The sequence below is a fragment of the Pleurodeles waltl genome, unplaced genomic scaffold, assembly GCF_031143425.1.
Source record: "Pleurodeles waltl isolate 20211129_DDA unplaced genomic scaffold, aPleWal1.hap1.20221129 scaffold_531, whole genome shotgun sequence".
Classification (NCBI taxonomy): domain Eukaryota; kingdom Metazoa; phylum Chordata; class Amphibia; order Caudata; family Salamandridae; genus Pleurodeles; species Pleurodeles waltl.
The window spans coordinates 1-56,000 of NW_027150239.1; the positions used below are offsets into that span (position 1 = coordinate 1).

The window sequence follows — 56,000 nt, forward strand, 5'->3', positions numbered from 1 at the left end:
ACGCTTCCGCTGCGCCACTCTGCTTCCTGTTCAAAATGCTGTGGTTATGCAGATCAGGAGCCTTCAGAGGAGTGGCATGGGATCGCTGGAGCTATTCTGGCAGGGCTCTCACTTCATTTGCCTAAGAATGTCACAAGGCATGCTGGGTGCAGAAAATGTTCCCCTTCCCCTCTCACAGTCAGTCATAGGGGAAAGTCAAGGCCCTCTCAGTCACTAGCCATGTCACACCTTTGTCAGGACAGAAGCACCCCCACCCGCTCCTTCTCTGTGATCCTGCGCTACCATGCTCAGGTTTTGGCCTTACCTGGGAGCCAGAGGTGCACCCGGTGAGGGCTTGTCCGGTATGAGCGTTTGGGAGCGTTCGGGACGTGAGTGGACTTAGGACTGGAAGTTCTGTCCATTCGAAGGAGCCAACCTTCCTGCTGCAGACAGGGGCTGTTCCCTTGGGTTTCTTTCACCTTGCTCTCGGATAAATTTGGTTGTATGCTGCAGTTGCCTGCGATGACTACAAGGTGGCGCTGCTTTCAGGTAAGAGCACAAATATGCAGAAAATGTTGGGGACTTTTGCCACATTTATCGGTGGTGGGTCTCGCACATTTTTTCCAGGGGAGAGATATTGACCTGAAACACTTTTTACTGCAGAGATGCTGCAGTTCTAAAGGCTGGTCGGGCAGAAGGGCTTAGCCGTTTCATTGCCTGCCCCCCTGCAGCCCATTTATTACCAGCAGTTGTGAGTGGTGACTGCTGTTTGTAAAATATAAAAATTTCAGGACATAGAAAGTCGCAGACGGGGCTTTTGGGATGCCTGCCTATGTCTTTGTTTATTATTTATCTAATAGCTGAGTAATCTCGTCAAGATATTTCTCTTTTTTTTAACATATTGCGTTAGAATAGCTACTGCTTTCTTAATGTATAAATATTAGCACTGCGTTGGCCGGGAATCGAACCTGGGTCAACTGCTTGGAAGGCAGCTATGCTCACCACTATACCACCAACGCTCCATGGCATATGTTTTTTTTAAGCTCTAGACATCACAACCCTGAGTTCAATTACTATATTGCACCAGTATCAGAGGTATTTTTGGTTTACAGACCAACATGAAAATCAGGAAAAAAGTTCTTGCAACTGCTAAGGAACTGGAGATTGAAACCCATGCAAAAGCTGCGCAGAAAAGGAGAAAGGGAAAGCAGCAGTTCAAATCATTGAAATAAGCATATATTGGCAGCAAGGGAAAAACAGCAGGGTAGAGAAAGAAAACAGCTCCACGAAATTCACAGGAGATTGATAATAGCAGGACAAAAAAAGGGAATAATAGCGTTCCAAGCAGGCTCAGAAAGAAGTGCGAGGGTCCCATCTTTCGTTAATGGTCATAACTGTGCATCATTTCCTTTGAAGTGTAGGGTTGATTCTCTGACCATCTGTCAACCTGACTTTGAGCAGAGACCGATAGTTGAGCAGTCTCTTCCCACAAAAAGCTGGCACAAGCCTGCTGTTTTCCGCTCTGGCAGCGTGGAAACGAGAGAGTGGTCCTCACAAGAAAAAAAAATCAATCCATGCTAGCAGAGGATGGTTTCGATCCATCGACCTCTGGGTTATGGGCCCAGCACGCTTCCGCTGCGCCACTCTGCTTCCTGTTCAAAATGCTGTGGTTATGCAGATCAGGAGCCTTCAGAGGAGTGGCATGGGATCGCTGGAGCTATTCTGGCAGGGCTCTCACCTCATTTGCCTAAGAATGTCACAAGGCATGCTGGGTGCAGAAAATCTTCGCCTTCCCCTCTCACAGTCAGTCATAGGGGAAAGTCAAGGCCCTCTCAGTCACTAGCCATGTCACGCCTTTGTCAAGACAGAAGCACCCCCACCCGCTCCTTCTCTGTGATCCTGCGCTACCATGCTCAGGTTTTGGCCTTACCTGGGAGCCAGAGGTGCACCCGGTGTGGGCTTGCCCGGTATGAGCGTTTGGGAGCGTTCGGGACGTGAGTGGACTTAGGACTGGAAGTTCTGTCCATTCGAAGCAGCCAACCTTCCTGCTGCAGACAGGGGCTGTTCCCTTGGGTTTCTTTCACCTTGCTCTCGGATAAATTTGGTTGTATGCTGCAGTTGCCTGCGATGACTACAAGGTGGCGCTGCTTTCAGGTAAGAGCACAAATATGCAGAAAATGTTGGGGACTTTTGCCACATTTATCGGTGGTGGGTCTGCCACATTTTTTCCAGGGGAGAGATATTGACCTGAAACACTTTTTACTGCAGAGATGCTGCAGTTCTAAAGGCTGGTCGGGCAGAAGGGCTTAGCCGTTTCATTGCCTGCCCCCCTGCAGCCCATTTATTACCAGCAGTTGTGAGTGGTGACTGCTGTTTGTAAAATATAAAAATTTCAGGACATAGAAAGTCGCAGACGGGGCTTTTGGGATGCCTGCCTATGTCTTTGTTTATTATTTATCTAATAGCTGAGTAATCTGGTCAAGATATTTCTCTTTTTTTTAACATATTGCGTTAGAATAGCTACTGCTTTCTTAATGTATAAATATTAGCACTGCGTTGGCTGGGAATCGAACCCAGGTCAACTGCTCGGAAGGCAGCTATGCTCACCACTATACCACCAACGCTCCATGGTATACATTTTTTTAAGCTCTAGACATCACAACCCTGAGTTCAATTACTAGATTGCACCAGTATCACAGGTATTTTTGGTTTACAGACCAACATGAAAATCAGGAAAAAAGTTCTTGCAACTGCTAAGGAACTGGAGATTGAAACCCATGCAAAAGCTGCGCAGAAAAGGAGAAAGGGAAAGCAGCAGTTCAAATCATTGAAATAAGCATATATTGGCAGCAAGGGAAAAACAGCAGGGTAGAGAAAGAAAACAGCTCCACGAAATTCACAGGAGATTGATAATAGTAGGAGAAAAAAAGGGAATAATAGCGTTCCAAGCAGGCTCAGAAAGAAGTGCGAGGGTCCCATCTTTCGTTAATGGTCATAACTGTGCATCATTTCCTTTGAAGAGTAGGGTTGATTCTCTGACCATCTGTCTCCCTGACTTTGAGCAGAGACCGATAGTTGAGCAGTCTCTTCCCACAAAAAGCTGGCACAAGCCTGCTGTTTTCCGCTCTGGCAGCGTGGAAACAAGAGAGTGGTCCTCACAAGAAAAAAAAATCAATCCATGCTAGCAGAGGATGGTTTCGATCCATCGACCTCTGGGTTATGGGCCCAGCACGCTTCCGCTGCGCCACTCTGCTTCCTGTTCAAAATGCTGTGGTTATGCAGATCAGGAGCCTTCAGAGGAGTGGCATGGGATCGCTGGAGCTATTCTGGCAGGGCTCTCACCTCATTTGCCTAAGAATGTCACAAGGCATGCTGGGTGCAGAAAATCTTCGCCTTCCCCTCACAGTCAGTCATAGGGGAAAGTCAAGGCCCTCTCAGTCACTAGCCATGTCACGCCTTTGTCAAGACAGAAGCACCCCCACCCGCTCCTTCTCTGTGATCCTGCGCTACCATGCTCAGGTTTTGGCCTTACCTGGGAGCCAGAGGTGCACCCGGTGAGGGCTTGTCCGGTATGAGCGTTTGGGAGCGTTTGGGAGTGTTCGGGACGTGAGTGGACTTAGGACTGGAAGTTCTGTCCATTCGAAGCAGCCAACCTTCCTGCTGCAGACAGGGGCTGTTCCCTTGGGTTTCTTTCACCTTGCTCTCGGATAAATTTGGTTGTATGCTGCAGTTGCCTGCGATGACTACAAGGTGGCGCTGCTTTCAGGTAAGAGCACAAATATGCAGAAAATGTTGGGGACTTTTGCCACATTTATCGGTGGTGGGTCTCGCACATTTTTTCCTGGGGAGAGATATTGACCTGAAACACTTTTTACTGCAGAGATGCTGCAGTTCTAAAGGCTGGTCGGGCAGAAGGGCTTAGCCGTTTCATTGCCTGCCCCCCTGCAGCCTATTTATTACCAGCAGTTGTGAGTGGTGACTGCTGTTTGTAAAATATAAAAATTTCAGGACATAGAAAGTCGCAGACGGGGCTTTTGGGATGCCTGCCTATGTCTTTGTTTATTATTTATCTAATAGCTGAGTAATCTGGTCAAGATATTTTTCTTTTTTTTAACATATTGCGTTAGAATAGCTACTGCTTTCATAATGTATAAATATTAGCACTGCGTTGGCTGGGAATCGAACCCAGGTCAACTGCTCGGAAGGCAGCTATGCTCACCACTATACCACCAACGCTCCATGGTATATTTTTTTTTAAGCTCTAGACATCACAACCCTGAGTTCAATTACTATATTGCACCAGTATCACAGGTATTTTTAGTTTACAGACCAACATGAAAATCAGGAAAAAAGTTCTTGCAACTGCTAAGGAACTGGAGATTGAAACCCATGCAAAAGCTGCGCAGAAAAGGAGAAAGGGAAAGCAGCAGTTCAAATCATTGAAATAAGCATATATTGGCAGCAAGGGAAAAACAGCAGGGTAGAGAAAGAAAACAGCTCCACGAAATTCACAGGAGATTGATAATAGTAGGAGAAAAAAAGGGAATAATAGCGTTCCAAGCAGGCTCAGAAAGAAGTGCGAGGCTCCCATCTTTCGTTAATGGTCATAACTGTGCATCATTTCCTTTGAAGAGTAGGGTTGATTCTCTGACCATCTGTCTCCCTGACTTTGAGCAGAGACCGATAGTTGAGCAGTCTCTTCCCACAAAAAGCTGGCACAAGCCTGCTGTTTCCCGCTCTGGCAGCGTGGAAACAAGAGAGTGGTCCTCAAAAGAAAAAAAAAATCAATCCATGCTAGCAGAGGATGGTTTCGATCCATCGACCTCTGGGTTATGGGCCCAGCACGCTTCCGCTGCGCCACTCTGCTTCCTGTTCAAAATGCTGTGGTTATGCAGATCAGGAGCCTTCAGAGGAGTGGCATGGGATCGCTGGAGCTATTCTGGCAGGGCTCTCACCTCATTTGCCTAAGAATGTCACAAGGCATGCTGGGTGCAGAAAATCTTCGCCTTCCCCTCTCACAGTCAGTCATAGGGGAAAGTCAAGGCCCTCTCAGTCACTAGCCATGTCACGCCTTTGTCAAGACAGAAGCACCCCCACCCGCTCCTTCTCTGTGATCCTGCGCTACCATGCTCAGGTTTTGGCCTTACCTGGGAGCCAGAGGTGCACCCGGTGAGGGCTTGTCCGGTATGAGCGTTTGGGAGCGTTCGGGACGTGAGTGGACTTAGGACTGGAAGTTCTGTCCATTCGAAGCAGCCAACCTTCCTGCTGCAGACAGGGGCTGTTCCCTTGGGTTTCTTTCACCTTGCTCTCGGATAAATTTGGTTGTATGCTGCAGTTGCCTGTGATGACTACAAGGTGGCGCTGCTTTCAGGTAAGAGCACAAATATGCAGAAAATGTTGGGGACTTTTGCCACATTTATCGGTGGTGGGTCTCGCACATTTTTTCCAGGGGAGAGATATTGACCTGAAACACTTTTTACTGCAGAGATGCTGCAGTTCTAAAGACTGGTCGGGCAGAAGGGCTTAGCCGTTTCATTGCCTGCCCCCCTGCAGCCCATTTATTACCAGCAGTTGTGAGTGGTGACTGCTGTTTGTAAAATATAAAAATTTCAGGACATAGAAAGTCGCAGACGGGGCTTTTGGTATGCCTGCCTATGTCTTTGTTTATTATTTATCTAATAGCTGAGTAATCTGGTCAAGATATTTCTCTTTTTTTTAACATATTGCGTTAGAATAGCTACTGCTTTCTTAATGTATAAATATTAGCACTGCGTTGGCCGGGAATCGAACCCGGGTCAACTGCTTGGAAGGCAGCTATGCTCACCACTATACCACCAACGCTCCATGGCATATGTTTTTTTTAAGCTCTAGACATCACAACCCTGAGTTCAATTACTATATTGCACCAGTATCAGAGGTATTTTTGGTTTACAGACCAACATGAAAATCAGGAAAAAAGTTCTTGCAACTGCTAAGGAACTGGAGATTGATACCCATGCAAAAGCTGCGCAGAAAAGGAGAAAGGGAAAGCAGCAGTTCAAATCATTGAAATAAGCATATATTGGCAGCAAGGGAAAAACAGCAGGGTAGAGAAAGAAAACAGCTCCACGAAATTCACAGGAGATTGATAATAGTAGGAGAAAAAAAGGGAATAATAGCGTTCCAAGCAGGCTCAGAAAGAAGTGCGAGGGTCCCATCTTTCGTTAATGGTCATAACTGTGCATCATTTCCTTTGAAGAGTAGGGTTGATTCTCTGACCATCTGTCTCCCTGACTTTGAGCAGAGACCGATAGTTGAGCAGTCTCTTCCCACAAAAAGCTGGCACAAGCCTGCTGTTTTCCGCTCTGGCAGCGTGGAAACGAGAGAGTGGTCCTCACAAGAAAAAAAAATCAATCCATGCTAGCAGAGGATGGTTTCGATCCATCGACCTCTGGGTTATGGGCCCAGCACGCTTCCGCTGCGCCACTCTGCTTCCTGTTCAAAATGCTGTGGTTATGCAGATCAGGAGCCTTCAGAGGAGTGGCATGGGATCGCTGGAGCTATTCTGGCAGGGCTCTCACTTCATTTGCCTAAGAATGTCACAAGGCATGCTGGGTGCAGAAAATCTTCGCCTTCCCCTCTCACAGTCAGTCATAGGGGAAAGTCAAGGCCCTCTCAGTCACTAGCCATGTCACGCCTTTGTCAAGACAGAAGCACCCCCACCCGCTCCTTCTCTGTGATCCTGCGCTACCATGCTCAGGTTTTGGCCTTACCTGGGAGCCAGAGGTGCACCCGGTGAGGGCTTGTCCGGTATGAGCGTTTGGGAGCGTTCGGGACGTGAGTGGACTTAGGACTGGAAGTTCTGTCCATTCGAAGCAGCCAACCTTCCTGCTGCAGACAGGGGCTGTTCCCTTGGGTTTCTTTCACCTTGCTCTCGGATAAATTTGGTTGTATGCTGCAGTTGCCTGCGATGACTACAAGGTGGCGCTGCTTTCAGGTAAGAGCACAAATATGCAGAAAATGTTGGGGACTTTTGCCACATTTATCGGTGGTGGGTCTCGCACATTTTTTCCTGGGGAGAGATATTGACCTGAAACACTTTTTCTACAGAGATGCTGCAGTTCTAAAGGCTGGTCGGGCAGAAGGGCTTAGCCGTTTCATTGCCTGCCCCCCTGCAGCCCATTTATTACCAGCAGTTGTGAGTGGTGACTGCTGTTTGTAAAATATAAAAATTTCAGGACATAGAAAGTCGCAGACGGGGCTTTTGGGATGCCTGCCTATGTCTTTGTTTATTATTTATCTAATAGCTGAGTAATCTGGTCAAGATATTTCTCTTTTTTTTAACATATTGCGTTAGAATACCTACTGCTTTCTTAATGTATAAATATTAGCACTGCGTTGGCCGGGAATCGAACCCGGGTCAATTGCTTGGAAGGCAGCTATGCTCACCACTATACCACCAACGCTCCATGGCATATGTTTTTTTTAAGCTCTAGACATCACAACCCTGAGTTCAATTACTATATTGCACCAGTATCAGAGGTATTTTTGGTTTACAGACCAACATGAAAATCAGGAAAAAAGTTCTTGCAACTGCTAAGGAACTGGAGATTGATACCCATGCAAAAGCTGCGCAGAAAAGGAGAAAGGGAAAGCAGCAGTTCAAATCATTGAAATAAGCATATATTGGCAGCAAGGGAAAAACAGCAGGGTAGAGAAAGAAAACAGCTCCACGAAATTCACAGGAGATTGATAATAGTAGGAGAAAAAAAGGGAATAATAGCGTTCCAAGCAGGCTCAGAAAGAAGTGCGAGCGTCCCATCTTTCGTTAATGGTCATAACTGTGCATCATTTCCTTTGAAGAGTAGGGTTGATTCTCTGACCATCTGTCTCCCTGACTTTGAGCAGAGACCGATAGTTGAGCAGTCTCTTCCCACAAAAAGCTGGCACAAGCCTGCTGTTTTCCGCTCTGGCAGCGTGGAAACGAGAGAGTGGTCCTCACAAGAAAAAAAAATCAATCCATGCTAGCAGAGGATGGTTTCGATCCATCGACCTCTGGGTTATGGGCCCAGCACGCTTCCGCTGCGCCACTCTGCTTCCTGTTCAAAATGCTGTGGTTATGCAGATCAGGAGCCTTCAGAGGAGTGGCATGGGATCGCTGGAGCTATTCTGGCAGGGCTCTCACCTCATTTGCCTAAGAATGTCACAAGGCATGCTGGGTGCAGATAATCTTCGCCTTCCCCTCTCACAGTCAGTCATAGGGGAAAGTCAAGGCCCTCTCAGTCACTAGCCATGTCACGCCTTTGTCAAGACAGAAGCACCCCCACCCGCTCCTTCTCTGTGATCCTGCGCTACCATGCTCAGGTTTTGGCCTTACCTGGGAGCCAGAGGTGCACCCAGTGAGGGCTTGCCCGGTATGAGCGTTTGGGAGCGTTCGGGACGTGAGTGGACTTAGGACTGGAAGTTCTGTCCATTTGAAGCAGCCAACCTTCCTGCTGCAGACAGGGGCTGTTCCCTTGGGTTTCTTTCACCTTGCTCTCGGATAAATTTGGTTGTATGCTGCAGTTGCCTGCGATGACTACAAGGTGGCGCTGCTTTCAGGTAAGAGCACAAATATGCAGAAAATGTTGGGGACTTTTGCCACATTTATCGGTGGTGGGTCTCGCACATTTTTTCCAGGGGAGAGATATTGACCTGAAACACTTTTTACTGCAGAGATGCTGCAGTTCTAAAGGCTGGTCGGGCAGAAGGGCTTAGCCGTTTCATTGCCTGCCCCCCTGCAGCCCATTTATTACCAGCAGTTGTGAGTGGTGACTGCTGTTTGTAAAATATAAAAATTTCAGGACATAGAAAGTCGCAGACAGGGCTTTTGGGATGTCTGCCTATGTCTTTGTTTATTATTTATCTAATAGCTGAGTAATCTGGTCAAGATATTTTTCTTTTTTTTAACATATTGCGTTAGAATAGCTACTGCTTTCTTAATGTATAAATATTAGCACTGCGTTGGCCGGGAATCGAACCCAGGTCAACTGCTCGGAAGGCAGCTATGCTCACCACTATACCAGCAACGCTCCATGGTATTTTGTTTTTAAGCTCTAGACATCACAACCCTGAGTTCAATTACTATATTGCACCAGTATCAGAGGTATTTTTGGTTTACAGACCAACATGAAAATCAGGAAAAAAGTTCTTGCAACTGCTAAGGAACTGGAGATTGAAACCCATGCAAAAGCTGCGCAGAAAAGGAGAAAGGGAAAGCAGCAGTTCAAATCATTGAAATAAGCATATATTGGCAGCAAGGGAAAAACAGCAGGGTAGAGAAAGAAAACAGCTCCACGAAATTCACAGGAGATTGATAATAGTAGGAGAAAAAAAGGGAATAATAGCGTTCCAAGCAGGCTCAGAAAGAAGTGCGAGGGTCCCATCTTTCGTTAATGGTCATAACTGTGCATCATTTCCTTTGAAGAGTAGGGTTGATTCTCTGACCATCTGTCTCCCTGACTTTGAGCAGAGACCGATAGTTGAGCAGTCTCTTCCCACAAAAAGCTGGCACAAGCCTGCTGTTTTCCGCTCTGGCAGCGTGGAAACGAGAGAGTGGTCCTCACAAGAAAAAAAAATCAATCCATGCTAGCAGAGGATATTTCGATCCATCGACCTCTGAGTTATGGGCCCAGCACGCTTCTGCTGCGCCACTCTGCTTCCTGTTCAAAATGCTGTGGTTATGCAGATCAGGAGCCTTCAGAGGAGTGGCATGGGATCGCTGGAGCTATTCTGGCAGGGCTCTCACTTCATTTGCCTAAGAATGTCACAAGGCATGCTGGGTGCAGAAAATCTTCGCCTTCCCCTCTCACAGTCAGTCATAGGGGAAAGTCAAGGCCCTCTCAGTCACTAGCCATGTCACACCTTTGTCAAGACAGAAGCACCCCCACCCGCTCCTTCTCTGTGATCCTGCGCTACCATGCTCAGGTTTTGGCCTTACCTGGGAGCCAGAGGTGCACCCGGTGAGGGCTTGTCCGGTATGAGCGTTTGGGAGCGTTCGGGACGTGAGTGGACTTAAGACTGGAAGTTCTGTCCATTCGAAGCAGCCAACCTTCCTGCTGCAGACAGGGGCTGTTCCCTTGGGTTTCTTTCACCTTGTTCTCGGATAAATTTGGTTGTATGCTGCAGTTGCCTGCGATGACTACAAGGTGGCGCTGCTTTCAGGTAAGAGCACAAATATGCAGAAAATGTTGGGGACTTTTGCCACATTTATCGGTGGTGGGTCTCGCACATTTTTTCCAGGGGAGAGATATTGACCTGAAACACTTTTTACTGCAGAGATGCTGCAGTTCTAAAGGCTGGTCGGGCAGAAGGGCTTAGCCGTTTCATTGCCTGCCCCCCTGCAGCCCATTTATTACCAGCAGTTGTGAGTGGTGACTGCTGTTTGTAAAATATAAAAATTTCAGGACATAGAAAGTCGCAGACGGGGCTTTTGGGATGCCTGCCTATGTCTTTGTTTATTATTTATCTAATAGCTGAGTAATCTCGTCAAGATATTTCTCTTTTTTTTAACATATTGCGTTAGAATAGCTAGTGCTTTCTTAATGTATAAATATTAGCACTGCGTTGGCCGGGAATCGAACCTGGGTCAACTGCTTGGAAGGCAGCTATGCTCACCACTATACCATCAACGCTCCATGGCATATGTTTTTTTTAAGCTCTAGACATCACAACCCTGAGTTCAATTACTATATTGCACCAGTATCAGAGGTATTTTTGGTTTACAGACCAACATGAAAATCAGGAAAAAAGTTCTTGCAACTGCTAAGGAACTGGAGATTGAAACCCATGCAAAAGCTGCGCAGAAAAGGAGAAAGGGAAAGCAGCAGTTCAAATCATTGAAATAAGCATATATTGGCAGCAAGGGAAAAACAGCAGGGTAGAGAAAGAAAACAGCTCCACGAAATTCACAGGAGATTGATAATAGCAGGATAAAAAAAGGGAATAATAGCGTTCCAAGCAGGCTCAGAAAGAAGTGCGAGGGTCCCATCTTTCGTTAATGGTCATAACTGTGCATCATTTCCTTTGAAGTGTAGGGTTGATTCTCTGACCATCTGTCTCCCTGACTTTGAGCAGAGACCGATAGTTGAGCAGTCTCTTCCCACAAAAAGCTGGCACAAGCCTGCTGTTTTCCGCTCTGGCAGCGTGGAAACGAGAGAGTGGTCCTCACAAGAAAAAAAAATCAATCCATGCTAGCAGAGGATGGTTTCGATCCATCGACCTCTGGGTTATGGGCCCAGCACGCTTCCGCTGCGCCACTATGCTTCCTGTTCAAAATGCTGTGGTTATGCAGATCAGGAGCCTTCAGAGGAGTGGCATGGGATCGCTGGAGCTATTCTGGCAGGGCTCTCACCTCATTTGCCTAAGAATGTCACAAGGCATGCTGGGTGCAGAAAATCTTCGCCTTCCCCTCTCACAGTCAGTCATAGGGGAAAGTCAAGGCCCTCTCAGTCACTAGCCATGTCACGCCTTTGTCAAGACAGAAGCACCCCCACCCGCTCCTTCTCTGTGATCCTGCGCTACCATGCTCAGGTTTTGGCCTTACCTGGGAGCCAGAGGTGCACCCGGTGTGGGCTTGCCCGGTATGAGCGTTTGGGAGCGTTCGGGACGTGAGTGGACTTAGGACTGGAAGTTCTGTCCATTCGAAGCAGCCAACCTTCCTGCTGCAGACAGGGGCTGTTCCCTTGGGTTTCTTTCACCTTGCTCTCGGATAAATTTGGTTGTATGCTGCAGTTGCCTGCGATGACTACAAGGTGGCGCTGCTTTCAGGTAAGAGCACAAATATGCAGAAAATGTTGGGGACTTTTGCCACATTTATCGGTGGTGGGTCTGCCACATTTTTTCCAGGGGAGAGATATTGACCTGAAACACTTTTTACTGCAGAGATGCTGCAGTTCTAAAGGCTGGTCGGGCAGAAGGGCTTAGCCGTTTCATTGCCTGCCCCCCTGCAGCCCATTTATTACCAGCAGTTGTGAGTGGTGACTGCTGTTTGTAAAATATAAAAATTTCAGGACATAGAAAGTCGCAGACGGGGCTTTTGGGATGCCTGCCTATGTCTTTGTTTATTATTTATCTAATAGCTGAGTAATCTGGTCAAGATATTTCTCTTTTTTTTAACATATTGCGTTAGAATAGCTACTGCTTTCTTAATGTATAAATATTAGCACTGCGTTGGCCGGGAATCGAACCCAGGTCAACTGCTCGGAAGGCAGCTATGCTCACCACTATACCACCAACGCTCCATGGTATATTTTTTTTTAAGCTCTAGACATCACAACCCTGAGTTCAATTACTATATTGCACCAGTATCACAGGTATTTTTGGTTTACAGACCAACATGAAAATCAGGAAAAAAGTTCTTGCAACTGCTAAGGAACTGGAGATTGAAACCCATGCAAAAGCTGCGCAGAAAAGGAGAAAGGGAAAGCAGCAGTTCAAATCATTGAAATAAGCATATATTGGCAGCAAGGGAAAAACAGCAGGGTAGAGAAAGAAAACAGCTCCACGAAATTCACAGGAGATTGATAATAGTAGGAGAAAAAAAGGGAATAATAGCGTTCCAAGCAGGCTCAGAAAGAAGTGCGAGGGTCCCATCTTTCGTTAATAGTCATAACTGTGCATCATTTCCTTTGAAGAGTAGGGTTGATTCTCTGACCATCTGTCTCCCTGACTTTGAGCAGAGACCGATAGTTGAGCAGTCTCTTCCCACAAAAAGCTGGCACAAGCCTGCTGTTTTCCGCTCTGGCAGCGTGGAAACAAGAGAGTGGTCCTCACAAGAAAAAAAAATCAATCCATGCTAGCAGAGGATGGTTTCGATCCATCGACCTCTGGGTTATGGGCCCAGCACGCTTCCGCTGCGCCACTCTGCTTCCTGTTCAAAATGCTGTGGTTATGCAGATCAGGAGCCTTCAGAGGAGTGGCATGGGATCGCTGGAGCTATTCTGGCAGGGCTCTCACCTCATTTGCCTAAGAATGTCACAAGGCATGCTGGGTGCAGAAAATCTTCGCCTTCCCCTCACAGTCAGTCATAGGTGAAAGTCAAGGCCCTCTCAGTCACTAGCCATGTCACGCCTTTGTCAAGACAGAAGCACCCCCACCCGCTCCTTCTCTGTGATCCTGCGCTACCATGCTCAGGTTTTGGCCTTACCTGGGAGCCAGAGGTGCACCCGGTGAGGGCTTGTCCGGTATGAGCGTTTGGGAGCGTTCGGGACGTGAGTGGACTTAGGACTGGAAGTTCTGTCCATTTGAAGCAGCCAACCTTCCTGCTGCAGACAGGGGCTGTTCCCTTGGGTTTCTTTCACCTTGCTCTCGGATAAATTTGGTTGTATGCTGCAGTTGCCTGCGATGACTACAAGGTGGCGCTGCTTTCAGGTAAGAGCACAAATATGCAGAAAATGTTGGGGACTTTTGCCACATTTATCGGTGGTGGGTCTCGCACATTTTTTCCAGGGGAGAGATATTGACCTGAAACACTTTTTACTGCAGAGATGCTGCAGTTCTAAAGGCTGGTCGGGCAGAAGGGCTTAGCCGTTTCATTGCCTGCCCCCCTGCAGCCCATTTATTACCAGCAGTTGTGAGTGGTGACTGCTGTTTGTAAAATATAAAAATTTCAGGACATAGAAAGTCGCAGACGGGGCTTTTGGGATGCCTGCCTATGTCTTTGTTTATTATTTATCTAATAGCTGAGTAATCTGGTCAAGATATTTCTCTTTTTTTTAACATATTGCGTTAGAATAGCTACTGCTTTCTTAATGTATAAATATTAGCACTGCATTGGCCGGGAATCGAACCCGGGTCAACTGCTTGGAAGGCAGCTATGCTCACCACTATACCACCAACGCTCCATGGCATATGTTTTTTTTAAGCTCTAGACATCACAACCCTGAGTTCAATTACTATATTGCACCAGTATCAGAGGTATTTTTGGTTTACAGACCAACATGAAAATCAGGAAAAAAGTTCTTGCAACTGCTAAGGAACTGGAGATTGATACCCATGCAAAAGCTGCGCAGAAAAGGAGAAAGGGAAAGCAGCAGTTCAAATCATTGAAATAAGCATATATTGGCAGCAAGGGAAAAACAGCAGGGTAGAGAAAGAAAACAGCTCCACGAAATTCACAGGAGATTGATAATAGTAGGAGAAAAAAAGGGAATAATAGCGTTCCAAGCAGGCTCAGAAAGAAGTGCGAGGGTCCCATCTTTCGTTAATGGTCATAACTGTGCATCATTTCCTTTGAAGAGTAGGGTTGATTCTCTGACCATCTGTCTCCCTGACTTTGAGCAGAGACCGATAGTTGAGCAGTCTCTTCCCACAAAAAGCTGGCACAAGCCTGCTGTTTTCCGCTCTGGCAGCGTGGAAACGAGAGAGTGGTCCTCACAAGAAAAAAAAATCAATCCATGCTAGCAGAGGATGTTTCGATCCATCGACCTCTGGGTTATGGGCCCAGCACGCTTCCGCTGCGCCACTCTGCTTCCTGTTCAAAATGCTGTGGTTATGCAGATCAGGAGCCTTCAGAGGAGTGGCATGGGATCGCTGGAGCTATTCTGGCAGGGTTCTCACTTCATTTGCCTAAGAATGTCACAAGGCATGCTGGGTGCAGAAAATCTTCGCCTTCCCCTCTCACAGTCAGTCATAGGGGAAAGTCAAGGCCCTCTCAGTCACTAGCCATGTCACGCCTTTGTCAAGACAGAAGCACCCCCACCCGCTTCTTCTCTGTGATCCTGCGCTACCATGCTCAGGTTTTGGCCTTACCTGGGAGCCAGAGGTGCACCCGGTGAGGGCTTGTCCGGTATGAGCGTTTGGGAGCGTTCGGGACGTGAGTGGACTTAGGTCTGGAAGTTCTGTCCATTCGAAGCAGCCAACCTTCCTGCTGCAGACAGGGGCTGTTCCCTTGGGTTTCTTTCACCTTGCTCTCGGATAAATTTGGTTGTATGCTGCAGTTGCCTGCGATGACTACAAGGTGGCACTGCTTTCAGGTAAGAGCACAAATATGCAGAAAATGTTGGGGACTTTTGCCACATTTATCGGTGGTGGGTCTCGCACATTTTTTCCAGGGGAGAGATATTGACCTGAAACACTTTTTACTACAGAGATGCTGCAGTTCTAAAGGCTGGTCGGGCAGAAGGGCTTAGCCGTTTCATTGCCTGCCCCCCTGCAGCCCATTTATTACCAGCAGTTGTGAGTGGTGACTGCTGTTTGTAAAATATAAAAATTTCAGGACATAGAAAGTCGCAGACGGGGCTTTTGGGATGCCTGCCTATGTCTTTGTTTATTATTTATCTAATAGCTGAGTAATCTGGTCAAGATATTTCTCTTTTTTTTAACATATTGCGTTAGAATAGCTACTGCTTTCTTAATGTATAAATATTAGCACTGCGTTGGCCGGGAATCGAACCCGGGTCAACTGCTTGGAAGGCAGCTATGCTCACCACTATACCACCAACGCTCCATGGCATATGTTTTTTTTAAGCTCTAGACATCACAACCCTGAGTTCAATTACTATATTGCACCAGTATCAGAGGTATTTTTGGTTTACAGACCAACATGAAAATCAGGAAAAAAGTTCTTGCAACTGCTAAGGAACTGGAGATTGATACCCATGCAAAAGCTGCGCAGAAAAGGAGAAAGGGAAAGCAGCAGTTCAAATCATTGAAATAAGCATATATTGGCAGCAAGGGAAAAACAGCAGGGTAGAGAAAGAAAACAGCTCCACGAAATTCACAGGAGATTGATAATAGTAGGAGAAAAAAAGGGAATAATAGCGTTCCAAGCAGGCTCAGAAAGAAGTGCGAGGGTCCCATCTTTCGTTAATGGTCATAACTGTGCATCATTTCCTTTGAAGAGTAGGGTTGATTCTCTGACCATCTGTCTCCCTGACTTTGAGCAGAGACCGATAGTTGAGCAGTCTCTTCCCACAAAAAGCTGGCACAAGCCTGCTGTTTTCCGCTCTGGCAGCGTGGAAACGAGAGAGTGGTCCTCACAAGAAAAAAAAAATCAATCCATGCTAGCAGAGGATGGTTTCGATCCATCGACCTCTGGGTTATGGGCCCAGCACGCTTCCGCTGCGCCACTCTGCTTCCTGTTCAAAATGCTGTGGTTATGCAGATCAGGAGCCTTCAGAGGAGTGGCATGGGATCGCTGGAGCTATTCTGGCAGGGCTCTCACCTCATTTGCCTAAGAATGTCACAAGGCATGCTGGGTGCAGAAAATCTTTGCCTTCCCCTCTCACAGTCAGTCATAGGGGAAAGTCAAGGCCCTCTCAGTCACTAGCCATGTCACGCCTTTGTCAAGACAGAAGCACCCCCACCCGCTCCTTCTCTGTGATCCTGCGCTACCATGCTCAGGTTTTGGCCTTACCTGGGAGCCAGAGGTGCACCCAGTGAGGGCTTGCCCGGTATGAGTGTTTGGGAGCGTTCGGGACGTGAGTGGACTTAGGACTGGAAGTTCTGTCCATTCGAAGCAGCCAACCTTCCTGCTGCAGACAGGGGCTGTTCCCTTGGGTTTCTTTCACCTTGCTCTCGGATAAATTTGGTTGTATGCTGCAGTTGCCTGCGATGACTACAAGGTGGCGCTGCTTTCAGGTAAGAGCACAAATATGCAGAAAATGTTGGGGACTTTTGCCACATTTATCGGTGGTGGGTCTGCCACATTTTTTCCAGGGGAGAGATATTGACCTGAAACACTTTTTACTGCAGAGATGCTGCAGTTCTAAAGGCTGGTCGGGCAGAAGGGCTTAGCCGTTTCATTGCCTGCCCCCCTGCAGCCCATTTATTACCAGCAGTTGTGAGTGGTGACTGCTGTTTGTAAAATATAAAAATTTCAGGACATAGAAAGTCGCAGACGGGGCTTTTGGGATGCCTGCCTATGTCTTTGTTTATTATTTATCTAATAGCTGAGTAATCTGGTCAAGATATTTCTCTTTTTTTTAACATATTGCGTTAGAATAGCTACTGCTTTCTTAATGTATAAATATTAGCACTGCGTTGGCCGGGAATCGAACCCAGGTCAACTGCTCGGAAGGCAGCTATGCTCACCACTATACCACCAACGCTCCATGGTATATTTTTTTTTAAGCTCTAGACATCACAACCCTGAGTTCAATTACTATATTGCACCAGTATCACAGGTATTTTTGGTTTACAGACCAACATGAAAATCAGGAAAAAAGTTCTTGCAACTGCTAAGGAACTGGAGATTGAAACCCATGCAAAAGCTGCGCAGAAAAGGAGAAAGGGAAAGCAGCAGTTCAAATCATTGAAATAAGCATATATTGGCAGCAAGGGAAAAACAGCAGGGTAGAGAAAGAAAACAGCTCCACGAAATTCACAGGAGATTGATAATAGTAGGAGAAAAAAAGGGAATAATAGCGTTCCAAGCAGGCTCAGAAAGAAGTGCGAGGGTCCCATCTTTCGTTAATAGTCATAACTGTGCATCATTTCCTTTGAAGAGTAGGGTTGATTCTCTGACCATCTGTCTCCCTGACTTTGAGCAGAGACCGATAGTTGAGCAGTCTCTTCCCACAAAAAGCTGGCACAAGCCTGCTGTTTTCCGCTCTGGCAGCGTGGAAACAAGAGAGTGGTCCTCACAAGAAAAAAAAATCAATCCATGCTAGCAGAGGATGGTTTCGATCCATCGACCTCTGGGTTATGGGCCCAGCACGCTTCCGCTGCGCCACTCTGCTTCCTGTTCAAAATGCTGTGGTTATGCAGATCAGGAGCCTTCAGAGGAGTGGCATGGGATCGCTGGAGCTATTCTGGCAGGGCTCTCACCTCATTTGCCTAAGAATGTCACAAGGCATGCTGGGTGCAGAAAATCTTCGCCTTCCCCTCACAGTCAGTCATAGGTGAAAGTCAAGGCCCTCTCAGTCACTAGCCATGTCACGCCTTTGTCAAGACAGAAGCACCCCCACCCGCTCCTTCTCTGTGATCCTGCGCTACCATGCTCAGGTTTTGGCCTTACCTGGGAGCCAGAGGTGCACCCGGTGAGGGCTTGTCCGGTATGAGCGTTTGGGAGCGTTCGGGACGTGAGTGGACTTAGGACTGGAAGTTCTGTCCATTTGAAGCAGCCAACCTTCCTGCTGCAGACAGGGGCTGTTCCCTTGGGTTTCTTTCACCTTGCTCTCGGATAAATTTGGTTGTATGCTGCAGTTGCCTGCGATGACTACAAGGTGGCGCTGCTTTCAGGTAAGAGCACAAATATGCAGAAAATGTTGGGGACTTTTGCCACATTTATCGGTGGTGGGTCTCGCACATTTTTTCCAGGGGAGAGATATTGACCTGAAACACTTTTTACTGCAGAGATGCTGCAGTTCTAAAGGCTGGTCGGGCAGAAGGGCTTAGCCGTTTCATTGCCTGCCCCCCTGCAGCCCATTTATTACCAGCAGTTGTGAGTGGTGACTGCTGTTTGTAAAATATAAAAATTTCAGGACATAGAAAGTCGCAGACGGGGCTTTTGGGATGCCTGCCTATGTCTTTGTTTATTATTTATCTAATAGCTGAGTAATCTGGTCAAGATATTTCTCTTTTTTTTAACATATTGCGTTAGAATAGCTACTGCTTTCTTAATGTATAAATATTAGCACTGCATTGGCCGGGAATCGAACCCGGGTCAACTGCTTGGAAGGCAGCTATGCTCACCACTATACCACCAACGCTCCATGGCATATGTTTTTTTTAAGCTCTAGACATCACAACCCTGAGTTCAATTACTATATTGCACCAGTATCAGAGGTATTTTTGGTTTACAGACCAACATGAAAATCAGGAAAAAAGTTCTTGCAACTGCTAAGGAACTGGAGATTGATACCCATGCAAAAGCTGCGCAGAAAAGGAGAAAGGGAAAGCAGCAGTTCAAATCATTGAAATAAGCATATATTGGCAGCAAGGGAAAAACAGCAGGGTAGAGAAAGAAAACAGCTCCACGAAATTCACAGGAGATTGATAATAGTAGGAGAAAAAAAGGGAATAATAGCGTTCCAAGCAGGCTCAGAAAGAAGTGCGAGGGTCCCATCTTTCGTTAATGGTCATAACTGTGCATCATTTCCTTTGAAGAGTAGGGTTGATTCTCTGACCATCTGTCTCCCTGACTTTGAGCAGAGACCGATAGTTGAGCAGTCTCTTCCCACAAAAAGCTGGCACAAGCCTGCTGTTTTCCGCTCTGGCAGCGTGGAAACGAGAGAGTGGTCCTCACAAGAAAAAAAAATCAATCCATGCTAGCAGAGGATGTTTCGATCCATCGACCTCTGGGTTATGGGCCCAGCACGCTTCCGCTGCGCCACTCTGCTTCCTGTTCAAAATGCTGTGGTTATGCAGATCAGGAGCCTTCAGAGGAGTGGCATGGGATCGCTGGAGCTATTCTGGCAGGGTTCTCACTTCATTTGCCTAAGAATGTCACAAGGCATGCTGGGTGCAGAAAATCTTCGCCTTCCCCTCTCACAGTCAGTCATAGGGGAAAGTCAAGGCCCTCTCAGTCACTAGCCATGTCACGCCTTTGTCAAGACAGAAGCACCCCCACCCGCTTCTTCTCTGTGATCCTGCGCTACCATGCTCAGGTTTTGGCCTTACCTGGGAGCCAGAGGTGCACCCGGTGAGGGCTTGTCCGGTATGAGCGTTTGGGAGCGTTCGGGACGTGAGTGGACTTAGGTCTGGAAGTTCTGTCCATTCGAAGCAGCCAACCTTCCTGCTGCAGACAGGGGCTGTTCCCTTGGGTTTCTTTCACCTTGCTCTCGGATAAATTTGGTTGTATGCTGCAGTTGCCTGCGATGACTACAAGGTGGCGCTGCTTTCAGGTAAGAGCACAAATATGCAGAAAATGTTGGGGACTTTTGCCACATTTATCGGTGGTGGGTCTCGCACATTTTTTCCAGGGGAGAGATATTGACCTGAAACACTTTTTACTACAGAGATGCTGCAGTTCTAAAGGCTGGTCGGGCAGAAGGGCTTAGCCGTTTCATTGCCTGCCCCCCTGCAGCCCATTTATTACCAGCAGTTGTGAGTGGTGACTGCTGTTTGTAAAATATAAAAATTTCAGGACATAGAAAGTCGCAGACGGGGCTTTTGGGATGCCTGCCTATGTCTTTGTTTATTATTTATCTAATAGCTGAGTAATCTGGTCAAGATATTTCTCTTTTTTTTAACATATTGCGTTAGAATAGCTACTGCTTTCTTAATGTATAAATATTAGCACTGCGTTGGCCGGGAATCGAACCCGGGTCAACTGCTTGGAAGGCAGCTATGCTCACCACTATACCACCAACGCTCCATGGCATATGTTTTTTTTAAGCTCTAGACATCACAACCCTGAGTTCAATTACTATATTGCACCAGTATCAGAGGTATTTTTGGTTTACAGACCAACATGAAAATCAGGAAAAAAGTTCTTGCAACTGCTAAGGAACTGGAGATTGATACCCATGCAAAAGCTGCGCAGAAAAGGAGAAAGGGAAAGCAGCAGTTCAAATCATTGAAATAAGCATATATTGGCAGCAAGGGAAAAACAGCAGGGTAGAGAAAGAAAACAGCTCCACGAAATTCACAGGAGATTGATAATAGTAGGAGAAAAAAAGGGAATAATAGCGTTCCAAGCAGGCTCAGAAAGAAGTGCGAGGGTCCCATCTTTCGTTAATGGTCATAACTGTGCATCATTTCCTTTGAAGAGTAGGGTTGATTCTCTGACCATCTGTCTCCCTGACTTTGAGCAGAGACCGATAGTTGAGCAGTCTCTTCCCACAAAAAGCTGGCACAAGCCTGCTGTTTTCCGCTCTGGCAGCGTGGAAACGAGAGAGTGGTCCTCACAAGAAAAAAAAAATCAATCCATGCTAGCAGAGGATGGTTTCGATCCATCGACCTCTGGGTTATGGGCCCAGCACGCTTCCGCTGCGCCACTCTGCTTCCTGTTCAAAATGCTGTGGTTATGCAGATCAGGAGCCTTCAGAGGAGTGGCATGGGATCGCTGGAGCTATTCTGGCAGGGCTCTCACCTCATTTGCCTAAGAATGTCACAAGGCATGCTGGGTGCAGAAAATCTTTGCCTTCCCCTCTCACAGTCAGTCATAGGGGAAAGTCAAGGCCCTCTCAGTCACTAGCCATGTCACGCCTTTGTCAAGACAGAAGCACCCCCACCCGCTCCTTCTCTGTGATCCTGCGCTACCATGCTCAGGTTTTGGCCTTACCTGGGAGCCAGAGGTGCACCCAGTGAGGGCTTGCCCGGTATGAGTGTTTGGGAGCGTTCGGGACGTGAGTGGACTTAGGACTGGAAGTTCTGTCCATTCGAAGCAGCCAACCTTCCTGCTGCAGACAGGGGCTGTTCCCTTGGGTTTCTTTCACCTTGCTCTCGGATAAATTTGGTTGTATGCTGCAGTTGCCTGCGATGACTACAAGGTGGCGCTGCTTTCAGGTAAGAGCACAAATATGCAGAAAATGTTGGGGACTTTTGCCACATTTATCGGTGGTGGGTCTCGCACATTTTTTCCAGGGGAGAGATATTGACCTGAAACACTTTTTACTACAGAGATGCTGCAGTTCTAAAGGCTGGTCGGGCAGAAGGGCTTAGCCGTTTCATTGCCTGCCCCCCTGCAGCCCATTTATTACCAGCAGTTGTGAGTGGTGACTGCTGTTTGTAAAATATAAAAATTTCAGGACATAGAAAGTCGCAGACGGGGCTTTTGGGATGCCTGCCTATGTCTTTGTTTATTATTTATCTAATAGCTGAGTAATCTGGTCAAGATATTTCTCTTTTTTTTAACATATTGCGTTAGAATAGCTACTGCTTTCTTAATGTATAAATATTAGCACTGTGTTGGCCGGGAATCGAACCCGGGTCAACTGCTTGGAAGGCGGCTATGCTCACCACTATACCACCAACGCTCCATGGCATATGTTTTTTTTAAGCTCTAGACATCACAACCCTGAGTTCAATGACTATATTGCACCAGTATCAGAGGTATTTTTGGTTTACAGACCAACATGAAAATCAGGAAAAAAGTTCTTGCAACTGCTAAGGAACTGGAGATTGAAACCCATGCAAAAGCTGCGCAGAAAAGGAGAAAGGGAAAGCAGCAGTTCAAATCATTGAAATAAGCATATATTGGCAGCAAGGGAAAAACAGCAGGGTAGAGAAAGAAAACAGCTCCACGAAATTCACAGGAGATTGATAATAGCAGGACAAAAAAAGGGAATAATAGCGTTCCAAGCAGGCTCAGAAAGAAGTGCGAGGGTCCCATCTTTCGTTAATGGTCATAACTGTGCATCATTTCCTTTGAAGTGTAGGGTTGATTCTCTGACCATCTGTCAACCTGACTTTGAGCAGAGACCGATAGTTGAGAAGTCTCTTCCCACAAAAAGCTGGCACAAGCCTGCTGTTTTCCGCTCTGGCAGCGTGGAAACGAGAGAGTGGTCCTCACAAGAAAAAAAAATCAATCCATGCTAGCAGAGGATGGTTTCGATCCATCGACCTCTGGGTTATGGGCCCAGCACGCTTCCGCTGCGCCACTCTGCTTCCTGTTCAAAATGCTGTGGTTATGCAGATCAGGAGCCTTCAGAGGAGTGGCATGGGATCGCTGGAGCTATTCTGGCAGGGCTCTCACCTCATTTGCCTAAGAATGTCACAAGGCATGCTGGGTGCAGAAAATCTTCGCCTTCCCCTCTCACAGTCAGTCATAGGGGAAAGTCAAGGCCCTCTCAGTCACTAGCCATGTCACGCCTTTGTCAAGACAGAAGCACCCCCACCCGCTCCTTCTCTGTGATCCTGCGCTACCATGCTCAGGTTTTGGCCTTACCTGGGAGCCAGAGGTGCACCCAGTGAGGGCTTGCCCGGTATGAGTGTTTGGGAGCGTTCGGGACGTGAGTGGACTTAGGACTGGAAGTTCTGTCCATTTGAAGCAGCCAACCTTCCTGCTGCAGACAGGGGCTGTTCCCTTGGGTTTCTTTCACCTTGCTCTCGGATAAATTTGGTTGTATGCTGCAGTTGCCTGCGATGACTACAAGGTGGCGCTGCTTTCAGGTAAGAGCACAAATATGCAGAAAATGTTGGGGACTTTTGCCACATTTATCGGTGGTGGGTCTCGCACATTTTTTCCAGGGGAGAGATATTGACCTGAAACACTTTTTACTGCAGAGATGCTGCAGTTCTAAAGGCTGGTCGGGCAGAAGGGCTTAGCCGTTTCATTGCCTGCCCCCCTGCAGCCCATTTATTACCAGCAGTTGTGAGTGGTGACTGCTGTTTGTAAAATATAAAAATTTAAGGACATAGAAAGTCGCAGACGGGGCTTTTGGGATGCCTGCCTATGTCTTTGTTTATTATTTATCTAATAGCTGAGTAATCTGGTCAAGATATTTCTCTTTTTTTTAACATATTGCGTTAGAATAGCTACTGCTTTCTTAATGTATAAATATTAGCACTGCGTTGGCCGGGAATCGAACCCAGGTCAACTGCTCGGAAGGCAGCTATGCTCACCACTATACCACCAACGCTCCATGGTATACTTTTTTTTAAGCTCTAGACATCACAACCCTGAGTTCAATTACTAGATTGCACCAGTATCACAGGTATTTTTGGTTTACAGACCAACATGAAAATCAGGAAAAAAGTTCTTGCAACTGCTAAGGAACTGGAGATTGAAACCCATGCAAAAGCTGCGCAGAAAAGGAGAAAGGGAAAGCAGCAGTTCAAATCATTGAAATAAGCATATATTGGCAGCAAGGGAAAAACAGCAGGGTAGAGAAAGAAAACAGCTCCACGAAATTCACAGGAGATTGATAATAGTAGGAGAAAAAAAGGGAATAATAGCGTTCCAAGCAGGCTCAGAAAGAAGTGCGAGGGTCCCATCTTTCGTTAATGGTCATAACTGTGCATCATTTCCTTTGAAGAGTAGGGTTGATTCTCTGACCATCTGTCTCCCTGACTTTGAGCAGAGACCGATAGTTGAGCAGTCTCTTCCCACAAAAAGCTGGCACAAGCCTGCTGTTTTCCGCTCTGGCAGCGTGGAAACAAGAGAGTGGTCCTCACAAGAAAAAAAAATCAATCCATGCTAGCAGAGGATGGTTTCGATCCATCGACCTCTGGGTTATGGGCCCAGCACGCTTCCGCTGCGCCACTCTGCTTCCTGTTCAAAATGCTGTGGTTATGCAGATCAGGAGCCTTCAGAGGAGTGGCATGGGATCGCTGGAGCTATTCTGGCAGGGCTCTCACCTCATTTGCCTAAGAATGTCACAAGGCATGCTGGGTGCAGAAAATCTTCGCCTTCCCCTCACAGTCAGTCATAGGGGAAAGTCAAGGCCCTCTCAGTCACTAGCCATGTCACGCCTTTGTCAAGACAGAAGCACCCCCACCCGCTCCTTCTCTGTGATCCTGCGCTACCATGCTCAGGTTTTGGCCTTACCTGGGAGCCAGAGGTGCACCCGGTGAGGGCTTGTCCGGTATGAGCGTTTGGGAGCGTTTGGGAGTGTTCGGGACGTGAGTGGACTTAGGACTGGAAGTTCTGTCCATTCGAAGCAGCCAACCTTCCTGCTGCAGACAGGGGCTGTTCCCTTGGGTTTCTTTCACCTTGCTCTCGGATAAATTTGGTTGTATGCTGCAGTTGCCTGCGATGACTACAAGGTGGCGCTGCTTTCAGGTAAGAGCACAAATATGCAGAAAATGTTGGGGACTTTTGCCACATTTATCGGTGGTGGGTCTCGCACATTTTTTCCTGGGGAGAGATATTGACCTGAAACACTTTTTACTGCAGAGATGCTGCAGTTCTAAAGGCTGGTCGGGCAGAAGGGCTTAGCCGTTTCATTGCCTGCCCCCCTGCAGCCTATTTATTACCAGCAGTTGTGAGTGGTGACTGCTGTTTGTAAAATATAAAAATTTCAGGACATAGAAAGTCGCAGACGGGGCTTTTGGGATGCCTGCCTATGTCTTTGTTTATTATTTATCTAATAGCTGAGTAATCTGGTCAAGATATTTTTCTTTTTTTTAACATATTGCGTTAGAATAGCTACTGCTTTCATAATGTATAAATATTAGCACTGCGTTGGCTGGGAATCGAACCCAGGTCAACTGCTCGGAAGGCAGCTATGCTCACCACTATACCACCAACGCTCCATGGTATATTTTTTTTTAAGCTCTAGACATCACAACCCTGAGTTCAATTACTATATTGCACCAGTATCACAGGTATTTTTAGTTTACAGACCAACATGAAAATCAGGAAAAAAGTTCTTGCAACTGCTAAGGAACTGGAGATTGAAACCCATGCAAAAGCTGCGCAGAAAAGGAGAAAGGGAAAGCAGCAGTTCAAATCATTGAAATAAGCATATATTGGCAGCAAGGGAAAAACAGCAGGGTAGAGAAAGAAAACAGCTCCACGAAATTCACAGGAGATTGATAATAGTAGGAGAAAAAAAGGGAATAATAGCGTTCCAAGCAGGCTCAGAAAGAAGTGCGAGGCTCCCATCTTTCGTTAATGGTCATAACTGTGCATCATTTCCTTTGAAGAGTAGGGTTGATTCTCTGACCATCTGTCTCCCTGACTTTGAGCAGAGACCGATAGTTGAGCAGTCTCTTCCCACAAAAAGCTGGCACAAGCCTGCTGTTTCCCGCTCTGGCAGCGTGGAAACAAGAGAGTGGTCCTCAAAAGAAAAAAAAAATCAATCCATGCTAGCAGAGGATGGTTTCGATCCATCGACCTCTGGGTTATGGGCCCAGCACGCTTCCGCTGCGCCACTCTGCTTCCTGTTCAAAATGCTGTGGTTATGCAGATCAGGAGCCTTCAGAGGAGTGGCATGGGATCGCTGGAGCTATTCTGGCAGGGCTCTCCCCTCATTTGCCTAAGAATGTCACAAGGCATGCTGGGTGCAGAAAATCTTCGCCTTCCCCTCTCACAGTCAGTCATAGGGCAAAGTCAAGGCCCTCTCAGTCACTAGCCATGTCACGCCTTTGTCAAGACAGAAGCACCCCCACCCGCTCCTTCTCTGTGATCCTGCGCTACCATGCTCAGGTTTTGGCCTTACCTGGGAGCCAGAGGTGCACCCGGTGAGGGCTTGTCCGGTATGAGCGTTTGGGAGCGTTCGGGACGTGAGTGGACTTAGGACTGGAAGTTCTGTCCATTCGAAGCAGCCAACCTTCCTGCTGCAGACAGGGGCTGTTCCCTTGGGTTTCTTTCACCTTGCTCTCGGATAAATTTGGTTGTATGCTGCAGTTGCCTGCGATGACTACAAGGTGGCGCTGCTTTCAGGTAAGAGCACAAATATGCAGAAAATGTTGGGGACTTTTGCCACATTTATCGGTGGTGGGTCTCGCACATTTTTTCCAGGGGAGAGATATTGACCTGAAACACTTTTTACTGCAGAGATGCTGCAGTTCTAAAGGCTGGTCGGGCAGAAGGGCTTAGCCGTTTCATTGCCTGCCCCCCTGCAGCCCATTTATTACCAGCAGTTGTGAGTGGTGACTGCTGTTTGTAAAATATAAAAATTTCAGGACATAGAAAGTCGCAGACGGGGCTTTTGGGATGCCTGCCTATGTCTTTGTTTATTATTTATCTAATAGCTGAGTAATCTGGTCAAGATATTTCTCTTTTTTTTAACATATTGCGTTAGAATAGCTACTGCTTTCTTAATGTATAAATATTAGCACTGCGTTGGCCGGGAATCGAACCCGGGTCAACTGCTTGGAAGGCAGCTATGCTCACCACTATACCACCAACGCTCCATGGCATATGTTTTTTTTAAGCTCTAGACATCACAACCCTGAGTTCAATTACTATATTGCACCAGTATCAGAGGTATTTTTGGTTTACAGACCAACATGAAAATCAGGAAAAAAGTTCTTGCAACTGCTAAGGAACTGGAGATTGAAACCCATGCAAAAGCTGCGCAGAAAAGGAGAAAGGGAAAGCAGCAGTTCAAATCATTGAAATAAGCATATATTGGCAGCAAGGGAAAAACAGCAGGGTAGAGAAAGAAAACAGCTCCACGAAATTCACAGGAGATTGATAATAGCAGGACAAAAAAAGGGAATAATAGCGTTCCAAGCAGGCTCAGAAAGAAGTGCGAGGGTCCCATCTTTCGTTAATGGTCATAACTGTGCATCATTTCCTTTGAAGTGTAGGGTTGATTCTCTGACCATCTGTCAACCTGACTTTGAGCAGAGACCGATAGTTGAGAAGTCTCTTCCCACAAAAAGCTGGCACAAGCCTGCTGTTTTCCGCTCTGGCAGCGTGGAAACGAGAGAGTGGTCCTCACAAGAAAAAAAAATCAATCCATGCTAGCAGAGGATGGTTTCGATCCATCGACCTCTGGGTTATGGGCCCAGCACGCTTCCGCTGCGCCACTCTGCTTCCTGTTCAAAATGCTGTGGTTATGCAGATCAGGAGCCTTCAGAGGAGTGGCATGGGATCGCTGGAGCTATTCTGGCAGGGCTCTCACCTCATTTGCCTAAGAATGTCACAAGGCATGCTGGGTGCAGAAAATCTTCGCCTTCCCCTCTCACAGTCAGTCATAGGGGAAAGTCAAGGCCCTCTCAGTCACTAGCCATGTCACGCCTTTGTCAAGACAGAAGCACCCCCACCCGCTCCTTCTCTGTGATCCTGCGCTACCATGCTCAGGTTTTGGCCTTACCTGGGAGCCAGAGGTGCACCCAGTGAGGGCTTGCCCGGTATGAGTGTTTGGGAGCGTTCGGGACGTGAGTGGACTTAGGACTGGAAGTTCTGTCCATTTGAAGCAGCCAACCTTCCTGCTGCAGACAGGGGCTGTTCCCTTGGGTTTCTTTCACCTTGCTCTCGGATAAATTTGGTTGTATGCTGCAGTTGCCTGCGATGACTACAAGGTGGCGCTGCTTTCAGGTAAGAGCACAAATATGCAGAAAATGTTGGGGACTTTTGCCACATTTATCGGTGGTGGGTCTCGCACATTTTTTCCAGGGGAGAGATATTGACCTGAAACACTTTTTACTGCAGAGATGCTGCAGTTCTAAAGGCTGGTCGGGCAGAAGGGCTTAGCCGTTTCATTGCCTGCCCCCCTGCAGCCCATTTATTACCAGCAGTTGTGAGTGGTGACTGCTGTTTGTAAAATATAAAAATTTAAGGACATAGAAAGTCGCAGACGGGGCTTTTGGGATGCCTGCCTATGTCTTTGTTTATTATTTATCTAATAGCTGAGTAATCTGGTCAAGATATTTCTCTTTTTTTTAACATATTGCGTTAGAATAGCTACTGCTTTCTTAATGTATAAATATTAGCACTGCGTTGGCCGGGAATCGAACCCAGGTCAACTGCTCGGAAGGCAGCTATGCTCACCACTATACCACCAACGCTCCATGGTATACTTTTTTTTAAGCTCTAGACATCACAACCCTGAGTTCAATTACTAGATTGCACCAGTATCACAGGTATTTTTGGTTTACAGACCAACATGAAAATCAGGAAAAAAGTTCTTGCAACTGCTAAGGAACTGGAGATTGAAACCCATGCAAAAGCTGCGCAGAAAAGGAGAAAGGGAAAGCAGCAGTTCAAATCATTGAAATAAGCATATATTGGCAGCAAGGGAAAAACAGCAGGGTAGAGAAAGAAAACAGCTCCACGAAATTCACAGGAGATTGATAATAGTAGGAGAAAAAAAGGGAATAATAGCGTTCCAAGCAGGCTCAGAAAGAAGTGCGAGGGTCCCATCTTTCGTTAATGGTCATAACTGTGCATCATTTCCTTTGAAGAGTAGGGTTGATTCTCTGACCATCTGTCTCCCTGACTTTGAGCAGAGACCGATAGTTGAGCAGTCTCTTCCCACAAAAAGCTGGCACAAGCCTGCTGTTTTCCGCTCTGGCAGCGTGGAAACAAGAGAGTGGTCCTCACAAGAAAAAAAAATCAATCCATGCTAGCAGAGGATGGTTTCGATCCATCGACCTCTGGGTTATGGGCCCAGCACGCTTCCGCTGCGCCACTCTGCTTCCTGTTCAAAATGCTGTGGTTATGCAGATCAGGAGCCTTCAGAGGAGTGGCATGGGATCGCTGGAGCTATTCTGGCAGGGCTCTCACCTCATTTGCCTAAGAATGTCACAAGGCATGCTGGGTGCAGAAAATCTTCGCCTTCCCCTCACAGTCAGTCATAGGGGAAAGTCAAGGCCCTCTCAGTCACTAGCCATGTCACGCCTTTGTCAAGACAGAAGCACCCCCACCCGCTCCTTCTCTGTGATCCTGCGCTACCATGCTCAGGTTTTGGCCTTACCTGGGAGCCAGAGGTGCACCCGGTGAGGGCTTGTCCGGTATGAGCGTTTGGGAGCGTTTGGGAGTGTTCGGGACGTGAGTGGACTTAGGACTGGAAGTTCTGTCCATTCGAAGCAGCCAACCTTCCTGCTGCAGACAGGGGCTGTTCCCTTGGGTTTCTTTCACCTTGCTCTCGGATAAATTTGGTTGTATGCTGCAGTTGCCTGCGATGACTACAAGGTGGCGCTGCTTTCAGGTAAGAGCACAAATATGCAGAAAATGTTGGGGACTTTTGCCACATTTATCGGTGGTGGGTCTCGCACATTTTTTCCTGGGGAGAGATATTGACCTGAAACACTTTTTACTGCAGAGATGCTGCAGTTCTAAAGGCTGGTCGGGCAGAAGGGCTTAGCCGTTTCATTGCCTGCCCCCCTGCAGCCTATTTATTACCAGCAGTTGTGAGTGGTGACTGCTGTTTGTAAAATATAAAAATTTCAGGACATAGAAAGTCGCAGACGGGGCTTTTGGGATGCCTGCCTATGTCTTTGTTTATTATTTATCTAATAGCTGAGTAATCTGGTCAAGATATTTTTCTTTTTTTTAACATATTGCGTTAGAATAGCTACTGCTTTCATAATGTATAAATATTAGCACTGCGTTGGCTGGGAATCGAACCCAGGTCAACTGCTCGGAAGGCAGCTATGCTCACCACTATACCACCAACGCTCCATGGTATATTTTTTTTTAAGCTCTAGACATCACAACCCTGAGTTCAATTACTATATTGCACCAGTATCACAGGTATTTTTAGTTTACAGACCAACATGAAAATCAGGAAAAAAGTTCTTGCAACTGCTAAGGAACTGGAGATTGAAACCCATGCAAAAGCTGCGCAGAAAAGGAGAAAGGGAAAGCAGCAGTTCAAATCATTGAAATAAGCATATATTGGCAGCAAGGGAAAAACAGCAGGGTAGAGAAAGAAAACAGCTCCACGAAATTCACAGGAGATTGATAATAGTAGGAGAAAAAAAGGGAATAATAGCGTTCCAAGCAGGCTCAGAAAGAAGTGCGAGGCTCCCATCTTTCGTTAATGGTCATAACTGTGCATCATTTCCTTTGAAGAGTAGGGTTGATTCTCTGACCATCTGTCTCCCTGACTTTGAGCAGAGACCGATAGTTGAGCAGTCTCTTCCCACAAAAAGCTGGCACAAGCCTGCTGTTTCCCGCTCTGGCAGCGTGGAAACAAGAGAGTGGTCCTCAAAAGAAAAAAAAAATCAATCCATGCTAGCAGAGGATGGTTTCGATCCATCGACCTCTGGGTTATGGGACCAGCACGCTTCCGCTGCGCCACTCTGCTTCCTGTTCAAAATGCTGTGGTTATGCAGATCAGGAGCCTTCAGAGGAGTGGCATGGGATCGCTGGAGCTATTCTGGCAGGGCTCTCCCCTCATTTGCCTAAGAATGTCACAAGGCATGCTGGGTGCAGAAAATCTTCGCCTTCCCCTCTCACAGTCAGTCATAGGGGAAAGTCAAGGCCCTCTCAGTCACTAGCCATGTCACGCCTTTGTCAAGACAGAAGCACCCCCACCCGCTCCTTCTCTGTGATCCTGCGCTACCATGCTCAGGTTTTGGCCTTACCTGGGAGCCAGAGGTGCACCCGGTGAGGGCTTGTCCGGTATGAGCGTTTGGGAGCGTTCGGGACGTGAGTGGACTTAGGACTGGAAGTTCTGTCCATTCGAAGCAGCCAACCTTCCTGCTGCAGACAGGGGCTGTTCCCTTGGGTTTCTTTCACCTTGCTCTCGGATAAATTTGGTTGTATGCTGCAGTTGCCTGCGATGACTACAAGGTGGCGCTGCTTTCAGGTAAGAGCACAAATATGCAGAAAATGTTGGGGACTTTTGCCACATTTATCGGTGGTGGGTCTCGCACATTTTTTCCAGGGGAGAGATATTGACCTGAAACACTTTTTACTGCAGAGATGCTGCAGTTCTAAAGGCTGGTCGGGCAGAAGGGCTTAGCCGTTTCATTGCCTGCCCCCCTGCAGCCCATTTATTACCAGCAGTTGTGAGTGGTGACTGCTGTTTGTAAAATATAAAAATTTCAGGACATAGAAAGTCGCAGACGGGGCTTTTGGGATGCCTGCCTATGTCTTTGTTTATTATTTATCTAATAGCTGAGTAATCTGGTCAAGATATTTCTCTTTTTTTTAACATATTGCGTTAGAATAGCTACTGCTTTCTTAATGTATAAATATTAGCACTGCGTTGGCCGGGAATCGAACCCGGGTCAACTGCTTGGAAGGCAGCTATGCTCACCACTATACCACCAACGCTCCATGGCATATGTTTTTTTTAAGCTCTAGACATCACAACCCTGAGTTCAATTACTATATTGCACCAGTATCAGAGGTATTTTTGGTTTACAGACCAACATGAAAATCAGGAAAAAAGTTCTTGCAACTGCTAAGGAACTGGAGATTGATACCCATGCAAAAGCTGCGCAGAAAAGGAGAAAGGGAAAGCAGCAGTTCAAATCATTGAAATAAGCATATATTGGCAGCAAGGGAAAAACAGCAGGGTAGAGAAAGAAAACAGCTCCACGAAATTCACAGGAGATTGATAATAGTAGGAGAAAAAAAGGGAATAATAGCGTTCCAAGCAGGCTCAGAAAGAAGTGCGAGGGTCCCATCTTTCGTTAATGGTCATAACTGTGCATCATTTCCTTTGAAGAGTAGGGTTGATTCTCTGACCATCTGTCTCCCTGACTTTGAGCAGAGACCGATAGTTGAGCAGTCTCTTCCCACAAAAAGCTGGCACAAGCCTGCTGTTTTCCGCTCTGGCAGCGTGGAAACGAGAGAGTGGTCCTCACAAGAAAAAAAAATCAATCCATGCTAGCAGAGGATGGTTTCGATCCATCGACCTCTGGGTTATGGGCCCAGCACGCTTCCGCTGCGCCACTCTGCTTCCTGTTCAAAATGCTGTGGTTATGCAGATCAGGAGCCTTCAGAGGAGTGGCATGGGATCGCTGGAGCTATTCTGGCAGGGCTCTCACTTCATTTGCCTAAGAATGTCACAAGGCATGCTGGGTGCAGAAAATCTTCGCCTTCCCCTCTCACAGTCAGTCATAGGGGAAAGTCAAGGCCCTCTCAGTCACTAGCCATGTCACGCCTTTGTCAAGACAGAAGCACCCCCACCCGCTCCTTCTCTGTGATCCTGCGCTACCATGCTCAGGTTTTGGCCTTACCTGGGAGCCAGAGGTGCACCCGGTGAGGGCTTGTCCGGTATGAGCGTTTGGGAGCGTTCGGGACGTGAGTGGACTTAGGACTGGAAGTTCTGTCCATTCGAAGCAGCCAACCTTCCTGCTGCAGACAGGGGCTGTTCCCTTGGGTTTCTTTCACCTTGCTCTCGGATAAATTTGGTTGTATGCTGCAGTTGCCTGCGATGACTACAAGGTGGCGCTGCTTTCAGGTAAGAGCACAAATATGCAGAAAATGTTGGGGACTTTTGCCACATTTATCGGTGGTGGGTCTCGCACATTTTTTCCTGGGGAGAGATATTGACCTGAAACACTTTTTCTACAGAGATGCTGCAGTTCTAAAGGCTGGTCGGGCAGAAGGGCTTAGCCGTTTCATTGCCTGCCCCCCTGCAGCCCATTTATTACCAGCAGTTGTGAGTGGTGACTGCTGTTTGTAAAATATAAAAATTTCAGGACATAGAAAGTCGCAGACGGGGCTTTTGGGATGCCTGCCTATGTCTTTGTTTATTATTTATCTAATAGCTGAGTAATCTGGTCAAGATATTTCTCTTTTTTTTAACATATTGCGTTAGAATAGCTACTGCTTTCTTAATGTATAAATATTAGCACTGCGTTGGCCGGGAATCGAACCCGGGTCAACTGCTTGGAAGGCAGCTATGCTCACCACTATACCACCAACGCTCCATGGCATATGTTTTTTTTAAGCTCTAGACATCACAACCCTGAGTTCAATTACTATATTGCACCAGTATCAGAGGTATTTTTGGTTTACAGACCAACATGAAAATCAGGAAAAAAGTTCTTGCAACTGCTAAGGAACTGGAGATTGATACCCATGCAAAAGCTGCGCAGAAAAGGAGAAAGGGAAAGCAGCAGTTCAAATCATTGAAATAAGCATATATTGGCAGCAAGGGAAAAACAGCAGGGTAGAGAAAGAAAACAGCTCCACGAAATTCACAGGAGATTGATAATAGTAGGAGAAAAAAAGGGAATAATAGCGTTCCAAGCAGGCTCAGAAAGAAGTGCGAGGGTCCCATCTTTCGTTAATGGTCATAACTGTGCATCATTTCCTTTGAAGAGTAGGGTTGATTCTCTGACCATCTGTCTCCCTGACTTTGAGCAGAGACCGATAGTTGAGCAGTCTCTTCCCACAAAAAGCTGGCACAAGCCTGCTGTTTTCCGCTCTGGCAGCGTGGAAACGAGAGAGTGGTCCTCACAAGAAAAAAAAATCAATCCATGCTAGCAGAGGATGGTTTCGATCCATCGACCTCTGGGTTATGGGCCCAGCACGCTTCCGCTGCGCCACTCTGCTTCCTGTTCAAAATGCTGTGGTTATGCAGATCAGGAGCCTTCAGAGGAGTGGCATGGGATCGCTGGAGCTATTCTGGCAGGGCTCTCACCTCATTTGCCTAAGAATGTCACAAGGCATGCTGGGTGCAGATAATCTTCGCCTTCCCCTCTCACAGTCAGTCATAGGGGAAAGTCAAGGCCCTCTCAGTCACTAGCCATGTCACGCCTTTGTCAAGACAGAAGCACCCCCACCCGCTCCTTCTCTGTGATCCTGCGCTACCATGCTCAGGTTTTGGCCTTACCTGGGAGCCAGAGGTGCACCCAGTGAGGGCTTGCCCGGTATGAGCGTTTGGGAGCGTTCGGGACGTGAGTGGACTTAGGACTGGAAGTTCTGTCCATTTGAAGCAGCCAACCTTCCTGCTGCAGACAGGGGCTGTTCCCTTGGGTTTCTTTCACCTTGCTCTCGGATAAATTTGGTTGTATGCTGCAGTTGCCTGCGATGACTACAAGGTGGCGCTGCTTTCAGGTAAGAGCACAAATATGCAGAAAATGTTGGGGACTTTTGCCACATTTATCGGTGGTGGGTCTCGCACATTTTTTCCAGGGGAGAGATATTGACCTGAAACACTTTTTACTGCAGAGATGCTGCAGTTCTAAAGGCTGGTCGGGCAGAAGGGCTTAGCCGTTTCATTGCCTGCCCCCCTGCAGCCCATTTATTACCAGCAGTTGTGAGTGGTGACTGCTGTTTGTAAAATATAAAAATTTCAGGACATAGAAAGTCGCAGACGGGGCTTTTGGGATGTCTGCCTATGTCTTTGTTTATTATTTATCTAATAGCTGAGTAATCTGGTCAAGATATTTTTCTTTTTTTTAACATATTGCGTTAGAATAGCTACTGCTTTCTTAATGTATAAATATTAGCACTGCGTTGGCCGGGAATCGAACCCAGGTCAACTGCTCGGAAGGCAGCTATGCTCACCACTATACCAGCAACGCTCCATGGTATTTTGTTTTTAAGCTCTAGACATCACAACCCTGAGTTCAATTACTATATTGCACCAGTATCAGAGGTATTTTTGGTTTACAGACCAACATGAAAATCAGGAAAAAAGTTCTTGCAACTGCTAAGGAACTGGAGATTGAAACCCATGCAAAAGCTGCGCAGAAAAGGAGAAAGGGAAAGCAGCAGTTCAAATCATTGAAATAAGCATATATTGGCAGCAAGGGAAAAACAGCAGGGTAGAGAAAGAAAACAGCTCCACGAAATTCACAGGAGATTGATAATAGTAGGAGAAAAAAAGGGAATAATAGCGTTCCAAGCAGGCTCAGAAAGAAGTGCGAGGGTCCCATCTTTCGTTAATGGTCATAACTGTGCATCATTTCCTTTGAAGAGTAGGGTTGATTCTCTGACCATCTGTCTCCCTGACTTTGAGCAGAGACCGATAGTTGAGCAGTCTCTTCCCACAAAAAGCTGGCACAAGCCTGCTGTTTTCCGCTCTGGCAGCGTGGAAACGAGAGAGTGGTCCTCACAAGAAAAAAAAATCAATCCATGCTAGCAGAGGATATTTCGATCCATCGACCTCTGGGTTATGGGCCCAGCACGCTTCCGCTGCGCCACTCTGCTTCCTGTTCAAAATGCTGTGGTTATGCAGATCAGGAGCCTTCAGAGGAGTGGCATGGGATCGCTGGAGCTATTCTGGCAGGGCTCTCACTTCATTTGCCTAAGAATGTCACAAGGCATGCTGGGTGCAGAAAATCTTCGCCTTCCCCTCTCACAGTCAGTCATAGGGGAAAGTCAAGGCCCTCTCAGTCACTAGCCATGTCACACCTTTGTCAAGACAGAAGCACCCCCACCCGCTCCTTCTCTGTGATCCTGCGCTACCATGCTCAGGTTTTGGCCTTACCTGGGAGCCAGAGGTGCACCCGGTGAGGGCTTGTCCGGTATGAGCGTTTGGGAGCGTTCGGGACGTGAGTGGACTTAAGACTGGAAGTTCTGTCCATTCGAAGCAGCCAACCTTCCTGCTGCAGACAGGGGCTGTTCCCTTGGGTTTCTTTCACCTTGCTCTCGGATAAATTTGGTTGTATGCTGCAGTTGCCTGCGATGACTACAAGGTGGCGCTGCTTTCAGGTAAGAGCACAAATATGCAGAAAATGTTGGGGACTTTTGCCACATTTATCGGTGGTGGGTCTCGCACATTTTTTCCAGGGGAGAGATATTGACCTGAAACACTTTTTACTGCAGAGATGCTGCAGTTCTAAAGGCTGGTCGGGCAGAAGGGCTTAGCCGTTTCATTGCCTGCCCCCCTGCAGCCCATTTATTACCAGCAGTTGTGAGTGGTGACTGCTGTTTGTAAAATATAAAAATTTCAGGACATAGAAAGTCGCAGACGGGGCTTTTGGGATGCCTGCCTATGTCTTTGTTTATTATTTATCTAATAGCTGAGTAATCTCGTCAAGATATTTCTCTTTTTTTTAACATATTGCGTTAGAATAGCTAGTGCTTTCTTAATGTATAAATATTAGCACTGCGTTGGCCGGGAATCGAACCTGGGTCAACTGCTTGGAAGGCAGCTATGCTCACCACTATACCATCAACGCTCCATGGCATATGTTTTTTTTAAGCTCTAGACATCACAACCCTGAGTTCAATTACTATATTGCACCAGTATCAGAGGTATTTTTGGTTTACAGACCAACATGAAAATCAGGAAAAAAGTTCTTGCAACTGCTAAGGAACTGGAGATTGAAACCCATGCAAAAGCTGCGCAGAAAAGGAGAAAGGGAAAGCAGCAGTTCAAATCATTGAAATAAGCATATATTGGCAGCAAGGGAAAAACAGCAGGGTAGAGAAAGAAAACAGCTCCACGAAATTCACAGGAGATTGATAATAGCAGGATAAAAAAAGGGAATAATAGCGTTCCAAGCAGGCTCAGAAAGAAGTGCGAGGGTCCCATCTTTCGTTAATGGTCATAACTGTGCATCATTTCCTTTGAAGTGTAGGGTTGATTCTCTGACCATCTGTCTCCCTGACTTTGAGCAGAGACCGATAGTTGAGCAGTCTCTTCCCACAAAAAGCTGGCACAAGCCTGCTGTTTTCCGCTCTGGCAGCGTGGAAACGAGAGAGTGGTCCTCACAAGAAAAAAAAAATCAATCCATGCTAGCAGAGGATGGTTTCGATCCATCGACCTCTGGGTTATGGGCCCAGCACGCTTCCGCTGCGCCACTATGCTTCCTGTTCAAAATGCTGTGGTTATGCAGATCAGGAGCCTTCAGAGGAGTGGCATGGGATCGCTGGAGCTATTCTGGCAGGGCTCTCACCTCATTTGCCTAAGAATGTCACAAGGCATGCTGGGTGCAGAAAATCTTCGCCTTCCCCTCTCACAGTCAGTCATAGGGGAAAGTCAAGGCCCTCTCAGTCACTAGCCATGTCACGCCTTTGTCAAGACAGAAGCACCCCCACCCGCTCCTTCTCTGTGATCCTGCGCTACCATGCTCAGGTTTTGGCCTTACCTGGGAGCAAGAGGTGCACCCGGTGTGGGCTTGCCCGGTATGAGCGTTTGGGAGCGTTCGGGACGTGAGTGGACTTAGGACTGGAAGTTCTGTCCATTCGAAGCAGCCAACCTTCCTGCTGCAGACAGGGGCTGTTCCCTTGGGTTTCTTTCACCTTGCTCTCGGATAAATTTGGTTGTATGCTGCAGTTGCCTGCGATGACTACAAGGTGGCGCTGCTTTCAGGTAAGAGCACAAATATGCAGAAAATGTTGGGGACTTTTGCCACATTTATCGGTGGTGGGTCTGCCACATTTTTTCCAGGGGAGAGATATTGACCTGAAACACTTTTTACTGCAGAGATGCTGCAGTTCTAAAGGCTGGTCGGGCAGAAGGGCTTAGCCGTTTCATTGCCTGCCCCCCTGCAGCCCATTTATTACCAGCAGTTGTGAGTGGTGACTGCTGTTTGTAAAATATAAAAATTTCAGGACATAGAAAGTCGCAGACGGGGCTTTTGGGATGCCTGCCTATGTCTTTGTTTATTATTTATCTAATAGCTGAGTAATCTGGTCAAGATATTTCTCTTTTTTTTAACATATTGCGTTAGAATAGCTACTGCTTTCTTAATGTATAAATATTAGCACTGCATTGGCCGGGAATCGAACCCGGGTCAACTGCTTGGAAGGCAGCTATGCTCACCACTATACCACCAACGCTCCATGGCATATGTTTTTTTTAAGCTCTAGACATCACAACCCTGAGTTCAATTACTATATTGCACCAGTATCAGAGGTATTTTTGGTTTACAGACCAACATGAAAATCAGGAAAAAAGTTCTTGCAACTGCTAAGGAACTGGAGATTGATACCCATGCAAAAGCTGCGCAGAAAAGGAGAAAGGGAAAGCAGCAGTTCAAATCATTGAAATAAGCATATATTGGCAGCAAGGGAAAAACAGCAGGGTAGAGAAAGAAAACAGCTCCACGAAATTCACAGGAGATTGATAATAGTAGGAGAAAAAAAGGGAATAATAGCGTTCCAAGCAGGCTCAGAAAGAAGTGCGAGGGTCCCATCTTTCGTTAATGGTCATAACTGTGCATCATTTCCTTTGAAGAGTAGGGTTGATTCTCTGACCATCTGTCTCCCTGACTTTGAGCAGAGACCGATAGTTGAGCAGTCTCTTCCCACAAAAAGCTGGCACAAGCCTGCTGTTTTCCGCTCTGGCAGCGTGGAAACAAGAGAGTGGTCCTCACAAGAAAAAAAAATCAATCCATGCTAGCAGAGGATGGTTTCGATCCATCGACCTCTGGGTTATGGGCCCAGCAAGCTTCCGCTGCGCCACTCTGCTTCCTGTTCAAAATGCTGTGGTTATGCAGATCAGGAGCCTTCAGAGGAGTGGCATGGGATCGCTGGAGCTATTCTGGCAGGGCTCTCACCTCATTTGCCTAAGAATCTCACAAGGCATGCTGGGTGCAGAAAATCTTCGCCTTCCCCTCTCACAGTCAGTCATAGGGGAAAGTCAAGGCCCTCTCAGTCACTAGCCATGTCACGCCTTTGTCAAGACAGAAGCACCCCCACCCGCTCCTTCTCTGTGATCCTGCGCTACCATGCTCAGGTTTTGGCCTTACCTGGGAGCCAGAGGTGCACCCGGTGAGGGCTTGTCCGGTATGAGCGTTTGGGAGCGTTCGGGACGTGAGTGGACTTAGGACTGGAAGTTCTGTCCATTCGAAGCAGCCAACCTTCCTGCTGCAGACAGGGGCTGTTCCCTTGGGTTTCTTTCACCTTGCTCTCCGATAAATTTGGTTGTATGCTGCAGTTGCCTGCGATGACTACAAGGTGGCGCTGCTTTCAGGTAAGAGCACAAATATGCAGAAAATGTTGGGGACTTTTGCCACATTTATCGGTGGTGGGTCTCGCACATTTTTTCCAGGGGAGAGATATTGACCTGAAACACTTTTTACTGCAGAGATGCTGCAGTTCTAAAGGCTGGTCGGGCAGAAGGGCTTAGCCGTTTCATTGCCTGCCCCCCTGCAGCCCATATATTACCAGCAGTTGTGAGTGGTGACTGCTGTTTGTAAAATATAAAAATTTCAGGACATAGAAAGTCGCAGACGGGGCTTTTGGGATGCCTGCCTATGTCTTTGTTTATTATTTATCTAATAGCTGAGTAATCTGGTCAAGATATTTCTCTTTTTTTTAACATATTGCGTTAGAATAGCTGCTGCTTTCTTAATGTATAAATATTAGCACTGCGTTGGCCGGGAATCGAACCCGGGTCAACTGCTTGGAAGGCAGCTATGCTCACCACTATACCACCAACGCTCCATGGCATATGTTTTTTTTAAGCTCTAGACATCACAACCCTGAGTTCAATTACTATATTGCACCAGTATCAGAGGTATTTTTGGTTTACAGACCAACATGAAAATCAGGAAAAAAGTTCTTGCAACTGCTAAGGAACTGGAGATTGATACCCATGCAAAAGCTGCGCAGAAAAGGAGAAAGGGAAAGCAGCAGTTCAAATCATTGAAATAAGCATATATTGGCAGCAAGGGAAAAACAGCAGGGTAGAGAAAGAAAACAGCTCCACGAAATTCACAGGAGATTGATAATAGTAGGAGAAAAAAAGGGAATAATAGCGTTCCAAGCAGGCTCAGAAAGAAGTGCGAGGGTCCCATCTTTCGTTAATGGTCATAACTGTGCATCATTTCCTTTGAAGAGTAGGGTTGATTCTCTGACCATCTGTCTCCCTGACTTTGAGCAGAGACCGATAGTTGAGCAGTCTCTTCCCACAAAAAGCTGGCACAAGCCTGCTGTTTTCCGCTCTGGCAGCGTGGAAACGAGAGAGTGGTCCTCACAAGAAAAAACAATCAATCCATGCTAGCAGAGGATGGTTTCGATCCATCGACCTCTGGGTTATGGGCCCAGCACGCTTCCGCTGCGCCACTCTGCTTCCTGTTCAAAATGCTGTGGTTATGCAGATCAGGAGCCTTCAGAGGAGTGGCATGGGATCGCTGAAGCTATTCTGGCAGGGCTCTCACTTCATTTGCCTAAGAATGTCACAAGGCATGCTGGGTGCAGAAAATCTTCGCCTTCCCCTCTCACAGTCAGTCATAGGGGAAAGTCAAGGCCCTCTCAGTCACTAGCCATGTCACGCCTTTGTCAAGACAGAAGCACCCCCACCCGCTCCTTCTCTGTGATCCTGCGCTACCATGCTCAGGTTTTGGCCTTACCTGGGAGCCAGAGGTGCACCCGGTGAGGGCTTGTCCGGTATGAGCGTTTGGGAGCGTTCGGGACGTGAGTGGACTTAGGACTGGAAGTTCTGTCCATTCGAAGCAGCCAACCTTCCTGCTGCAGACAGGGGCTGTTCCCTTGGGTTTCTTTCACCTTGCTCTTGGATAAATTTGGTTGTATGCTGCAGTTGCCTGCGATGACTACAAGGTGGCGCTGCTTTCAGGTAAGACCACAAATATGCAGAAAATGTTGGGGACTTTTGCCACATTTATCGGTGGTGGGTCTCGCACATTTTTTCCAGGGGAGAGATATTGACCTGAAACACTTTTTACTACAGAGATGCTGCAGTTCTAAAGGCTGGTCGGGCAGAAGGGCTTAGCCGTTTCATTGCCTGCCCCCCTGCAGCCCATTTATTACCAGCAGTTGTGAGTGGTGACTGCTGTTTGTAAAATATAAAAATTTCAGGACATAGAAAGTCGCAGACGGGGCTTTTGGGATGCCTGCCTATGTCTTTGTTTATTATTTATCTAATAGCTGAGTAATCTGGTCAAGATATTTCTCTTTTTTTTAACATATTGCGTTAGAATAGCTACTGCTTTCTTAATGTATAAATATTAGCACTGCGTTGGCCGGGAATCGAACCCGGGTCAACTGCTTGGAAGGCAGCTATGCTCACCACTATACCACCAACGCTCCATGGCATATGTTTTTTTTAAGCTCTAGACATCACAACCCTGAGTTCAATTACTATATTGCACCAGTATCAGAGGTATTTTTGGTTTACAGACCAACATGAAAATCAGGAAAAAAGTTCTTGCAACTGCTAAGGAACTGGAGATTGATACCCATGCAAAAGCTGCGCAGAAAAGGAGAAAGGGAAAGCAGCAGTTCAAATCATTGAAATAAGCATATATTGGCAGCAAGGGAAAAACAGCAGGGTAGAGAAAGAAAACAGCTCCACGAAATTCACAGGAGATTGATAATAGTAGGAGAAAAAAAGGGAATAATAGCGTTCCAAGCAGGCTCAGAAAGAAGTGCGAGGGTCCCATCTTTCGTTAATGGTCATAACTGTGCATCATTTCCTTTGAAGAGTAGGGTTGATTCTCTGACCATCTGTCTCCCTGACTTTGAGCAGAGACCGATAGTTGAGCAGTCTCTTCCCACAAAAAGCTGGCACAAGCCTGCTGTTTTCCGCTCGGGCAGCGTGGAAACGAGAGAGTGGTCCTCACAAGAAAAAAAAAATCAATCCATGCTAGCAGAGGATGGCTTCGATCCATCAACCTCTGGGTTATGGGCCCAGCACGCTTCCGCTGCGCCACTCTGCTTCCTGTTCAAAATGCTGTGGTTATGCAGATCAGGAGCCTTCAGAGGAGTGGCATGGGATCGCTGGAGCTATTCTGGCAGGGCTCTCACTTCATTTGCCTAAGAATGTCACAAGGCATGCTGGGTGCAGAAAATCTTCGCCTTCCCCTCTCACAGTCAGTCATAGGGGAAAGTCAAGGCCCTCTCAGTCACTAGCCATGTCACGCCTTTGTCAAGACAGAAGCACCCCCACCCGCTCCTTCTCTGTGATCCTGCGCTACCGTGCTCAGGTTTTGGCCTTACCTGGGAGCCAGAGGTGCACCCGGTGAGGGCTTGTCCGGTATGAGCGTTTGGGAGCGTTCGGGACGTGAGTGGACTTAGGATTGGAAGTTCTGTCCATTCGAAGCAGCCAACCTTCCTGCTGCAGACAGGGGCTGTTCCCTTGGGTTTCTTTCACCTTGCTCTCGGATAAATTTGGTTGTATGCTGCAGTTGCCTGCGATGACTACAAGGTGGCGCTGCTTTCAGGTAAGAGCACAAATATGCAGAAAATGTTGGGGACTTTTGCCACATTTATCGGTGGTGGGTCTCGCACATTTTTTCCAGGGGAGAGATATTGACCTGAAACACTTTTTACTACAGAGATGCTGCAGTTCTAAAGGCTGGTCGGGCAGAAGGGCTTAGCCGTTTCATTGCCTGCCCCCCTGCAGCCCATTTATTACCAGCAGTTGTGAGTGGTGACTGCTGTTTGTAAAATATAAAAATTTCAGGACATAGAAAGTCGCAGACGGGGCTTTTGGGATGCCTGCCTATGTCTTTGTTTATTATTTATCTAATAGCTGAGTAATCTGGTCAAGATATTTCTCTTTTTTTTAACATATTGCGTTAGAATAGCTACTGCTTTCTTAATGTATAAATATTAGCACTGTGTTGGCCGGGAATCGAACCCGGGTCAACTGCTTGGAAGGCGGCTATGCTCACCACTATACCACCAACGCTCCATGGCATATGTTTTTTTTAAGCTCTAGACATCACAACCCTGAGTTCAATGACTATATTGCACCAGTATCAGAGGTATTTTTGGTTTACAGACCAACATGAAAATCAGGAAAAAAGTTCTTGCAACTGCTATGGAACTGGAGATTGAAACCCATGCAAAAGCTGCGCAGAAAAGGAGAAAGGGAAAGCAGCAGTTCAAATCATTGAAATAAGCATATATTGGCAGCAAGGGAAAAACAGCAGGGTAGAGAAAGAAAACAGCTCCACGAAATTCACAGGAGATTGATAATAGCAGGACAAAAAAAGGGAATAATAGCGTTCCAAGCAGGCTCAGAAAGAAGTGCGAGGGTCCCATCTTTCGTTAATGGTCATAACTGTGCATCATTTCCTTTGAAGTGTAGGGTTGATTCTCTGACCATCTGTCAACCTGACTTTGAGCAGAGACCGATAGTTGAGAAGTCTCTTCCCACAAAAAGCTGGCACAAGCCTGCTGTTTTCCGCTCTGGCAGCGTGGAAACGAGAGAGTGGTCCTCACAAGAAAAAAAAATCAATCCATGCTAGCAGAGGATGGTTTCGATCCATCGACCTCTGGGTTATGGGCCCAGCACGCTTCCGCTGCGCCACTCTGCTTCCTGTTCAAAATGCTGTGGTTATGCAGATCAGGAGCCTTCAGAGGAGTGGCATGGGATCGCTGGAGCTATTCTGGCAGGGCTCTCACCTCATTTGCCTAAGAATGTCACAAGGCATGCTGGGTGCAGAAAATCTTCGCCTTCCCCTCTCACAGTCAGTCATAGGGGAAAGTCAAGGCCCTCTCAGTCACTAGCCATGTCACGCCTTTGTCAAGACAGAAGCACCCCCACCCGCTCCTTCTCTGTGATCCTGCGCTACCATGCTCAGGTTTTGGCCTTACCTGGGAGCCAGAGGTGCACCCAGTGAGGGCTTGCCCGGTATGAGTGTTTGGGAGCGTTCGGGACGTGAGTGGACTTAGGACTGGAAGTTCTGTCCATTTGAAGCAGCCAACCTTCCTGCTGCAGACAGGGGCTGTTCCCTTGGGTTTCTTTCACCTTGCTCTCGGATAAATTTGGTTGTATGCTGCAGTTGCCTGCGATGACTACAAGGTGGCGCTGCTTTCAGGTAAGAGCACAAATATGCAGAAAATGTTGGGGACTTTTGCCACATTTATCGGTGGTGGGTCTCGCACATTTTTTCCAGGGGAGAGATATTGACCTGAAACACTTTTTACTGCAGAGATGCTGCAGTTCTAAAGGCTGGTCGGGCAGAAGGGCTTAGCCGTTTCATTGCCTGCCCCCCTGCAGCCCATTTATTACCAGCAGTTGTGAGTGGTGACTGCTGTTTGTAAAATATAAAAATTTAAGGACATAGAAAGTCGCAGACGGGGCTTTTGGGATGCCTGCCTATGTCTTTGTTTATTATTTATCTAATAGCTGAGTAATCTGGTCAAGATATTTCTCTTTTTTTTAACATATTGCGTTAGAATAGCTACTGCTTTCTTAATGTATAAATATTAGCACTGCGTTGGCCGGGAATCGAACCTGGGTCAACTGCTTGGAAGGCAGCTATGCTCACCACTATACCACCAACGCTCCATGGCATATGTTATTTTTAAGCTCTAGACATCACAACCCTGAGTTCAATTACTATATTGCACCAGTATCAGAGGTATTTTTGGTTTACAGACCAACATGAAAATCAGGAAAAAAGTTCTTGCAACTGCTAAGGAACTGGAGATTGAAACCCATGCAAAAGCTGCGCAGAAAAGGAGAAAGGGAAAGCAGCAGTTCAAATCATTGAAATAAGCATATATTGGCAGCAAGGGAAAAACAGCAGGGTAGAGAAAGAAAACAGCTCCACGAAATTCACAGGAGATTGATAATAGTAGGAGAAAAAAAGGGAATAATAGCGTTCCAAGCAGGCTCAGAAAGAAGTGCGAGGGTCCCATCTTTCGTTAATGGTCATAACTGTGCATCATTTCCTTTGAAGTGTAGGGTTGATTCTCTGACCATCTGTCTCCCTGACTTTGTGCAGAGACCGATAGTTGAGCAGTCTCTTCCCACATAAAGCTGGCACAAGCCTGCTGTTTTCCGCTCTGGCAGCGTGGAAACGAGAGAGTGGTCCTCACAAGAAAAAAAAAATCAATCCATGCTAGCAGAGGATGGTTTCGATCCATCGACCTCTGGGTTATGGGCCCAGCACGCTTCTGCTGCGCCACTCTGCTTCCTGTTCAAAATGCTGTGGTTATGCAGATCAGGAGCCTTCAGAGGAGTGGCATGGGATCGCTGGAGCTATTCTGGCAGGGCTCTCACCTCATTTGCCTAAGAATGTCACAAGACATGCTGGGTGCAGAAAATCTTCGCCTTCCCCTCTCACAGTCAGTCATAGGGGAAAGTCAAGGCCCTCTCTGTCACTAGCCATGTCACGCCTTTGTCAAGACAGAAGCACCCCCACCCGCTCCTTCTCTGTGATCCTGCGCTACCATGCTCAGGTTTTGGCCTTACCTGGGAGCCAGAGGTACACCCGGTGAGGGCTTGCCCGGTATGAGCGTTTGGGAGCGTTCGGGACGTGAGTGGACTTAGGACTGGAAGTTCTGTCCATTCGAAGCAGCCAACCTTCCTGCTGCAGACAGGGGCTGTTCCCTTGGGTTTCTTTCACCTTGCTCTCGGATAAATTTGGTTGTATGCTGCAGTTGCCTGCGGTGACTACAAGGTGGCGCTGCTTTCAGGTAAGAGCACAAATATGCAGAAAATGTTGGGGACTTTTGCCACATTTATCGGTGGTGGGTCTCGCACATTTTTTCCAGGGGAGAGATATTGACCTGAAACACTTTTTACTGCAGAGATGCTGCAGTTCTAAAGGCTGGTCGGGCAGAAGGGCTTAGCCGTTTCATTGCCTGCCCCCCTGCAGCCTATTTATTACCAGCAGTTGTGAGTGGTGACTGCTGTTTGTAAAATATAAAAATTTCAGGACATAGAAAGTCGCAGACGGGGCTTTTGGGATGTCTGCCTATGTCTTTGTTTATTATTTATCTAATAGCTGAGTAATCTGGTCAAGATATTTTTCTTTTTTTTAACATATTGCGTTAGAATAGCTACTGCTTTCTTAATGTATAAATATTAGCACTGCGTTGGCCGGGAATCTAACCCAGGTCAACTGCTCGGAAGGCAGCTATGCTCACCACTATACCACCAACTCTCCATGGTATATTTTTTTTTAAGCTCTAGACATCACAACCCTGAGTTCAATTACTATATTGCACCAGTATCACAGGTATTTTTGGTTTACAGACCAACATGAAAATCAGGAAAAAAGTTCTTGCAACTGCTAAGGAACTGGAGATTGAAACCCATGCAAAAGCTGCGCAGAAAAGGAGAAAGGGAAAGCAGCAGTTCAAATCATTGAAATAAGCATATATTGGCAGCAAGGGAAAAACAGCAGGGTAGAGAAAGAAAACAGCTCCACGAAATTCACAGGAGATTGATAATAGTAGGAGAAAAAAAGGGAATAATAGCGTTCCAAGCAGGCTCAGAAAGAAGTGCGAGGGTCCCATCTTTCGTTAATGGTCATAACTGTGCATCATTTCCTTTGAAGAGTAGGGTTGATTCTCTGACCATCTGTCTCCCTGACTTTGAGCAGAGACCGATAGTTGAGCAGTCTCTTCCCACAAAAAGCTGGCACAAGCCTGCTGTTTTCCGCTCTGGCAGCGTGGAAACAAGAGAGTGGTCCTCACAAGAAAAAAAAATCAATCCATGCTAGCAGAGGATGGTTTCGATCCATCGACCTCTGGGTTATGGGCCCAGCACGCTGCCGCTGCGCCACTCTGCTTCCTGTTCAAAATGCTGTGGTTATGCAGATCAGGAGCCTTCAGAGGAGTGGCATGGGATCGCTGGAGCTATTCTGGCAGGGCTCTCACCTCATTTGCCTAAGAATGTCACAAGGCATGCTGGGTGCAGAAAATCTTCGCCTTCCCCTCTCACAGTCAGTCATAGGGGAAAGTCAAGGCCCTCTCAGTCACTAGCCATGTCACGCCTTTGTCAAGACAGAAGCACCCCCACCCGCTCCTTCTCTGTGATCCTGCGCTACCATGCTCAGGTTTTGGCCTTACCTGGGAGCCAGAGGTGCACCCGGTGAGGGCTTGTCCGGTATGAGCGTTTGGGAGCGTTCGGGACGTGAGTGGACTTAGGACTGGAAGTTCTGTCCATTCGAAGCAGCCAACCTTCCTGCTGCAGACAGGGGCTGTTCCCTTGGGTTTCTTTCACCTTGCTCTCGGATAAATTTGGTTGTATGCTGCAGTTGCCTGCGATGACTACAAGGTGGCGCTGCTTTCAGGTAAGAGCACAAATATGCAGAAAATGTTGGGGACTTTTGCCACATTTATCGCTGGTGGGTCGCGCACATTTTTTCCTGGGAAGAGATATTGACCTGAAACACTTTTTACTGCAGAGATGCTGCAGTTCTAAAGGCTGGTCGGGCAGAAGGGCTTAGCCATTTCATTGCCTGCCCCCCTGCAGCCTATTTATTACCAGCAGTTGTGAGTGGTGACTGCTGTTTGTAAAATATAAAAATTTCAGGACATAGAAAGTCGCAGACGGGGCTTTTGGGATGTCTGCCTATGTCTTTGTTTATTATTTATCTAATAGCTGAGTAATCTGGTCAAGATATTTTTCTTTTTTTTAACATATTGCGTTAGAATAGCTACTGCTTTCTTAATGTATAAATATTAGCACTGCGTTGGCTGGGAATTGAACCCAGGTCAACTGCTCGGAAGGCAGCTATGCTCACCACTATACCACCAACGCTCCATGGTATATTTTTTTTTAAGCTCTAGACATCACAACCCTGAGTTCAATTACTATATTGCACCAGTATCACAGGTATTTTTGGTTTACAGACCAACATGAAAATCAGGAAAAAAGTTCTTGCAACTGCTAAGGAACTGGAGATTGAAACCCATGCAAAAGCTGCGCAGAAAAGGAGAAAGGGAAAGCAGCAGTTCAAATCATTGAAATAAGCATATATTGGCAGCAAGGGAAAAACAGCAGGGTAGAGAAAGAAAACAGCTCCACGAAATTCACAGGAGATTGATAATAGTAGGAGAAAAAAAGGGAATAATAGCGTTCCAAGCAGGCTCAGAAAGAAGTGCGAGGGTCCCATCTTTCGTTAATGGTCATAACTGTGCATCATTTCCTTTGAAGAGTAGGGTTGATTCTCTGACCATCTGTCTCCCTGACTTTGAGCAGAGACCGATAGTTGAGCAGTCTCTTCCCACAAAAAGCTGGCACAAGCCTGCTGTTTTCCGCTCTGGCAGCGTGGAAACAAGAGAGTGGTCCTCACAAGAAAAAAAAATCAATCCATGCTAGCAGAGGATGGTTTCGATCCATCGACCTCTGGGTTATGGGCCCAGCAAGCTTCCGCTGCGCCACTCTGCTTCCTGTTCAAAATGCTGTGGTTATGCAGATCAGGAGCCTTCAGAGGAGTGGCATGGGATCGCTGGAGCTATTCTGGCAGGGCTCTCACCTCATTTGCCTAAGAATCTCACAAGGCATGCTGGGTGCAGAAAATCTTCGCCTTCCCCTCTCACAGTCAGTCATAGGGGAAAGTCAAGGCCCTCTCAGTCACTAGCCATGTCACGCCTTTGTCAAGACAGAAGCACCCCCACCCGCTCCTTCTCTGTGATCCTGCGCTACCATGCTCAGGTTTTGGCCTTACCTGGGAGCCAGAGGTGCACCCGGTGAGGGCTTGTCCGGTATGAGCGTTTGGGAGCGTTCGGGACGTGAGTGGACTTAGGACTGGAAGTTCTGTCCATTCGAAGCAGCCAACCTTCCTGCTGCAGACAGGGGCTGTTCCCTTGGGTTTCTTTCACCTTGCTCTCCGATAAATTTGGTTGTATGCTGCAGTTGCCTGCGATGACTACAAGGTGGCGCTGCTTTCAGGTAAGAGCACAAATATGCAGAAAATGTTGGGGACTTTTGCCACATTTATCGGTGGTGGGTCTCGCACATTTTTTCCAGGGGAGAGATATTGACCTGAAACACTTTTTACTGCAGAGATGCTGCAGTTCTAAAGGCTGGTCGGGCAGAAGGGCTTAGCCGTTTCATTGCCTGCCCCCCTGCAGCCTATATATTACCAGCAGTTGTGAGTGGTGACTGCTGTTTGTAAAATATAAAAATTTCAGGACATAGAAAGTCGCAGACGGGGCTTTTGGGATGCCTGCCTATGTCTTTGTTTATTATTTATCTAATAGCTGAGTAATCTGGTCAAGATATTTCTCTTTTTTTTAACATATTGCGTTAGAATAGCTGCTGCTTTCTTAATGTATAAATATTAGCACTGCGTTGGCCGGGAATCGAACCCGGGTCAACTGCTTGGAAGGCAGCTATGCTCACCACTATACCACCAACGCTCCATGGCGTATGTTTTTTTTAAGCTCTAGACATCACAACCCTGAGTTCAATTACTATATTGCACCAGTATCAGAGGTATTTTTGGTTTACAGACCAACATGAAAATCAGGAAAAAAGTTCTTGCAACTGCTAAGGAACTGGAGATTGATACCCATGCAAAAGCTGCGCAGAAAAGGAGAAAGGGAAAGCAGCAGTTCAAATCATTGAAATAAGCATATATTGGCAGCAAGGGAAAAACAGCAGGGTAGAGAAAGAAAACAGCTCCACGAAATTCACAGGAGATTGATAATAGTAGGAGAAAAAAAGGGAATAATAGCGTTCCAAGCAGGCTCAGAAAGAAGTGCGAGGGTCCCATCTTTCGTTAATGGTCATAACTGTGCATCATTTCCTTTGAAGAGTAGGGTTGATTCTCTGACCATCTGTCTCCCTGACTTTGAGCAGAGACCGATAGTTGAGCAGTCTCTTCCCACAAAAAGCTGGCACAAGCCTGCTGTTTTCCGCTCTGGCAGCGTGGAAACGAGAGAGTGGTCCTCACAAGAAAAAACAATCAATCCATGCTAGCAGAGGATGGTTTCGATCCATCGACCTCTGGGTTATGGGCCCAGCACGCTTCCGCTGCGCCACTCTGCTTCCTGTTCAAAATGCTGTGGTTATGCAGATCAGGAGCCTTCAGAGGAGTGGCATGGGATCGCTGAAGCTATTCTGGCAGGGCTCTCACTTCATTTGCCTAAGAATGTCACAAGGCATGCTGGGTGCAGAAAATCTTCGCCTTCCCCTCTCACAGTCAGTCATAGGGGAAAGTCAAGGCCCTCTCAGTCACTAGCCATGTCACGCCTTTGTCAAGACAGAAGCACCCCCACCCGCTCCTTCTCTGTGATCCTGCGCTACCATGCTCAGGTTTTGGCCTTACCTGGGAGCCAGAGGTGCACCCGGTGAGGGCTTGTCCGGTATGAGCGTTTGGGAGCGTTCGGGACGTGAGTGGACTTAGGACTGGAAGTTCTGTCCATTCGAAGCAGCCAACCTTCCTGCTGCAGACAGGGGCTGTTCCCTTGGGTTTCTTTCACCTTGCTCTCGGATAAATTTGGTTGTATGCTGCAGTTGCCTGCGATGACTACAAGGTGGCGCTGCTTTCAGGTAAGAGCACAAATATGCAGAAAATGTTGGGGACTTTTGCCACATTTATCGGTGGTGGGTCTCGCACATTTTTTCCAGGGGAGAGATATTGACCTGAAACACTTTTTACTACAGAGATGCTGCAGTTCTAAAGGCTGGTCGGGCAGAAGGGCTTAGCCGTTTCATTGCCTGCCCCCCTGCAGCCCATTTATTACCAGCAGTTGTGAGTGGTGACTGCTGTTTGTAAAATATAAAAATTTCAGGACATAGAAAGTCGCAGACGGGGCTTTTGGGATGCCTGCCTATGTCTTTGTTTATTATTTATCTAATAGCTGAGTAATCTGGTCAAGATATTTCTCTTTTTTTTAACATATTGCGTTAGAATAGCTACTGCTTTCTTAATGTATAAATATTAGCACTGCGTTGGCCGGGAATCGAACCCGGGTCAACTGCTTGGAAGGCAGCTATGCTCACCACTATACCACCAACGCTCCATGGCATATGTTTTTTTTAAGCTCTAGACATCACAACCCTGAGTTCAATTACTATATTGCACCAGTATCAGAGGTATTTTTGGTTTACAGACCAACATGAAAATCAGGAAAAAAGTTCTTGCAACTGCTAAGGAACTGGAGATTGATACCCATGCAAAAGCTGCGCAGAAAAGGAGAAAGGGAAAGCAGCAGTTCAAATCATTGAAATAAGCATATATTGGCAGCAAGGGAAAAACAGCAGGGTAGAGAAAGAAAACAGCTCCACGAAATTCACAGGAGATTGATAATAGTAGGAGAAAAAAAGGGAATATAGCGTTCCAAGCAGGCTCAGAAAGAAGTGCGAGGGTCCCATCTTTCGTTAATGGTCATAACTGTGCATCATTTCCTTTGAAGAGTAGGGTTGATTCTCTGACCATCTGTCTCCCTGACTTTGAGCAGAGACCGATAGTTGAGCAGTCTCTTCCCACAAAAAGCTGGCAACAAGCCTGCTGTTTTCCGCTCGGGCAGCGTGGAAACGAGAGAGTGGTCCTCACAAGAAAAAAAAAATCAATCCATGCTAGCAGAGGATGGTTTCGATCCATCAACCTCTGGGTTATGGGCCCAGCACGCTTCCGCTGCGCCACTCTGCTTCCTGTTCAAAATGCTGTGGTTATGCAGATCAGGAGCCTTCAGAGGAGTGGCATGGGATCGCTGGAGCTATTCTGGCAGGGCTCTCACTTCATTTGCCTAAGAATGTCACAAGGCATGCTGGGTGCAGAAAATCTTCGCCTTCCCCTCTCACAGTCAGTCATAGGGGAAAGTCAAGGCCCTCTCAGTCACTAGCCATGTCACGCCTTTGTCAAGACAGAAGCACCCCCCACCCGCTCCTTCTCTGTGATCCTGCGCTACCATGCTCAGGTTTTGGCCTTACCTGGGAGCCAGAGGTGCACCCGGTGAGGGCTTGTCCGGTATGAGCGTTTGGGAGCGTTCGGGACGTGAGTGGACTTAGGACTGGAAGTTCTGTCCATTCGAAGCAGCCAACCTTCCTGCTGCAGACAGGGGCTGTTCCCTTGGGTTTCTTTCACCTTGCTCTCCGATAAATTTGTTGTATGCTGCAGTTGCCTGCGATGACTACAAGGTGGCGCTGCTTTCAGGTAAGAGCACAAATATGCAGAAAATGTTGGGGACTTTTGCCACATTTATCGGTGGTGGGTCTCGCACATTTTTTCCAGGGGAGAGATATTGACCTGAAACACTTTTTACTGCAGAGATGCTGCAGTTCTAAAGGCTGGTCGGGCAGAAGGGCTTAGCCGTTTCATTGCCTGCCCCCCTGCAGCCCATATATTACCAGCAGTTGTGAGTGGTGACTGCTGTTTGTAAAATATAAAAATTTCAGGACATAGAAAGTCGCAGACGGGGCTTTTGGGATGCCTGCCTATGTCTTTGTTTATTATTTATCTAATAGCTGAGTAATCTGGTCAAGATATTTCTCTTTTTTTTAACATATTGCGTTAGAATAGCTGCTGCTTTCTTAATGTATAAATATTAGCACTGCGTTGGCCGGGAATCGAACCCGGGTCAACTGCTTGGAAGGCAGCTATGCTCACCACTATACCACCAACGCTCCATGGCATATGTTTTTTTTAAGCTCTAGACATCACAACCCTGAGTTCAATTACTATATTGCACCAGTATCAGAGGTATTTTTGGTTTACAGACCAACATGAAAATCAGGAAAAAAGTTCTTGCAACTGCTAAGGAACTGGAGATTGATACCCATGCAAAAGCTGCGCAGAAAAGGAGAAAGGGAAAGCAGCAGTTCAAATCATTGAAATAAGCATATATTGGCAGCAAGGGAAAAACAGCAGGGTAGAGAAAGAAAACAGCTCCACGAAATTCACAGGAGATTGATAATAGTAGGAGAAAAAAAGGGAATAATAGCGTTCCAAGCAGGCTCAGAAAGAAGTGCGAGGGTCCCATCTTTCGTTAATGGTCATAACTGTGCATCATTTCCTTTGAAGAGTAGGGTTGATTCTCTGACCATCTGTCTCCCTGACTTTGAGCAGAGACCGATAGTTGAGCAGTCTCTTCCCACAAAAAGCTGGCACAAGCCTGCTGTTTTCCGCTCTGGCAGCGTGGAAACGAGAGAGTGGTCCTCACAAGAAAAAACAATCAATCCATGCTAGCAGAGGATGGTTCGATCCATCGACCTCTGGGTTATGGGCCCAGCACGCTTCCGCTGCGCCACTCTGCTTCCTGTTCAAAATGCTGTGGTTATGCAGATCAGGAGCCTTCAGAGGAGTGGCATGGGATCGCTGAAGCTATTCTGGCAGGGCTCTCACTTCATTTGCCTAAGAATGTCACAAGGCATGCTGGGTGCAGAAAATCTTCGCCTTCCCCTCTCACAGTCAGTCATAGGGGAAAGTCAAGCCCTCTCAGTCACTAGCCATGTCACGCTTTGTCAAGACAGAAGCACCCCCACCCGCTCCTTCTCTGTGATCCTGCGCTACCATGCTCAGGTTTTGGCCTTACCTGGGAGCCAGAGGTGCACCCGGTGAGGGCTTGTCCGGTATGAGCGTTTGGGAGCGTTCGGGACGTGAGTGGACTTAGGACTGGAAGTTCTGTCCATTCGAAGCAGCCAACCTTCCTGCTGCAGACAGGGGCTGTTCCCTTGGGTTTCTTTCACCTTGCTCTCGATAAATTTGGTTGTATGCTGCAGTTGCCTGCGATGACTACAAGGTGGCGCTGCTTTCAGTAAGAGCACAAATATGCAGAAAATGTTGGGGACTTTTGCCACATTTATCGGTGGTGGGTCTCGCACATTTTTTCCAGGGGAGAGATATTGACCTGAAACACTTTTTACTACAGAGATGCTGCAGTTCTAAAGGCTGGTCGGGCAGAAGGGCTTAGCCGTTTCATTGCCTGCCCCCCTGCAGCCCATTTATTACCAGCAGTTGTGAGTGGTGACTGCTGTTTGTAAAATATAAAAATTTCAGGACATAGAAAGTCGCAGACGGGGCTTTTGGGATGCCTGCCTATGTCTTTGTTTATTATTTATCTAATAGCTGAGTAATCTGGTCAAGATATTTCTCTTTTTTTTAACATATTGCGTTAGAATAGCTACTGCTTTCTTAATGTATAAATATTAGCACTGCGTTGGCCGGGAATCGAACCCGGGTCAACTGCTTGGAAGGCAGCTATGCTCACCACTATACCACCAACGCTCCATGGCATATGTTTTTTTTAAGCTCTAGACATCACAACCCTGAGTTCAATTACTATATTGCACCAGTATCAGAGGTATTTTTGGTTTACAGACCAACATGAAAATCAGGAAAAAAGTTCTTGCAACTGCTAAGGAACTGAGATTGATACCCATGCAAAAGCTGCGCAGAAAAGGAGAAAGGGAAAGCAGCAGTTCAAATCATTGAAATAAGCATATATTGGCAGCAAGGGAAAAACAGCAGGGTAGAGAAAGAAAACAGCTCCACGAAATTCACAGGAGATTGATAATAGTAGGAGAAAAAAAGGGAATAATAGCGTTCCAAGCAGGCTCAGAAAGAAGTGCGAGGGTCCCATCTTTCGTTAATGGTCATAACTGTGCATCATTTCCTTTGAAGAGTAGGGTTGATTCTCTGACCATCTGTCTCCCTGACTTTGAGCAGAGACCGATAGTTGAGCAGTCTCTCCCACAAAAAGCTGGCACAAGCCTGCTGTTTTCCGCTCGGGCAGCGTGGAAACGAGAGAGTGGTCCTCACAAGAAAAAAAAAAATCAATCCATGCTAGCAGAGGATGGTTTCGATCCATCAACCTCTGGGTTATGGGCCCAGCACGCTTCCGCTGCGCCACTCTGCTTCCTGTTCAAAATGCTGTGGTTATGCAGATCAGGAGCCTTCAGAGGAGTGGCATGGGATCGCTGGAGCTATCTGGCAGGGCTCTCACTTCATTTGCCTAAGAATGTCACAAGGCATGCTGGGTGCAGAAAATCTTCGCCTTCCCCTCTCACAGTCAGTCATAGGGGAAAGTCAAGGCCCTCTCAGTCACTAGCCATGTCACGCCTTTGTCAAGACAGAAGCACCCCCACCCGCTCCTTCTCTGTGATCCTGCGCTACCATGCTCAGGTTTTGGCCTTACCTGGGAGCCAGAGGTGCACCCGGTGAGGGCTTGTCCGGTATGAGCGTTTGGGAGCGTTCGGGACGTGAGTGGACTTAGGATTGGAAGTTCTGTCCATTCGAAGCAGCCAACCTTCCTGCTGCAGACAGGGGCTGTTCCCTTGGGTTTCTTTCACCTTGCTCTCGGATAAATTTGGTTGTATGCTGCAGTTGCCTGCGATGACTACAAGGTGGCGCTGCTTTCAGGTAAGAGCACAAATATGCAGAAAATGTTGGGGACTTTTGCCACATTTATCGGTGGTGGGTCTCGCACATTTTTTCCAGGGGAGAGATATTGACCTGAAACACTTTTTACTACAGAGATGCTGCAGTTCTAAAGGCTGGTCGGGCAGAAGGGCTTAGCCGTTTCATTGCCTGCCCCCCTGCAGCCCATTTATTACCAGCAGTTGTGAGTGGTGACTGCTGTTTGTAAAATATAAAAATTTCAGGACATAGAAAGTCGCAGACGGGGCTTTTGGGATGCCTGCCTATGTCATTGTTTATTATTTATCTAATAGCTGAGTAATCTGGTCAAGATATTTCTCTTTTTTTTAACATATTGCGTTAGAATAGCTACTGCTTTCTTAATGTATAAATATTAGCACTGTGTTGGCCGGGAATCGAACCCGGGTCAACTGCTTGGAAGGCGGCTATGCTCACCACTATACCACCAACGCTCCATGGCATATGTTTTTTTTAAGCTCTAGACATCACAACCCTGAGTTCAATGACTATATTGCACCAGTATCAGAGGTATTTTTGGTTTACAGACCAACATGAAAATCAGGAAAAAAGTTCTTGCAACTGCTAAGGAACTGGAGATTGAAACCCATGCAAAAGCTGCGCAGAAAAGGAGAAAGGGAAAGCAGCAGTTCAAATCATTGAAATAAGCATATATTGGCAGCAAGGGAAAAACAGCAGGGTAGAGAAAGAAAACAGCTCCACGAAATTCACAGGAGATTGATAATAGCAGGACAAAAAAAGGGAATAATAGCGTTCCAAGCAGGCTCAGAAAGAAGTGCGAGGGTCCCATCTTTCGTTAATGTCATAACTGTGCATCATTTCCTTTGAAGTGTAGGGTTGATTCTCTGACCATCTGTCAACCT

The 56,000-nt window shown here is 47.0% G+C and overlaps 24 non-coding genes across 24 annotated transcripts; all 24 read right to left on the minus strand.

Annotated features, from left to right (window-relative positions):
• Positions 1–2,531: 2,531 nt before the first annotated feature.
• TRNAG-UCC (transfer RNA glycine (anticodon UCC)) lies at positions 2,532–2,603 on the minus strand. The gene has a single exon. It is a non-coding gene; the product is annotated as a tRNA-Gly (tRNA).
• A 1,540-nt stretch (positions 2,604–4,143) lies between these two features.
• TRNAG-UCC (transfer RNA glycine (anticodon UCC)) lies at positions 4,144–4,215 on the minus strand. The gene has a single exon. It is a non-coding gene; the product is annotated as a tRNA-Gly (tRNA).
• A 1,533-nt stretch (positions 4,216–5,748) lies between these two features.
• On the minus strand, positions 5,749–5,820 carry TRNAG-UCC (transfer RNA glycine (anticodon UCC)). The gene has a single exon. It is a non-coding gene; the product is annotated as a tRNA-Gly (tRNA).
• A 6,344-nt stretch (positions 5,821–12,164) lies between these two features.
• Positions 12,165–12,236, minus strand: TRNAG-UCC (transfer RNA glycine (anticodon UCC)). The gene has a single exon. It is a non-coding gene; the product is annotated as a tRNA-Gly (tRNA).
• Positions 12,237–13,766: 1,530 nt separating this feature from the next.
• Positions 13,767–13,838, minus strand: TRNAG-UCC (transfer RNA glycine (anticodon UCC)). The gene has a single exon. It is a non-coding gene; the product is annotated as a tRNA-Gly (tRNA).
• A 1,532-nt stretch (positions 13,839–15,370) lies between these two features.
• TRNAG-UCC (transfer RNA glycine (anticodon UCC)) lies at positions 15,371–15,442 on the minus strand. The gene has a single exon. It is a non-coding gene; the product is annotated as a tRNA-Gly (tRNA).
• A 1,534-nt stretch (positions 15,443–16,976) lies between these two features.
• TRNAG-UCC (transfer RNA glycine (anticodon UCC)) lies at positions 16,977–17,048 on the minus strand. Its single transcript has one exon. It is a non-coding gene; the product is annotated as a tRNA-Gly (tRNA).
• Positions 17,049–18,578: 1,530 nt separating this feature from the next.
• Positions 18,579–18,650, minus strand: TRNAG-UCC (transfer RNA glycine (anticodon UCC)). Its single transcript has one exon. It is a non-coding gene; the product is annotated as a tRNA-Gly (tRNA).
• Positions 18,651–20,182: 1,532 nt separating this feature from the next.
• TRNAG-UCC (transfer RNA glycine (anticodon UCC)) lies at positions 20,183–20,254 on the minus strand. Its single transcript has one exon. It is a non-coding gene; the product is annotated as a tRNA-Gly (tRNA).
• Positions 20,255–23,393: 3,139 nt separating this feature from the next.
• On the minus strand, positions 23,394–23,465 carry TRNAG-UCC (transfer RNA glycine (anticodon UCC)). The gene has a single exon. It is a non-coding gene; the product is annotated as a tRNA-Gly (tRNA).
• Positions 23,466–25,005: 1,540 nt separating this feature from the next.
• Positions 25,006–25,077, minus strand: TRNAG-UCC (transfer RNA glycine (anticodon UCC)). The gene has a single exon. It is a non-coding gene; the product is annotated as a tRNA-Gly (tRNA).
• Positions 25,078–26,610: 1,533 nt separating this feature from the next.
• On the minus strand, positions 26,611–26,682 carry TRNAG-UCC (transfer RNA glycine (anticodon UCC)). The gene has a single exon. It is a non-coding gene; the product is annotated as a tRNA-Gly (tRNA).
• A 1,533-nt stretch (positions 26,683–28,215) lies between these two features.
• Positions 28,216–28,287, minus strand: TRNAG-UCC (transfer RNA glycine (anticodon UCC)). Its single transcript has one exon. It is a non-coding gene; the product is annotated as a tRNA-Gly (tRNA).
• A 1,540-nt stretch (positions 28,288–29,827) lies between these two features.
• On the minus strand, positions 29,828–29,899 carry TRNAG-UCC (transfer RNA glycine (anticodon UCC)). The gene has a single exon. It is a non-coding gene; the product is annotated as a tRNA-Gly (tRNA).
• A 1,533-nt stretch (positions 29,900–31,432) lies between these two features.
• TRNAG-UCC (transfer RNA glycine (anticodon UCC)) lies at positions 31,433–31,504 on the minus strand. The gene has a single exon. It is a non-coding gene; the product is annotated as a tRNA-Gly (tRNA).
• A 1,532-nt stretch (positions 31,505–33,036) lies between these two features.
• On the minus strand, positions 33,037–33,108 carry TRNAG-UCC (transfer RNA glycine (anticodon UCC)). The gene has a single exon. It is a non-coding gene; the product is annotated as a tRNA-Gly (tRNA).
• A 4,741-nt stretch (positions 33,109–37,849) lies between these two features.
• Positions 37,850–37,921, minus strand: TRNAG-UCC (transfer RNA glycine (anticodon UCC)). Its single transcript has one exon. It is a non-coding gene; the product is annotated as a tRNA-Gly (tRNA).
• Positions 37,922–39,454: 1,533 nt separating this feature from the next.
• Positions 39,455–39,526, minus strand: TRNAG-UCC (transfer RNA glycine (anticodon UCC)). The gene has a single exon. It is a non-coding gene; the product is annotated as a tRNA-Gly (tRNA).
• A 1,533-nt stretch (positions 39,527–41,059) lies between these two features.
• TRNAG-UCC (transfer RNA glycine (anticodon UCC)) lies at positions 41,060–41,131 on the minus strand. Its single transcript has one exon. It is a non-coding gene; the product is annotated as a tRNA-Gly (tRNA).
• Positions 41,132–47,480: 6,349 nt separating this feature from the next.
• Positions 47,481–47,552, minus strand: TRNAG-UCC (transfer RNA glycine (anticodon UCC)). Its single transcript has one exon. It is a non-coding gene; the product is annotated as a tRNA-Gly (tRNA).
• Positions 47,553–49,084: 1,532 nt separating this feature from the next.
• TRNAG-UCC (transfer RNA glycine (anticodon UCC)) lies at positions 49,085–49,156 on the minus strand. The gene has a single exon. It is a non-coding gene; the product is annotated as a tRNA-Gly (tRNA).
• Positions 49,157–50,689: 1,533 nt separating this feature from the next.
• On the minus strand, positions 50,690–50,761 carry TRNAG-UCC (transfer RNA glycine (anticodon UCC)). Its single transcript has one exon. It is a non-coding gene; the product is annotated as a tRNA-Gly (tRNA).
• A 1,534-nt stretch (positions 50,762–52,295) lies between these two features.
• Positions 52,296–52,367, minus strand: TRNAG-UCC (transfer RNA glycine (anticodon UCC)). Its single transcript has one exon. It is a non-coding gene; the product is annotated as a tRNA-Gly (tRNA).
• Positions 52,368–53,895: 1,528 nt separating this feature from the next.
• TRNAG-UCC (transfer RNA glycine (anticodon UCC)) lies at positions 53,896–53,967 on the minus strand. Its single transcript has one exon. It is a non-coding gene; the product is annotated as a tRNA-Gly (tRNA).
• Between the last annotated feature and the right edge of the window lie 2,033 nt (positions 53,968–56,000).